Source organism: Aquarana catesbeiana, linkage group LG03 (assembly GCF_042186555.1).
Source record: "Aquarana catesbeiana isolate 2022-GZ linkage group LG03, ASM4218655v1, whole genome shotgun sequence".
In the NCBI taxonomy this organism is placed as follows: domain Eukaryota; kingdom Metazoa; phylum Chordata; class Amphibia; order Anura; family Ranidae; genus Aquarana; species Aquarana catesbeiana.
The window spans coordinates 101,836,700-101,908,788 of record NC_133326.1 but is presented as its reverse complement, the minus strand read 5'-3'; the positions used below and the strand labels follow the sequence as shown (position 1 = coordinate 101,908,788).

At 44.6% G+C, this 72,089-nt stretch overlaps 1 long non-coding RNA gene across 1 annotated transcript; it reads right to left on the bottom strand.

The window, feature by feature from the left end:
• Nucleotides 1-44,776: 44,776 nt before the first annotated feature.
• Nucleotides 44,777-66,835, bottom strand: LOC141134455 (uncharacterized). The gene is made up of 4 exons (XR_012243156.1): nt 66,711-66,835; nt 53,784-53,846; nt 51,790-51,860; nt 44,777-50,449 (listed from the first exon to the last, which is right to left on the bottom strand). It is a non-coding gene; the product is annotated as an uncharacterized lncRNA (long non-coding RNA).
• Between the last annotated feature and the right edge of the window lie 5,254 nt (nt 66,836-72,089).

Sequence of the window (72,089 nt, the reverse complement as noted above, 5' to 3'; positions counted from 1 at the left end):
ACATGGTTGGTTCAACATATCATAAATTTAAAATAATACAGCGCTGTCTGAAAAAATATATTTCCAGGCAAGACAAGGTTATAATCACCCGTCTGTTCCAGGAGATATAAATACTGGGATCTTGCTGCAGTTTAAAAATGTGAGATACCCACAATTACCAAAATGTTACACGAAGAAACTGCGCTATATGAGATAAAAAAAAAGATGTAATTTCATAATTGGTGCTTCATAACCTGAATAAAAGATTGCAATTAAATAAATAAATCACTATACTTCACAGTGTTCTCTCACAATAGTGTTGCAAATGATCGCATCATAAAAGAGATCACAACTTGAAGTAATACAAAGTCCATGTGGGAGTTGTTAGTTATAAAGAGAAGTAAGCTGGTGATACTGTTGATTGATTAATGGTCACAATATAAAAAAGTCTCTCCTTCATATATAGTGACATCAAACTGGAAAACACCCAGGATGACATCAGTTTTGACGAAAAGACGTAGGGAGAGCAGCATGCTGACGCCACCAAACACAGCGTGTAGTCCCGGAAGCAATGGGCGTTAGTTCAAGTGAGCCGGCCGGCTCGAATGTTTGTCAGATGCTATCCTTTTCCATATTATATGTAAGTGCAATACTTTTTTACCAAAAAGTGGTTTACAGTTTTACACTATAGGGAGGTTTTTATCCTTTCTCATTTGGTAGATGGCTGTCTGTGAGATACTTGGGAAAGACAGGAGAAAAGGAGAAGTGGCATCTAATTGGTTTATTAAGAGACTGTGGCTGGGTCATAAGCCAAAAAGCGGAATTGATCTCCTGAAAAGAGATCTGGGCAGCTGGTAAGAGGCTGAGATTTCCCAGGTGGAAGGACTTTCCTATCTTACATCACTATTTTCTTCATTGTTTTCCAGTTTGATGTCACTATTTTATATGAAGGAGAGACTTTTTTATATTGTGACCATTAATCGAGAACACTGTGAAGTTTAGTGATTTATTTATTTAATTGCAATCTTTTATTCAGGTTATGCAGCACCAATTATGAAATTACATGGTTGGTTCCCCCACAGCATTCAGTGGATACGGAGCCCAGCATTCAGTGAAGTGGATACAGAGCCCATTGAGTCCCACCTGCTTAAGCCCTGTCTACCGATTCCTGCTCATTAAGCCCCACCCACCAAGTCCCGCCCACTGAGAGCCTCCCCTCCAGCCCTTGGTAAGGTCAGATTAAAGGAATCCAAGGTGGGTGGCACTGTGTCTGTTCCCAGGTGTCAGTGTTGAGGGACAATGATGGAGGTACCTCTAATGAGGGGGTCACTGATGGGGGAGCTACAGTGAGGGGGACACTAATGGGGAGCAGGAGCTACAGTGAGGGGAACACTTATGGGGGAGCTACAGTGAGGGGGACACTGATGGGGCGCTACAGTGAGGGGTTGCTGATGGGTGAGCAGGAGATACAGTGAGGGGGACACTTATGGGGGAGCTACATTGAGGGGGACACTGATGAGGGAACTACAGTGAGGGGGACACTGACGGGTAGACATGTGCACACTGAAATATTTTGTTTCGGAATTTCGTTTTCGTCCGAAAAATACTTTTATTTAGTTACTCCTGAAATTCATTTTTCTTTATTTCGTTTTTCGTTAAAAACTTGCATTCGTCCGAAAATCCAAATTAATTAAGGTCGAATCTGTCATTGAAGGCTTATGGTGTCTGTCGAATGTTCAAAGAAGATTCGACAGAGCAGCTTAACTGTACAACGCCGTATAGTTTAGCTGCTCTGTCGAATCTTCTTAGAACTTTCAACAGACACCATAATCGTAAATGAAAGTAAGTTGGCTGTACGTGTGTTAGTTCTAGCTATTTTACTGCCCCTCCTCTTTGGTTACAATCAGCCAATAACATTCATTATCATCATTATTTTTATTTTACTTTCCCCACCCAATTTCAGCAGCAATATTTTCTCCCCTATGTCAAATCTTTTCTCTCTATGTCGAATCTTTTCTCTCTACGTCAAATCTTTTCTCTCTACGTCAAATCTTTTCTCTCTATGTAGAATAATCTTGGACTAATAGAGTTAAGGTTAGGCACATTCGACCACAGGTTTGATGGACACAGATTGTTATTGTCAGCATCGTGTCGAATCTCCTATCTATATCGAACTGTTGTAGCAACGAAAACGAAAATAAAGCATTTGTTTATGTCGGATCTTTCGTTTTTTGGATTCTGCACTTTCGTTATCGTTTGTTAAAACGATAACGAAAATACCTGAAATTCGGACAGAAACGAATGCACATGTCTACTGATGGGGAGCAGGAGCTACAGTGAGGGTGACAATTATGGGGGAGCTACAGTGAGGGGGACGCTGATGGGGGAGCTACAGTGAGGGGGACACTGATGGGGGAGCTACAGTGAGAGGGATACTGATGGGGGAGCTACAGTGAGAGGGATACTGATGGGGGAGCTACAGTGAGGGGGACATTGATGGGAGAGTTACAGTGAGAGAGACACTGATGGGGGAGCTACAGTGAGGGGGGCACTGATGGGGGAGCTACAGTGCGGGTGGCACTAATGGGGGAGCTACAGTGTGGGGCACACTGATGGGGGGGTAACAGTGAGGGAGACACTGATTGGAGAGCAGGAGCTACAGTGAGGGAGACACTGATGGGGGAGCTACAGTGAGGGGGACACTAATGGGGGAGCTACAGTGAGGGGGACACTGTTGCCAGGAAACTCTGATGAGGGGACACTGATGGTGGGGAAAGTAGGAGAATACAGAGGATGGAGTGAAGATGAAGGTAGAATACAAAGGATGGAGATGATGGTAGAATACAGCAGATGCAGATGATGGTAGAATACAGTGGATGGAGATGAATACAGAGGATGGAGATGACGGTAGAACACAGAGGATGGAGATGACGGTAGAACACAGAGGATGGAGATGACGGTAGAACACAGAGGATGCAGATGATGGTAGAATACAGAGGATGGAGATGACGGCAAAATACAGCAGCCCCTATGTCCATTTAGATCACATAGGCTGAATCCAACATTTCAAGTCATTTCGGGTTGGACCATCTTTCCTTCCCTGATTTAATCCTTTTTACCATTTGGGTTTTGACCTTAACTTCAATCTGTGTTTACATACATATATATATCTTTTGCAGACATATCCAGCATCCACTCCTTATGAGTGGAACCCATCCATGAAATGCGTCAAGCTTATAGGATTCAGTTTTTGATCCCCACATAGGGGTTCAACTATCTCATGTACAACCGTTTCACTTTAACCCATGATATAGTCTGGTTTAAGATCAATCATTTCATTTTATTTATAATAATTTTTTACTATTTTGACATTTTACAGTATGTTTTTCTAGTCACCCGCATGCTATGTGTGTGTATGTTTATTCCTAGCCTACTACTATTTACAATGGTCATTGCATATATGAAATGACTGTTTTTACATGTACATATCTATGCAATGGTTTATCCTTGTTTGTGATAAATACTTTATTTATTTCAGGTACTTATATAGCGCTGTCAATTTATGCAGCGCTTTACATATACATTGTGCATTCACATCAGTCCCTACTAGGGATGAGCTTTCTGTTTGAGTCAAACATGAGTTCGACTCGAACATTGGCTGTTCGCCCGTTCATCGAAAACCGAACATTATGGGACGTTCGCGCCAAATCCGAACGGTGCGTAACGGCCCATAATGTACTGTGGGAGCGCAGTGCATTGCTGTATGATGATTGGCCAAAGCATGCCCCATGACCTGCATGCTTTGGCCAATCCCAGCGCCCTCAGCTAAGAGAGCCATAATTGGTCAAAGGCAGGGTGCCTTTAGCCAATCATGGCTCAGGGGGACTAAGTCCACGCCCCACACTAGATAAGGCTGCCTGCACATCGGCCCCGTGTAGTGTGTTGTTGGCGTGGACGAAGAGAGTGTAATTTAGATTGAGCAGGCAGGCAGGTTATTCAGTTAGCTGCAGTGTATTTAATATATATATATATATATATATATATATATATATATATATATATATATATATATATATATATACAGACAGTCTCGTATATGTGGATATAGAGATATAGAGATATAGAGATATATCCACTGTATCTAGTTTAGCTATATCTGACTGCAGGCCGTTCCTGGTGTACTCTTTTTAATATTCTTCAGGCGATGTACACAGTACTATGCACCCATAGTGCAGTTGCTACTACTTTTCTGTTGGTGTACACAGTACTCCCATAGTTGTTATCACACTTCTGTTGGTGTACACAGTACCGTGCACCCCTAGTGCAGTTGCTACTACTTTTCTGGTGGTGTACACAGTACAGTTCATCCATAGTTGTTATTACACTTCTGTTGGTGCACGGTACACAGTATTGTGCACCCCTAGTGCAGTTGCTACTACTTTTCTGGTGGTGTACACAGTACACAATACATACAGTGCACCCATAGTTTCTATTAGACTTCTGGTGGTGTACACAATACCGTTCACCCCTAGTGCAGTTGCTACTACTTTTCTGGTGGTGTACACAATACAGTACACCCATAGTTATTACACTTCTGTTAGTATACACCAGGGGTGCCCAACCGCAGGCCACATGTGGCCTGTGGCGCCCTCCGATGTGGCCTGCCACGTCTTGCTCTGAGATGGCGGTCAGCAAGCCAAGATCACGGGTTCCAGACCCGCCATCTCCGAGCATCAGCGCAAAGAATTGAGCCGCCGCTAGAAGGAGCAGAGGCGATGCTTCCTGTATAGCGCCGGCTCCTTCACAGGCGGAGTGTTACCAAATGTACTCCGCCTGTGAAGGAAGGATCGCCTCTGCTCTCTACTGCAGCCGCATGCTTCTGTCACACTAACGCCTGGGAACCCACGATCTCGGACAGCAGCCAGCAGTGCCAGAGCCAGCAGTGCCAGTATCAGCCACCAGTACCAGCCACCAGTACCCGCCAGCAGTACCAGTACCAGCCAGCAGTACCAGTACCCACCAGCAGTACCAGCCAGCAGTACCAGTACCCATCAGCAGTACCAGTACCCACCAGCAGTACCAGCCAGCAGTACCAATGCCAAGTTTGCTCCAGTGACGAGAAGGGAGGGGATAATGAGGTCACTGACTCTACTTGGGTGCCTGATAGAAGAGAAGAGGAGGAGGCACATCTCCAATGAGGCAGGATGCCCTCCAGGGGGCAGCTTAAGGGCAGACACTCTATTGCATCACACCACAGAGCTAAGCAGGTGCAAGGCGCTGCTGACTCCCCACATATTTTGAGAAGTTCTTTGGTGTAGGCCTTTTTTGACACGTGCAGTAAACCGCACCGTTGCTGTTTGAAACATATGTCTGAAGCGTATCAAGCGTGGGCAAAACAGCAGCCGCTTGGGCATCACATGCTTGACCAGACATATGACGACCTCCCATGCAGTCCATTGGCAACAGCACTTCAAAGACCCACATCAAAGAACAAGGCAGACCTCTACTTGCTCCTGATCAGCTGGGATCTCCAACCCCACTATACTTCCAGTCCTCTCAGAAACCTGAGAGGAATGAAGGTATAGAAATAGATGTCCCAAGTACTTGCGGCCAATCTGCTAGCCGTACACCAACATCGGATTTTAGCAGGCAATTTTCCCTACCCCAGTTGCTAAACCGTCAAAAGAAATTCGGTCCCAGCCATCCACATGCTCAGCGTCCGAATGCTAGCTTGGCCAAATTGCTAGCACTGCAACTGCTGCCTTTTCAGCTGCTAGACTCCTGCCCCTTTTTGTGAATTTGTAGAATGTGCGGTACCTCAGTGGCAGGTTCCCAAACATTAGTGGCTGTTGTGAATTTCATCAACTTGCTTTGTGAATTTAATTTGCTTTGGTTGAGCCCACTAGTTCCTTTTTATCCCTCTTTTTTGTCTCATTTACCAACCTCCTCTCCATCCTCCGACAGGTGCACTTGACCCATGTTCCCTGTTTGGCTTCCCTGTTTGTACTCTTGAGCAGGTACCCCGGCTTACAGGCTCTCCTGAGGCAGGCCAGGAAAGTCTGTCATTTCCGCCGGTCATATAATGCCAGTGCTCGGCTGGCTAACATTCAAAGAGAATGCAACCTGCCCAAGAATCGCCTCATTTGTGACATGCCCAGCAGGTGGAACTCAACATTGGCAATGCTGCAGCAGCTTCACATGCAGCAGAGGGCTATCAATGAGTACCTGTGTGAGCATGGCACCAGGACAGGGGAGCTTGTTTTTTTTTGCCACGCCAGTGGCTACTGATCAAGGATGCATGCACTGTCCTGTCACCATTTGATGAGGCCACGAGGATGGTGAGCAGTGACAGGGCATGCATCAGTGATACTGCCCCTCTTGTCTTCCTGTTGGAGCACACGCTTTGTGAAATAATGGACAGGGCACTTGAGGCAGAACAGCGGGAGGAAAAGGAGGACTTCCTTACCTCTCAAGGCCCTCTCAAGATCCTAGTATTCCTGCAGGCCCGCCGATCACACAGGAAGAAGAAGAGGAGGAGGAGGATTGATTGTGTCAGCATGGAGGTGGAGGATAACACTCAGCATCAGCAGCAGTCTTCAAGGGATCGTTTGCAGTCCCCAGAAACCCATGGAATTGAAGGTGGCAGGGAGGAGGTGGTTGAGGATCATGTGATCCTTAGTGACCCAGAGGACTTAGGATCGAATGCCTCTGCAAACTTAGGCTGCATGGCCTCCCTGATCCTGCAAAGCCTGTGAAAGGACCCTAGGATTTGTGGTATCAAGGGGAGGGATCATTACTGGCTGGCAACCCTTCTTGATCCACCTTACAAGGGTAATGTTGCAGACCTTATCCAGCCTTCGCAGAGGGAGCAGAGGATGAAACGTCTTCAGGAGGCCTTGAAGAAAGGTTTGTGCAATGCGTTTCCAGAACCTGGGAGGTTACAATTTCCTGGTGCTGGACAACATGTTGCTGAGGCTTCGTTCAGTCACAGAAAGAGCGGTGGAGAAGGTGGCCAGCTGACTGATGCCTTCAGACAATTCTTCAGTCCTCAGCACCCAGGTCTGATCGGTTCCAGCAACCATCACCAGCGTCTGAATTACATGGTGCAGGAATATCTGGGGGCAAGATCAGACTTGGAGACCTTTCCACCAGAACATCCACTGGGTTAATGGGTCTTGAGGATGGACCACTGGCCAGAGCTTGCTCAATATGCAATTGAGCTACTGGCCTGTCCTGCATCCAGCGTTCTATCTGAATGCACATTCAGTGCTGCTGGAGACTTTGTAACCGATCACAGAGTGCGCCTGTCCACAGACTCTGTTGATCGCCTCACATTCATAAAAATGAATCAGTCTTGGATCACCAGCTACCAAGCACCTGATGCTGATGTAACCGATTGATTTTTCTATGGATGTGGGATCCCTTGAAGACTGCATATTCTGAGTTTTTTTTTTGCCTGTTCGCATGTTCTGCCGCGAACCGAACAGGGGGGGGGTGTTCGGCTCATCCCTAGACCCTACCCTCAAGAAGCTTACAATCTAAGGTCCCTAACGCACATTCATACATACTTGGGCCAATTTAGACAGGATCCGATTAACCTACCAGCATGACTTTAGAATGTGGGAGGAAACCGGAGTACCTGGAGGAAACCCACGCAGACACAGGGAGAACATGTAAACTCCAGGCAGATGGAGTCGTGGTCAGGTTATATTTTTATACTTGGTCATTACTTGCCTCACTTAAAGTCCCAACCCTCTTTTTTGCACGGAAAAATACAGAGGATGGAGATGACGGTAGAATACAGAGGATGGAGATGATGGTAGAATACAGAGGATGGAGATGATGGTAGAATACAGAGGATGGAGATGAGGGTAGAATACAGAGGATGGAGATGAGGGTAGAATACAGAGGATGGAGATGACATAGAATACAGAGGATGGAGATGACATAAAATACAAAGGATGGAGATGACAGTAGAATACAGCGGATGCAGATGATGGTAGAATACAACAGTGTCCGAAACCATGAATCAGATCGAGACAGAAGTACAGTTAAACCACACTTGTTTAATAATAAAAGTAAATAGAACAAACATAGTCAAAACATAGCCAAAGTTCGGTAACCGGAATGGGTAGTCAGACAAGCCAGAAAGTCAGGGATGAGTATAGTGGAACAGCAAGCAGAATCTGGAGCCAGAAGGGATGTCAGCCAAGCAAGTCTTTAACAGGAACGCAGGAGATAGTCTCTGATGTGCGGCCAGCTCAGAGAAGGAAGGGCTGAGCCCAGCCCTGACAGTACCCCCTCCTCAACGACCCCTCCCCTCGGAGGACCACCAGGCTTAAGGGGAAAACGTCTATGGAAATCATGGAGGAGGACAGGGGCATGTACGTCCAAGGATGAGACCCAAGAGCGTTCCTCCGGACCGTAACCCTTCCAATGCACCAGGTACTGTATGCGCCCACGGGAGTCCACAATGAACTGTACTTTATACTCCTCATGGTTCTCAACCTGTACAGGGTGAGGATGTGGCACCGAGGTGGTAAAGCTGTTGCAGACCAAAGGTTTTAATAAGAACACATGAAAAACATTTGAGATACGCATATTAGAAGGAAAGTCTAACGCGTAAGCCACTGGGTTAATCCTGCGAAATATATGGAAAAGCCCAAAAAACCGAGGTGCGAACTTCAGAGAGGGAACACGAAGTCGGAGGTTGCAAGATGACAGCCAGACCCTGTCCCCAACCTGGTAGGAAGGCACAGGCAGGGGTCTGCGGTCAGCATGGAGTCTGTAGCTATCATTAGCATGTCGCAAAGCCTCTTGGACTTGTGCCCAAGTGGAACGAAGACCACGGAGATGCTCCCCTAACGCAGGAATACTCTGCGGAACAAATGAGTCAGGCAACATGGGAAACATGGTTGGAAACCGTAGTATGCCATAAACGGGGACAATCTGGAAGCAGAATTCAAGGCACTATTGTGAGCAAACTCTGGGAGTTGGATAACGCCACAATGAAACGGTAGAATACAGAGGATGGAGATGACATAGAATACAGAGGATGGAGATGACATAAAATACAAAGGATGGAGATGACAGTAGAATACAGCGGATGCAGATGATGGTAGAATACAACAGTGTCCGAAACCATGAATCAGATCGAGACAGAAGTACAGTTAAACCACACTTGTTTAATAATAAAAGTAAATAGAACAAACATAGTCAAAACATAGCCAAAGTTCGGTAACCGGAATGGGTAGTCAGACAAGCCAGAAAGTCAGGGATGAGTATAGTGGAACAGCAAGCAGAATAGAACAAACATAGTCAAAACATAGCCAAAGTTCAAAGCACCAGCAGGAGACGAGGATTTCCAGATGAAACCTCGAGAAAGTGCATCTGCAACATACTCCTCCATGGCCTTATCCTCCAAGGCCGACAAAGGGTAAACCCGGTCACGGGGGGGGGTTAAGGCACCAGGTTGAAGGTCAATTGCGCAATCATACAGTGAGGAAGCAAACTACCGGCTTGACCTTTGTCAAAGACGTTGCTAAAATCGCGGTACTCCTCCGGCAGGGAGGAGAGTGAAGAGGTGCACAGGACCGTGGTTACCTTCTGGAAGCATGTCTTACTGCATTGTGGCGACCAGGAGAGAACCTCAGCACGGAGCCAATCAAAAGAGGGGTTGTGCCTCTGTAACCAAGAATAACCAATAACCAGCGGAAACTTAGGTGAGGAAATAACTTGGAATTGGAATATCTCATGGTGAAAAGCCCCTACAGCCATGGACAACGGTACAGTCTCATGAGTCACATGGGCAGGCTGTAGATGTCTCCCCCGTCAAGCGCCTCAATGGCAAGTGGAGTGTCACGCAGCTGCAGTGGAATCAAGTGCTTCGATACAAAGACAGCATCTATGAACAGGCCTGCAGCCCCAGAGTCGTCTAGAGCCTGTATCTCGACGGATGACTCAGCCCAAGAAAGGGTGGGACTGCAAAGCTCGGAGACAAATGTAGAGGTGGCTTCCGCAAGCGTTCCTTAAAAGAGATTCTTCCTCTGAGTCTGGAGTCAATGAGGATGGCAAACGTGATCAACTTCTCCAGCTCAGTGGGTATATCTCGGGCTGCTATCTCATCCTTGATAGTATTGGAGAGACCATGAGAAAAAGCAGCCACGAGGGCCTCATTGTTCCAAACAACCTCTGCTGCCAGAGTACGGAATTCAATAGCGTAATCGGCAACAGTTCTCGTACTCTGTTTGATGAACATGAGGCACTTGGCAGCAGTAGCGGAGCGTGTAGGAATGTCAAATACCCCTTTAAAAGAAGCCACAAACTCAGGGTAACTCAAGACAACAGGTTTTCTCTTCTCCTATAAAGGGTTTGCCCAGGCCAAGGCTCTCTCAGAAAGCAAAGATATCACGAAACCTGCTTTGCTTCTGTCCGTGGGAAACGCCTGGGGCTGCATCTCAAAATGTATCTCAACCTGGTTGAGAAACCCTCTGCATTGGACTGGATAGCTCCAAAATTGCTGGGGAAGCGGAGCGGAACCAGACATACCTCACATTTCTCAGAGGTAATACTTGAGGCGGGTGCCTGCACAGAGACTGGAGCAGCAGCAGGGACGGCCTGCAACACAGGTTGTACCAGAGCAGCCACAGTGGGAGATTCCAGATGAGCCGTGCGACTTAGGAGTGTTTGTAACGCCATGGCAAACTGATCCATACGGTGATCCTGCTCATCCAATCTGGAAAAAATATTACCAACAAGTGGATTGACTGTATCTTCTGAATTCATGGCCTTCGCCTACTGTCAGAAACAATGAATCAGACTGAGACAGAAGTACAGTTAAACCACACTTGTTTATAATAAAAGTAAATAGAACAAACGTAGTCAAAACATAGCCAAAGTTCGGTAACCGAATGGATAGTCCGCCAAGCCAAAAAGTCAGGGATCAGTGTAGTGGAACAGCGAACAGAATCTGGAGCCTGAAGGAATGTCAGCCAAGCAAGTCTTTAACAGGAACGCAGGAGATTCTCTGTGTTTGAGTCTCTGTGATGTTGACCAAGGCGAAGGCAAAGATCCTCTTGGCTGGACGGCTTAAGTAGGCAGGACTGATGAGCAGGATATCATCAACAGGTGAGTAACTGTGGAGAGATAGGAGCTGGCAATTAGCCGACAGCTGAGTGGCCAGCTCAGAGAAGGAAGGGCTGAGCCCTGCCCTGACAAGCAGATGGAGATGATGGTAGAATTCAGCAAATGCAGATGATGGTAGAATACAGAGGATGGAGTTGATGGTATAATACAGTGAATGCAGATGATGGTAGAATACAGAGGATTGAGATGACAGTATAATGCAGAGGATGGAGATGATGGTAGAATACAGAAGATGGCTATGACGGTAGAATACACAGGATGGAGAAGATGGAATATATCTGCTGTACTGGATGAGGACAGGTTGAGTGTTGGGAGGTATTTTGGGGTATTTTAATCATTGTGTCTCCTTCTGCACTTTGTTGAGGTTAGATTGGGGGGGGCGGGTTAGTAGGTACAGAAGTGAGTGGCAGAATGGGGAGGACAGAGATAAGTGGTGAAATTGGGGGTACAGAGGTGAGTGATGGAATGGAGGGGGGAGGGTACAGAGGTGAGTGATGGAATGGGGGGTGCAGAGGTGAGTAATGGAATGGGGGGTACAGAGGTGAGTGATGGAATGGGGGTGGTGCAGAGATGAGTGATGGAATGGGGGGTACAGAGGTGAGTGATGGAATGGGGGGTACAGAGATGAGTTTTTGAATGGGGGGTACGGAGGTGAGTGATGAAATGTGGAGGTGTAGAGATGAGTGGTGGAATGGGGAGTAAAGCTCACTGCCCACCCCGGCCAGGACTGTGTCACTCACTGCAGGACTGGACACGGAGGAGAACTTGGAGAAGAGGACAGAGGTGGTGATGAGAGAAGCCACCCAGAAGACCATGCCCAACTGCCCTGCATGCAAGCCAGCAATGGAGGAGGTCAGTGACAGGCAGCTCCAGCCTCCAGTGGCCACTCAGTCTGCAGGCGGGGGGGGGGGGTCACTGATGTAAGGGGGAATAATGGGGGACACTTATATAAATGTTTCCCCTTATATTAGCAACTCTCCCTTACATTAGTGTATTTACTCTGAGGAAAGTGGTCTGTTCCCAGAATTTCCCCTTACATCAGAGTCTACAGGATTTCCATTACAGTGCATGGGGGAACTTTGCAGACCCTGATGTAAAGGAGAACTCTGTGGACTGTGATGTAAGGGAGAACTTTGTGGTCTGTGATGTAAAGGGGAGCTCTGTGGAGTCTGATGTTAAGGGGAGCTCTGTAAACTCTTATGTAACCAGAGACCCCCCCTTACATCAGAGTTTCCCTTTAAACCTCAGAGTCCTCAGAGTGCTTCTGATACCATCCACTGGATACTGACTGACACCGTCCACTGCCCTTCTGACTTACACTGTCCACTTTTAAGGTAGGCTAATGCCGCATACACACAATCGCACATTCCGACAACAAAATCCATGTTTTTTTCCGACGGATGTTGGCTCAAACTTGTCTTGCGTACACATGGTCACACAAATCTTGTCGGAAATTCCGAACGTCAAGAACACGGTGACTTACAACACGTACGATGAGCCGAGCAAAATGAAGTTCAATAGCCAGTGCGGCTCTTCTGCTTGATTCTGAGCATGCGTGGAACTTTGTGCATCGGAATTGTGTAAACACGATTGGAATTTACAACAACGGATTTTGTTGTCGGAAAATATAAGATCCAGATCTCAAATTTTGTTTGTCGGAAATTCCAACAGAAAATGTCTGATGGAGCCTACACACGGTCGGAATTTCCGACAAAAAGCTCCTATCGAACATTTCCTGTCGGAAAATCCGACCGCGTGTACGCGGCATAAGTTTATATTTTTACAGAGACATTTGTTTTATTATATTTTTCAAAGCATTATGTATATGAAGATCTGAAATAACTATTTTAGGCTCTTGGAGTATCTTGGCGCACAATGGGAGTATATTGGATATGGGTCATGAAGAACCGTGTTATTGGGGAAACTTTGACCCTGCAGATTGGGTTACCGGAAGCCTATAGTTCTTCAAGTGGTGTTATCCTCTTTGATATTTATAATTATGGTCTTCCAGTACCTTAGTAGAGACTATTTGCAACATTTATTTGTGGATCTATTTTGGGCTTTTAGCAATTTGTTATTTTCCATGTTGAGCCGGTTAGGTGGGTTCTCACATATCTGGTCCCGCATCGTTTGTATTTTATATTTCGGATGTGGCTTCAGCCAAATTTCTTTTTCTATAAATATTACAAAGTAACATCTTGAAAGAAAGTTTTTTTTTTTTGGAAGGCATATACTTTTTATACAGTTTAGAATGTGTACAGGAAATATTAAACTCTTTAGAAATAGAACAAAATAAAGCATGTAAAATGCTTTACTCAATATTCAGCAAATACTAACAGAGGGCATCTTAAGGAAAAACTGGCAAATGCTATCGGAAGATAATAATCTTGGCCCATTGCTACCACAAAATAAAATAAAAAAATCAGTTTTCATGTTCAACATGTTCTCAATATTTAACCTAAAAATTGCTAGAGTGTGGTCTGGCCATAAACAAGTTAATCCGCGCTTTTGTGCAGATTCTGCTCAGACTTTGTAATCCATAGGAATACTGCAGCAAAAAGCCTGAGAAGAATGAAGATCATGCAAGGCAGAAGGAGAACTTCACCCCAGAGGCAGTCCAAAGTCCCAAGGAGTGATAAAGAGTCAGATACCGAGGTGGGATCCAAGATGGCGACCCCAGGTGCACATGGCAGAGCCTCAGGAGACCCCAGGCTAGAGCACTCCCAGATGGGATGAGATTCGAGCTGTGACACCTTTTCCTTCATAGCACATTGAGTCATATTTCTATGTATCTCTCCAAGGATCGTCTCATATGTCAACTGCTTGCTCTTCAAAAGCTGTCTCCCAGTCCCAAGGCAACATTGATAGGGAATTACAAAATTGGACATTGGACGTTTTAATATATGATATACAGTATATTTCTGCATGTGTTGTTTATTTGTGACAAATGTTTTATGTACATATGGGAATTGTAATTTATGATTGATTTTGGTATATGATTTTTTTATTGCACATGTTGTTTAAGATATATGACTTTTTTGTTAAAATAGTTGAGCTTCCATAGATCACGCATATTGGAGGTATGCGTTGGAGTGGAAGAGGTCCCAATAGAACCATCTGTTCTTATGTTCATCAGACGTGTCCCAAAGGGCAGAACAAGTTTCTTATCTTGGCTGAGAAAACGTACAACATATTTTAATAGAAAGTCACTATACAAGGTTATGAAAGGAGAATAATACTAATATTGTTATTGCTAGTGTGTGATATTAATTTCTAAAACTTTATTATATCTAAATCCTGGTTCACACTATAACTCGCATGTGAATCGCACAGAAACCACACTGCATTCCTGCGCAATTCACATGCGATTCAGTGCGGTGCAATTTGAGGATATTCATTTTGAATGGGCTCAAATCACTCCACATCGCCCCAAAGAAGTGCAAACAACTTTTGTGGAACCGCACCTCAACCACATTGCATGGTCGTTTTGTACCATGCGATCCGGTGTGGGCAAACCTCACTGCATTTGTGATGCGTATGGGGCGTTGTTAACTTTGTATTGATACCCGCAGCGGATCGAAAGCACAGTGCGATTGTAATGGGGTGTGGGAAACATGCAGGGAGCCAGCAATACTGTTATGATCGCTAGTCAGCAGAGCCATTCAGCCAGCAACAGTGTTTAGATCCAGGAGGTTATCTATCGCGAGAAAAGCAAGGTGTTTTCAGGGGGCGGCGACGTACCCAGGCAGAAGGGCAGAGGCGGCTTTTTAACCACTTCCTGTCCTTTCGGTGGTTTTACTGGGATGATGCCTGTTGGTGCAGGCATCACCCAGTATCATTTTTTTAGGGGTAGCGATCTGCTCTCTTGTAATAGCAATCAGATCGGCTTACAAGCTGCTTGATTTCTATTACAAGCAGTGGGAAAGGATATCCTCCCTCCCACCGCCTATAGAGGCTCTCCCGTACCATCAGAATCGGCTTTGATCGGCTGTTCGTAACAGTGAACCGGAAGCGATGAAATGACATCACTTCTGGTTTGCTTGAAAACCATCGCCAGTTTTAAAAATCTAAAGAATTCAATAACACCGATCTTTGAATGCTTTTAAGTGCAGAGGAGGGATCTGGGGTCTTATAGACCCCAGATTTCTCCATAAAGCGTACCTGTCACATGCCTATTGCTGTCACAAGGATGTTTACATTCCTTGTGACAGCAATAAAAGTGATAAAAAAATTAAAGCAACAGTGTAAAAATAAAAAAACATAAAATATATTAATAATTAAAAAAGAAAGTAAAGTGCCCCTGCCCTCCCGTACTCGCGTACAAAGGCAAATGCACATGTTGGTCCCGCACGCACGCAAACAGCGATCGTCCCACACATGCAAGGTGTCACTGCGAACGTCAGATCATGGGTAGTAATTCTATATATGGCACTTGGCCGAATCATGTCTCAGGGTCTAATGAGGAACCACAATTGATCACTTTGAAGGGCTGCAGCTTCTCCATCAGACGGTATACCGCGGCTGGGGTGGGATAAATTTAGATGGGGGGGGGGGGGGGGGCGCTCGATCTTAGTGTTGCCTTGGGCAGCACAAAACCAAAATACACCACTGTTCTGATCACCGCCACACCAGTACAGTGTCACCAGAACCTGAACACCATGTTTGGAAAAAAAGGTTCACAAGTGAGAAGGAGGACTTTCAGATTCTGAGCATGACAGATGAGAGTAGCGGGGAACTCTCACTGTCAGATTCAGATTCTGAATAAACCCATGTATAGTAACAGTAACCGCCTCTGATTCAGAGGAAGGAAGGATGCCTATATAAAGAATCAGGCATTCTGAACAGCAGCAGGCGAGCACCAGCAATGCAGTATATCCTGGTGAAGTGTTAAGCACAAGTGCACCAGGAGGAAAGGCCAAGTACGAGTAGTGGGGTGTCACAACAGCCACAAAGTATTGGGGCCCATACTAGTGTCCCAGAGAAACTTTAAAAACCTTTATGGCTGCCTTCTAATTCAGCAGCACCTATTATCCCCCCATTTAACGCGCAATCAGGCATTCAGGCAGAAACCAAAACTATTAAACCACTTCAGTTTTTTTATTGTTTTTTCACAGAAGATTTGTTCAATTTACTTGTGGACCAATGTAATCAGTATGCCCTGGAGTACATCACCAATAATCCCAGTTCCCGGGACATGCATATCCATTTGAGTGGAAGCTCATCACAGTTGAAGAATTTAAAATCTTTCTTGGCTTTACCCTAAATATGGGACTCTGGCCTGGTAATTGACCACATTTCTGCCTGCATACCAACCACATCTCTGACATATGCCTGAACTGACCCAGCCTGTTTATCTACCTTGTTTCTGCCTGCTGCCTGGACAAATTATTTGTTTGCTGACCACATCTCTGCCTGCCACCAGTATTGACCAATCTGCACATCCAACATAATGGGCACAATGACCTAGAATTTAGTACATGACCATAGAATTTGACATTTCATAGAATTCAAGACATGAATGGGGTTGATTTACTAAAACTGGAGAATGTAAAATCTGGTGGAGCTGTGCATTATAGCCAATCAGCTTCTAACTTTAGCTTGTTTAATAAAGCTTTGACAATAAAAAAAAAAAAAACTGAAAGCTGGTTGGTTTCTATGCAGAACTGCACAAGATTTTCCACTCTCCGGTTTTAGTAAATTAACCCCAATGTGTCATATAAACGTTCATAAAGCTTATAATCTGTATACTGGAAGTAACAAACTGTATACTGTATGTAAGTAACACAAAAGAAAAAGTGCAATCCCATCACAGTGCAGGCTCAACACAATACTGACAATTTTACTGGATACTGATTAATACTGTATATTTAAACTTGAAGGAGCATAGCCAAAAATCGCCCTCAGTAAACACCTGCCAGAGTCCAACATGCTTATGAGAATATCCAAAGAAAATGTATCGATAAAATCCACCAATTTTGTATAGAAATCACACCTGGCCCAGTGACATAGCAAATATTCCAGCACTGTCTATTGACTGGAAAACAACAAATGTGGCAACACAGTCCATTGGATGTAAAAATAGCAGGCAATCATATACGTAGTGTGTATTTAGGTGTCCATATTACTTCCTGCATAATGTGCAAGGGACACTTGCTGGGTCTTCTCTCATAGGCTTCAGAAGCAGGAGAACTCAGGAGTGGTGAGAGGACCAGTGCTCAACATGATAACAAGTGGAGAAAAATGTCTGGTCACAGGGCAGTATATTAGCTTGGCTCATAGAGAAAAACTGTGACTTTGATCCATTACACTGCAGGAAGGCTTAGGTATCATGCACACAGGGAGACTGTTTAGCTTCTCTGAATGACTTTTCTCCTGGCAAGAGAAAGGCTGCTTAAAAAAACATGCCTAAAGCCATGTATTGCACATGCGTTTAGGTGCCTATAGGCATGTCAAGCATTTGAGTGGTAATGGATTCCATTGGCCAAAATAAGCATGTTTAGGAGTGTTGTGTTTTTCCTGCTATTCAGCTCCTCGCCTGAACACATTTTTGTAAATGCTCCTTTTCTATTACGCTTGTAAACGCATATGTGTACTTGGACATAAGTATAGGCCAACATAGAGGTGCTTTTACAGGCTGACAAAAAAAAAGCCTGTAAAAGCAGATTTTTTTAGGCCCAGTGTGCTTGAGGCCAGAGGAGTTTGGAATCAAGACTAGGGAGTTAAGCTAGTTGATGCACAATGCACTATTTAAATTACATTTTTCCTGGAGTTGAACTTTAACATTTGACCCTAGTTGTATTCACTCTTTATGATTTCCTTCAAAACGTGTAAATTGATTTATAGCTATAACTTTGATTTTGTTATACCAAACCCCTTACAGACTCTCCTTCAGTGCTGTGTTTTGGCCTAGGCCAACAAGGCCCAGGCCTAGGGCGGCACTTTGTGGGGGGCGGCAAAAAGCCGCCCCCCCCCCCACAAAAACGGCACCCGCTCTCCTCCCACACAGCAGGGCACATCAAGAGAGTACAGCTTGGGAATGCAGTGGCCTCGCGGCTGCAGATGGGGCCAGGAAGCAGTTAAATCAGGAGCTGTCAAGCCGCCCCTGTAAAGCTGTCATTCTCTCTCTCTGATGTGGCCAATTATGGGGAGGGAAACAGCAGTCAGGAAGCTGGGCAGCGGCATGACGAAACCAATTAGAGCCGCTCTCTCTCTCTTCTCTCTTCGGCTGACAGAAAGGGGAGGGGGGGCGAGCGGGGGAGTTCTCTGGTAAATGGAGCGGCTGTGACAGGGAGAGGAGAGATGCGGGCTGTCTGTGTATCTCTCCCGCTCGCCCCCCTTCTCTTTCTGTCAGCCGAAGAGAGAAGAGAGAGAGAGTGGCTCTAATTGGTTTCCCTGTGCCGCTGCCCAGCTTCCTGACTGCTGTTTCCCTCCCCATAATTGGCCACAGCAGAGGGCCAATCAGAAGACTCTGGGGGCATCATTGGAAGAGTAATCCCTGAAGAATGGCGGCCCCTGTGTGTCCACAGATATCATGCTACAGCCCCCAGCTGTAGAGAGTACTGTGCTGGGGGAAGCCAGATAGGGAGCCACGCTGTACCCTTACCACCAGAGCCACACTGTACCCGCACCACCAGAGCCACGCTGTACCTGCACCACCAGAAAGCCATGCTGTACCCGCACCACCAGAGCCACACTGTACCCGCACCACCAGAAAGCCACGCTGTACCCGCACCACCAGAAAGCCATGCTGTATCCGCACCACCAGAGCCACGCTGTACCCACACCACCAGAGAGCCACGCTGTACCCGCACCACCAGAACCACGCTGTACCCGCACCACCAGAAAGCCATGCTGTATCCGCACCACCAGAGCCACGCTGTACCCACACCACCAGAGAGCCACGCTGTACCCGCACCACCAGAGCCACGCTGTACCCGCACCACCAGAGCCACGCTGTACCCGCACCACCAGAGAGCCACGCTGTACCCGCACCACCAGAGAGGGAGCCACGCACCACCAGAGAGAGAGCCACGCTGTTCCCGCACCACCAGAGAGCCACGTTGTTCCCGCAACACCAGAACCACGCTGTACCCGCACCACCAGTGAGCCATGCTGTACCCGCACCACCAGAGAGCCACGCTGTACCCGCACCACCAGAGAGCCACGCTGTACCTGCACCACCAGAGAGCCACGCTGTACCCGCACCACCAGAGAGCCACGCTGTACCCGCACCACCAGAGAGCCACGCTGTACCCGCACCACCAGAGAGCCACGCTGTACCCGCACCACCAGAGGGGGAGAAAGATGAAGCCACTGCCAGGGTAGAGATGCTACACTACTGACTAGAGTTGGCCTGGGCAACCCAGAGTGAGCGAACGCCCAGCCGGAGGGATCACTGTTGCAGTTTCACCGGATCTGGTAAGAGAGCCTGTTGGCCATTATCCATTACTGTTCCCAGGAACTGAGCCATTAGGAAGTGCCTAACCTGATATCCTCTAGGCCAACCCTAGTGACGCCACTGTCCCAGAGCCCACAACAAGTTACGGCACTGAGTTTCGGTAACTGGCCAGACAGGGATGCGCCAGCGTGGGCACCCAGGACATCTGCCGCCTGGAGTCCCACAAGCAGCGATGGGCTTTCCGTAGCAGCCGACACCTCTCTCCCCACTGTCAGCCACACACACTCAGTACACAGCCAGGAGGAGGAGGAGCCACAGAGGAGGGACACGACGTCAGTGCAAGAGCCACCAAAAGCACCCAGCACATATCCCCTTACCCCACAAATGAAAAGATGCTGTATCGCTCACTGTCCTCCTCCCGCGGCGTCCCTTTGTCCTCTTCCCGTGGCATCCCTCTGTCCTCCCATGAAGATGACAGGGCGGATCTTAAAAAGGAAGGGGTGTGGCCTTGACAGGAAGGGGTGGGTCATCGTTAAATTAGGGGGTGCGCAAGCTTAGTCAGGCCTAGGGCAGCACAAAACCTAAATACACCACTGCTCTCCTTGTGTTATTCACTATACTATTGTTAGTTCTCCAATCTTTATTATTATTCCATACAGACTGACCTCCACATGGCAATCTAGGCTTCATGTGACGGGAAGTTGTTTAACCTCTCCTGAACAATTTAACTTGACAGCTAGAAACCGACATCTGAGGCAATCTGGCAGTTCCAAACAAAAATTTTCCCTTTTATTTTAGGGCTCCATGGGCAATCCCGCACAGAGAACCGGGATGAGACTGATGACTCCTCTTCTGAGGAATCAAGTGGGGAAGGACCCTCTTCAGCTTCACAGGCTGAGAAATTGCTGGTGCATTCTCTTACTGAAATAGTCCACACCACATTTAAGTTACTCATAACTGAGCCGGTTGAAAAGCCTACTTCTTCTTTGGGTTCACTGAAGCCTCCTCAAGCTGTGCATGCTTTTCCTGTTCATTCATTGCTTGAAAAGCGTATTTATTCTGAGAGGGATCACCCAGATAAACTTTTTTTCCCTCCTAAAAAGTTTTCAATACTTTTTCCTAAGGAAGAAAAATTTACAAAGATGTGGGGTATACCAGCAATTGACGCTGCTATATCCTCTGTAAATAAAAGTTTGAATTGTCCTGTTGACAACGCTCAAATGCTTAGGGATCCAACCAATAAAAAATTGGAATTCCCGTTAAAAAACATTTTTTCCTTGGCAGTTCAGTAGATCAACCTGCAGTGGTGGCAATTGGGGTATGTCAATCCTTGAGAGATCACTTGAAACAGGTGCTCAAGGTTTTCCCTGAACAGCAGGCCCAGGAGTTAGCCAAGCTGCTAGCGGCTTCGTTTTTTGCAGTTGACGCAATCAGAAATTCTATCCTTCAGTCCTCTCGCCTAATGCTTGGGTTGGTGCATATGCATAGAATCTTATGGTTGAAAAATTGGTCAGCCAAAGCGCCATGCAAAAAGCTCTTGGCTGGTTTCCCCTTCCGTGGTGTAAGACTGTTTGGGGATGATTTGGACAATTACATCCAAAAAATCTCAAGTGGGAAAAGTACCCTTTTGCCAGTTAAGAAAAGGAGTAAATGTCCCTCATTTAAATGGGCTCTTTCTCCAGTGCCAGGGGCATCAGCCTCCAAGCAGTCACGACGGCCTCCACCGTCAGGTTCAGGAGGTAAAACTCAGAATCAACCCAAAAGAAGTCCTGGGGGAGGAAATCTACAAGACAGAACACTAAAGCCTCTTTATGAAGGGGCGCCCCCGATCGTTCGAGTGGGGGGGAGACTGCTACAGTCTTGCTACAGGATTTTCAGGGCAGATAGGTGGTCTCCACAATAACTCTAAGTTACAAACTAGAGTTCCGAGAATTCCTGTCTCCTCATTTCCTCAGATCATATGTTCCCAAAGCCCCAGAGAAAAAGAAGTCTCTCTTTCAAGCATTGGAGAGACTTTTGTCGCAAAAAGTAATCATGGTGGTTCCCATGGAAGAGCAGGGGTTGGGGTTTTATTCAAACCTTTTCACGGTGCCAAAGCCAAATGGGGATGTCAGACCCATTCTAGATCTCAAAGATCTAAACCGGTTCCTAAAAATTAGATCTTTACGCATGGAATCAATCCGATCAGTAGTCTCCATCCTACAAGGAGGAGAATTTCTGGCATCAATCGACATCAAGGATGCATACCTGCATGTGCCTATTTTCCCCACTCATCAGAAACATCTGCATTTCAAAGTGGAAAAACTTAATTTTCAGTTTGTAGTTCTACCTTTCGGTCTAGCTACTGTACCTTGGGTGTTTACAAAGGTCCTGGCCCCTCCTCTGGCCAGATTAAGGACCCAGGGTATAACGATTATAGCGTACCTAGACGACTTGCTCTTAATAGACCGGTCGGTAGCCCGCTTAGACCAAAGTTTGGTCACCACAGTCAACTACCTGGAATACCTAGGTTGGGTCCTCAACCTAGAGGAGTCTTCTTTAAAACCAGTAAGAAGACTAGAGTACTTGGGTCTGGTTATAGATACAACCCAGAAGAGGGTGTTTTTACCCCAGGCAAAAATCAGTGCCATAAAGGAGCTGGTTCAGGTAGTCAGGGCGTAGAAGGGTCCTTCTATTCGCCTTTGTATGAGGTTGTTGGGAAAGATGGTGGCTTCATTCGAAGTTTCATTCGAGACTGCTGCAAAACAGTATCCTGTCTCCCTGGAACAAGAAAGTCCAGGCGTTAGATTTTCGAATGCGTTTGTCGCCAATAGTGCGTCAGAACCTCAGTTGGTGGTTGATACCCGAGAATCTGCGGAAAGGGAAATCCTTTTTACCAGTTACCTGGAAGGTGGTAACAACAGATGCCAGCCTTTCGGGTTGGGGAGCAGTTCTGCAAGAGACAACTAAGGGAAATGGTCCAAAACCGAGAGGACCTTACCCATCAACATTCTAGAGATTCGGGCAGCGTACCTAGCCCTAAAGGCATGGACATTCAAGTTGCAGGGTTGTCCTGTCAGGATCCAATCCCGCAATGCCACAGCAGTGGCTTATACCAATCACCAAGGGGGCACCATGAGTCATGCAGCCCAGGGAGAAGTAAACTAGATCCTAACCTAGACAGAAAAACATGTGCCGTGCATATCGGCAATCTTCATTCCAGGGGTAGAGAACTGGCAGGCAGACTACTTAAGTCACCAGCAGTTGTTCGCGGGGGAATGGTCTCTTCACCCCGACATCTTCTTGGCTATATGCCAAAGATTGGGGATCCTGGACGTAGATCTGTTTGTGTCCAGGTTCAACAACAAGATCGACAACTTTGTGTCAAGAACAAGGGATCCACTCGCATGCGGAACAGATGCGTTGGGGACCCCGTGGGATCAGTTCTCACTGATTTATGCATTCCCACCTATTCTGCTGCTACCACGACTTCTTTCAGAATCAAGCAGGAAAAGAAGTCAGTACTTCTGGTGGCCCCAGCGTGGCCCAGAAGATCTTGGTATACAGAAATAGTAAAGATGGCGGTAGGGCCCCCATGGACCCTACCACCATGTCCAGACCTGCTGTTACAGGGACCAGTGTTCCATCCTACCTTACAAATGCTAAATTTAATGGTTTGGCTATTGAAACCCACATTCTGAAGAATTGCAGGCTTTCAGGCTCGGTGATATCTACCTTGATTAATGCAAGGAAGCCAGCTTCCAGAGTCATTTATTATAGAGTCTGGAAGGCATATGTTTTCTGGTGTGAATCCATTGGTTGGCATCCCAGAAAGTATGTCATAGGTAGAATCCTTACTTTTCTGCAAATGGGGGTAGAGATGAAGCTGGCCTTGAGTACTATCAAGGGCCAGGTCTCGGCCTTATCAGTATTGCTTCAACGTCCCCTTGCTTCGCATTCTTTGGTCTGAAGCTTTATACAGGGGGTAACGCGGCTTAATCCACCGGTTATAGCACCCCTGAACCCTTGGGACTTGAATTTAGTTCTGTCGGCATTACAGAAACAGCCTTTTGAGCCGATACAACATATTCCCTTGGTCCTTTTGACAAGGAAGCTAATTTTTCTGGTAGCCAGTTCCTCTGCAAGAAAGATATCAGAATTGGTGGCTCTTTCTTGTAAAGAGCCATATTTAATTATTCACAAGCATAGAGTAGTATTGCATCCTCATCCTAGTCTTCTACCGAAGGTGGTTTCAGGTTTTCATCTAAACCAGAATATTGTTCTGCCTTCATTTTTTCCAGAACCCTTTTCTACATAAGAAAAGTCACTATATTCTCTGGATGTAGTGAGAGAGGTCAAAACCTATTTGGAGGCGACTGCTCAGATTCGCAAAACGGATGTTTTGTTTGTGTTACCTGAAGGTCCTAAAAAAGGACAGGCAGCGTGGAAATCTACTATTGCTAAGTGGATTCGGCAAGTAATTATTCAAGTTTATGGTTTGAAGAGGAAATTTCCACCTTTTCAAATCAAAGCGCACTCCACCAGGGCTGTTAGTGCTTCATGGGCAGTGCATCACCAGGCCTCCATGGCTCAAATCTGCAAGGCCGTAACTTGGTCTTCAGTCCATACATTCACCAGATTCTATCAGGTGGATGTGAGAAGGCATGAGGATATCACCTTTGGGCGCAGTGTGCTGCAGGCAGTATAAGGTCCTAAGGTCTGATTGCACCCTACTTTTTGTTTGTGTCTCCCTCCCCTCAGATAGCATTGCTCTGGGACATCCTATTCAGTAAATACTGTGGCTCAGGGTCCCGTGATGTACGAAAAAGAAAAAGGGATTTTTATAACAGCTTAACTGTAAAATCCTTTTCTTCGAGTACATCACGGGACACAGAGGTCCCTCCCCTCTTCTAATACATGTATATTGCTTTGCTACAAAACTGAGGTACTCCCAGTAAGGGGAGGGGTTATATAGGGAGCTAAACTTCCTGTCTAGGGATTGCCAGTGTCCATCACCTAGAGGTGCCTATATAACCCATTCAGTAAATATTGTGGCTCTGTGTCCCGTGATATACTCGAAGAAAAGGATTTTACTGGTAAACTGTTATAAAAATCCTATTTTTTTCTCAGTTTAGGCCGATATGTATTCTACATATTTTTGGTAATAAAAATCGCAATAAGCATATATTGATTGGTTTGAACAAAAGTTATAGCATCTACAAAATAGGGCATAGATTTATAGCGTTTTTATTTCTTTTTTTTTTACTAGTAATGGTGGCGATCTGCGATTTTTATGGGAACTGCGACATTATGGTGGACACATCAGACAATTTTGACACATTTTTGGGAGCATTGGTATTAATACAGCGATCAATGCTATAAAAATGCATTGATTACTGTAAAAATGTTACTGGCAGTGAAGGGGTTAACAAGGGGCTATCAAGGGGTTAATTGTGTTCCCTAGTGTGTGTTCTAACTGAAGGGGGGAGGGGACTGACTAGGGGAGATGACAGATCGCTGTTCATACTTTGTATGAACAGACGATCTGTCACTTCTCCCCTCAGAGAACCGGGATCTCTGTCTTTACACACAGAGATCCCGGCTCTCGCCATGTTACGAGTGATCACAGGAGCCCGGCAGTCATCGAGACTGCCGCCACTTGCATTGGCTCCGGGGGCGAGCTGCGGGCGCGTGCGCGCGGCTCTGGAGGTCGCCTTAAGGAGTGACGTAACATGACAGCGATTCACCTGCCAGTGCCATTTTGCTGCAGTATAACTGCGGCGGCTGGTCGGCAAGCGGTTAATAAATGATTTGGATACATCTGTCATATGTCTTTGCCACAATTATCAACTGTTGGCACTATAAAAATCCTGTAAAATAATACAATGATTATGTATGCTTTGTTCTTGTGAAATTGTTAAAGGATTAGTTAAACTTATTTTTATTGTGTGTGTTTAGTATAGGTGTTATTATTTATTTGTTCAGTTAATGACTTGATAACTTGGTGTAAATTGATAGCCCAGATTAACATTCCCATGAAGATCATCACTCCTGTTCCTGAACGAAAAAGATATATAGTATATCTTTGGCTGTTGCATCATCCTTTGGTACATCACAAAATCCACAACTGTTTACATACATTTTCTCTCCAGGAAGCAGATCCTTAATTTCCTCCACGTCTGCAATTGGAGTGATATTTGTGACCTGTTGAAAACAAAACTTTGCAGCTCTTGTTAGTTTGCGTTATAATTATACATGTTCTCATTCACATAGCATAGCCTAACCATTGCTGCTTACATTTTACTTGATTATTTTTTGAAAACTACAAAACTGATTTTTTTCCTCCGCTGTGCAATGTTATAGTAGAATTATAGGCAAAACTTTTTTTTGTTATTTTGGATAGATTAAGGGAGGGTTACAACCCCTGTCAGATTTTTTATTTTTTTGCCATTGGGAAGATTTCCCCTCTACTACTTTTCTGCAGACAATTCAAAATTTGGGATTTTTTTTACTTTTAATGATAATGATAAAATAGGGATGAGCCCGATGTTCAAGTCGAACCAAATTTAAAAAAAAATTGCGTGGGGGTCTCCCCAAATTCCATACCAGGCCCTTCAGGTCTGGTATGGATTTTGAGGGGGACCCCCACGCCATTTTTTTTTTAAATTTTGGTTCGGGGTTCCCCTTAATATTCATACCAGACCCAGGGGACTGGTAATGGACTGGCGGGATCCCATGCCGTTTTTTTCAATGACTTCTATTATCTGTATTGCCGGGACGACAATTCATTATAGCCGCGAATAGTTTTAAATTACTTTTTTTCCTTTAGAAATGTTTGTGCAGGGACTGCTCTAAACACGGGAAACATGCATCGCTTTACAGGCATACTATAGACACCCCTCAGGTACAAAATTTAAAGGAATATTTCACTTTTATTGTTTAACTTTAAGCATTATTAAAATCACTGCTGCCGAAAAAACAGCCATTTTTAAAGCTTTCTTTTGCATTGATACATGTCCCCTGGGGCAGGACCCAGGTCCCCAAACACTTTTTATGGCAATAACTTGCATTTAAGCCTTTCAAACAAGCACTTTTGATTATTCATGTTCGTGTCCCATAGACTTTAACAGTGTTCGCGTGTTCAAACAAATTTTTTGCCTGTTCGCATGTTCTGCTGCGAACCGAACCGGGGGGTTTTCAGTTCATCCCTAATGAGAAACAGGACAAATAGAGAGGAAGAGAAAAGAATCACCCAACTTTAAAATTCACTGTTGTACCCAACTTAAAACATCCAAGTGAAAGATATAACACCAACATGTCAGAAAATAATAAAAAAGAAATCAAAAATAGAATTACTGAGTTAGAAAAGGGATCACCCCCTTGTGTCAGTATTTTTTGTTGAACCACCTTTTGCTTTAAAGCGGGAGTCCGGCGACCAATCTTTTTTTTTTTTTTAGGTCATTGAGACACTTTGCTAATCCCAAAATAATACTCACAGTTTGGGTGTAATATTTCCGCCTCTGTCTGTTTTCGTACTGAAGAATAACTTAAAAAATGTGATGCTGGCTGTTTCCATCTTGCTTGTGGGCATGTGAAGCCCACAAGCATTGATTTCCGGGATGTGGTGAATGCTGTTCATTCACAGCTTGTTCACGCGCATGATCATTGTTTCCGCACTGAATCTTGGGAAGCCTGACACTAAGCTCCCAGGAGACAGTGCGGCGCCGGGGAAAGGCAATAAACACGCCTACTCCCATTGGAGGAGAGACAGGAAGTGCCACAATAAAGTACAATATAAAGGTAATTACAGCGATAAAAAAAAAATTCGTGCGGCATTTGAACATCTATGCAATTTACTGAAGGGGGTAAGATTAAGTTAAACATTTGAGTGGAACCCCGCTTTAATTACAGCCTTTAGTCTGTTAAGATTTGTCTCTACTAACTTTGCACATCTAAACAATTTTGTAAACAACCTGCGCTCATGAGAAAAAAACGGCAAATAAATTGAATGTTAAAAGTGCATAGTGCAGCTGCAACAAAAATACTTCAAATATCAATAAAGTGTATAAACCATAAATAAACTTAAATTGTGCGCTGGCATAAATGGATAAGATTAAATCTGCAACAAGAAAGGCTTCTTGGGAGAACACCAGAAGCTGTAGTATATACCTTTAGAATAAACCACAGTGTTGCAAAATAACAAAATACAAAATGTGACACATCTCCGTGAAAGAAAATATATAAAAAACAAAAAAAGTGAAAAGTTCAAAAATTGTGATTAAATTCAAAAAGATGCTTGAAAAGCGCCACATTCAGTTCTTGAAAAACGGAATTACATGGGTGAAGAAGATAAAACGTTCCTTTAGTGTATCACATCAAAGTGAGAGGGTGAGAGGCTGTTTTTTATATATTTTCTTTCACGGAGATGTGTCACATTTTGTATTTTGTTATTTTGCAGCACTGTGGTTTATTCTAAAGGTATATACTACAGCTTCTGGTGTTCTCCCAAGAAGCCTTTCTTGTTGCAGATTTAATCTTATCCATTTATGCCAGCGCACAATTTAACTTTGCACATCTAGACTTTTCAATATTTGCCCACTTTTTGCAGAACTGCTCTAGTTCAGTTAAATTTGATGGTGACCATTTGTGGACTGCAGTCTTCAAGTCATTCCATAGATTTTCATTGGAGTTTTAGTTTGGGCTCTGACTAGGCCATGCAAGGGCATTTACCTTTTTCACCTTCAACCACTGTGTGGTCATTTTTGCTGTATTCTTTGCGTCATTGTCATGTTGGAAGGTAAACCTTCTTCCCATTGACAACTTTCTGGCAGAGGGCAACAGATTTTCCTCAATAATTTGACGGTATTTTGCACCATCCATTTTTCCTTCTATCCTGACAAGTGCTCCAGTCCCTCCTGCAGAGAAACACCCCCATAACAGGATATTACCACCTCCCTGCTTTACTGTGGGAATGGTGTTATTTGGATGGTGAGCTGTATTGGGTTTCTGCCATAAATATCATTAGGCGTTGAGGTGAAATAATTAAAGAATCTTTAAGGTGTATTTTGGCAAAGCTCAGTCATGACTGCATGGCCTTTCTTGAGGAGTGGCTTTTTCTTAAACCCCCCCCTACAAGCCACATTTGTAGACGTTTTGTGATATTGTTGTCACATGTACCACTCATAATTTCCTGCAACTGCTTCAAAGTTGCTGTAGGACTCTTGGTAGCTTCTCTGACCAGTTTCCTCCTGGCTCTTTCATCCAGTTTGGAGCAACGTCCTGATCCAGGGAGGATCTGTGTTGTACCAAACACCTTCCACTTCTTAATAATAGACTTCACTGTGCTTTGAATCTTTTTGTATTTATCCCCTGACTTTTGCCTGTCCAGAATTTTATCGTGGAGATGTTTTGACAGTGCCTTGCCACCCATAGTTGATTGTTTGCTTCAATTGCACTACCGGGACTGAAATGCTCCAGGAAAGCTCTTTTCATGCTGAGCTAATCAAAATTACCACAGCTGATCACAGTTGAAAGTCAAATGACTTTGTGTGCCATTGAGAAGGTGATTCTCAATGACACACAAGTTACTGTACACCTGATTGAGTTTACAAGTCATTTTTAGGAGGGGGTGATCCTTTTTCCAACTCAGTGATTCTGTTATTTATTTATTTATTTTTTTTTCTGACATGTTGGTGTTATATCTTTCACTTGGATGTTAAAAGTTGCACTGAGTAAATACAACTGGATAAAACAAAAATGTGTCTGTCTTCATTTCAGGCTGCAAAGCAACAAAATTTGAATATTTTAAAGGGGGGATTTTTTTTCTATACCCACTGTAGGTGTTCTAATCCATCTTCACTTTTTCCAAAGCGAAAAAAAAAGTTTTGCCTTTAGAAATACTGTAACGTAAAACTAAAGGCAAAACTTTTTTTTTTCATTTTGGCTAGAGTAAGGGATGATTATATCATCTGTCAGTTTTTTTTCTATCTGTGTCCCATTGGGGAGATTTCCCTTCACTTCCTGTACCATAGCCAAAACAGAGGAAATCCCCCATGTTGGCAGGGAAATGCCTTGCTGGTGACAAACCTTTTTACACGTTATGCCCAGGTGTTCCCAACAAAAGACCAATTTGCATCCACAGTGGCCAAGATCTTGTTGGAGAAGTTCCTTGTTCACTATGGGTTGCTCCAGTGAATCCACTCTGATCATGGATGAGACTTTGAGAGCCGACTCATCAGGCAACTGCTAGATATCTTGGGCGTTCAGAAGTCTTGAACTACCCCCTATCATCTACAAGGGGATCTGCAACTTGAGAGGTTCAACCACACCCTTCTCAACATGTTTGGGACTCTTAAGCTTCCTACACACGGTACGATTGTTGGCCAGGGATTTACTGTTGACAGACTGTTGTCCAAGATTCTTACTGTTAGTACACTCCATTTGACAATTGTTGTCCAACTTTCAGCCAACAACTGTTGGATGGCAGGTTAGTAAATTTTCGGCAGACAGCGGTTTGACATCAGATTTTCGGATGGTTCGTACACAAATCCGTCACACAAAAGTCGAAAGTACAAACACACATGCTCGGAATCAATGCTCACTAAACACGAAATTAGCAGAAGGGGCCCAAAAGGTGGGGCTCAAGAGCTAAAATTCCTTGTAGTACATCACTATATTTGAGTTTGTTTCATGACAATTGTGTACCGTTAGTATGCAAGACAAGATCCTGGCACACGCCCTTTTGGCAAAAATCAGACGCTCGGTTGGCCAACAATCGTACCGTGTGTACAAGGCTTCAAGTCTCGTACACATGATGCGATTGTTGGCAGGGGATTGTCTTTTGACAGACTGTTGTCCTAAAATCTGACCGTTAGTACGCTCCTTTTACCAATTGTTGTCCAACTTTCGGCCAACAAATGTTGGATGGCAGGCTAGTAAGTTTTCGGCGGACAACGGTCAGTACACTAGTCCATCACACAAAAGTCGAAAGTACAAACACACATGTTCGGAATCAATGCTCACCAAACACCAAATTAGCAGAAGGGGCCCAAAGGGTGGCGCTCAAGAGCTGAAATTCCTTGCAGTACGTCACTACGTTCGTGTTTGTTGCACGACAATTGTGTACCGTTAGTATGCAAGATCCTGGAACACGCCCTTTTGACAAAAATTAGACGCTCGATTGGCCAACAATTGCATCGTGTGTACAAGGCACACTAGCTTAAAAAAACACTGGTGCTCTTGGTAGAAAAAAAATGCTAATTTTGAGCTTTTTTACATAGTTACATAGTTACATAGTTAGTCAGGTTGAAAAAAGACACAAGTCCATCCAGTTCAACCTTAAAAACAATAAATAAAATAAAAAATATCGTACAATCCAATATACCCAATTTTATACCCTCAGTTGATCCAGAGGAAGGCAAAAAACCCCAGCAGAGCATGCTCCAATTTGCTACAGCAGGGGAAAAAATTCCTTCCTGATCCCCCAAGAGGCAATCGGATTTTCCCTGGATCAACTTTACCTATAAATGTTAGTACCCAGTTATATTATGTACATTTAGGAAAGTATCCAGGCCTTTCTTAAAGCAATCTACTGAGCTGGCCAGAACCACCTCTGGCGGGAGTCTATTCCACATTTTCACAGCTCTTACTGTGAAGAAACCTTTGCGTATTTGGAGATGAAATCTCTTTTCTTCTAGACGTAGAGTGCCCCCGTGTCCTCTGGGTTGACCGTAAAGAGAATAACTCAACATCAAGATCACTATATGGACCCCTTATATATTTGAACATGTTGATCATATCCCCCCTTATTCTCCTCTTCTCAAGAGTGAATAAATTCAGTTCCTCTAATCGTTCCTTATAGCTGAGCTCCTCCATGCCTCTTATCAGTTTGGTTGCCCTTCTCTGCACTTTCTCCAGTTCCCCGATATCCTTTTTGAGAACTGGTGCCCAAAACTGAACTGCATATTCCAGATGAGGTCTTACTAATGATTTGTAGAGGGGCAAAATTATATCTCTCTCTCTAGAGTCCATACTTCACTTAATACAAGAAAGGACTTTGCTCGCTTTGGAAACCGCAGCTTGGCATTGCATGCTATTATTGAGCTTATGATCTACCAAAACCCCCAGATCCTTCTCCACCACGGATTCCCCCAGTTGTACTCCCCCTAGCATGTATGATGCATGCATATTCTTAGCCTCCAAGTGCATAACTTTACATTTATCAACATTAAACCTCATCTGCCACATAGTCGCCCAATTAGACAGTGCATTGAGGTCGTCTTGTAAATTGGAGACATCCTGTAAGGACGGTATTCCACTGCATAGCTTGGTGTCATCTGCAAAGACAGAAATGTTACTTTTGATCCCAGTCCCTATATCATTTATAAAGATATTAAAAAGTAAGGGTCCCAGCACTGAACCTTGGGGTACACCACTGATAACCTTAGACCATTCAGAGTAAGAATCATTAACCACTGTCTTTTAGCCAGTTTTCTATCCATTTACAAACTGATATTTCCAAGCCTGTAGACTTTACCTTACACATGAGCAGTGTGTGGGGAACTGTGTCGAACGCTTTTGCAAAATCCAAGTATACCACATCCACAGCCACCCCTCTGTCCAAGGTTTTACTTACCTCTTCATAAAAAGAAATCAGGTTTGTCTGACAACTTCTGTCTTTCATGAATCCATGCTGTCTGTTGCTTAACCACTCGCCTAACAACGATATACGTCAACAGAATGGCACGGGCAGGCAAAATCATGTACCTGGTACGTGATTGCCTTCCCGCGGGCGGGGGGTCCGATCGGACCCCCCCCCCGGTGCCATAGGCGGTTGGCTCGAGTTCGCGGGCGATGAGAGGTAAGGGGGAGGCCATCCATTGATGGCCACCCCCTCCCGATCGCTCCCAGCGAATGAAATGCTTCCTCTCCCTCTGTAATGTAAATAGAGGGAGAGGAAGTGATGTCATCCCTCCTCGAGCCGGTCTTTTCGATCCGGCGCCGAGGAGAGAAGACATCCAAGCAAGTTGCACCAACACTACACGCTCAGTAGAACACGCAGGCACACTTTTCACCCCCCTTCACCCCCCGATCACCCCCCGATCACCCCCCTGTACCCCCTGTCACACTGACACCAATAGCAGTTTTTTTTTTTTTTGCATTGGTGTCAGTTTGTGACAGTTATAAGTGTTAGGGCAGTTAGGTTAGCCCCCTTTAGGTCTGGGGTACCCCCCTTTAGGTCCAGGGTACCCCCTAACCCCCCCTAATAAAGGTTAACCCCGTGATCACCCCCCGTCACCAGTGTCGCTAAGCGATCGTTTTTCTGATCTCTGTATTAGTGACACAGGTGACGCTAGTTAGGGAGGTAAGTATATAGGTTCGCTGTCAGTGTTTTATAGCGACAGGGACCCCCATATACTACCTGCTAAAGGTTTTAACCCCCTGATTGCCCCCTAGTTAATCCTTTCACCAGCAATCATCGTATAAGTGTTACGGGTGACGCTGGTTAGTTAGTTTATTTTTTTATAGTTTATTATAGTTTATTATAGTTTTAGGGCACCCGCCGTTTATTACCTTATAAAGGTTTAACCCCCTAATTGCCCGGCGGTGATATAAGTTACGTTTTTAGGGTCAGATAAGGTCTGCGTCGCCCCAGGCAGCGTCAGGTTAGCGCCAGTACCGCTAAAACCCACGCACGCAGCATACACCTCCCTTAGTGCTGTAGTATCTGAATGGATCGATATCTGATCCGATCAGATCTATACTCCCCAGCAGTTTAGGGTGCCCAAAAACGCAGTGTTAGTGGGATCAGCCCAGATACCTGCTAGCACCTGCGTTTTGCTCCTCGGCCCAGCCCAGCCCACCCAAGTGCAGTATCGATCGATAACTGTCACTTACAAAACACTAAGCACACATAACTGCAGCGTTCGCAGAGTCAGGCCTGATCCCTGCGATCGCTAACAGTTTTTTGGTAGCGTTTTGAATCAGTCGCTAACAGTCAGGAGCTTTTTTGCCTGTGAGTCTCACTAGTGTACCCCTAAATTTAGAGCCCAAAATGGCAAATCGAAGGTACACTAGTGAAGAGGCCTACACGTTTCTGAGCATGACAGATAGTGAAGAGGAAGTCACTCATCTGTCAGATTCAGGCTCAGAATACGATCCTGTAGAGGACAGCGGCTCCATGACAGATAGCTCTGACGACGGAGTTGTGGTCCCTGCTAAGGTCAGGCGTACCAGACCCCGAACTTCTTCTGTCCTTGAAGTGCAAGAACCGCAGGGCTCTCATATGGAGCAGAGAAGTACTAGCGCCGCTATTCCTTCTGGTGAACTGGCAAGCACCAGCGGCCTAGTACACCCTGGTCGAACATCCAGCACTGCAGTAACACTTAGTGACGTGGCGAGTCCCATAAGTGCAGTTCAAGCTGGCGAGGTGGCAAGCACTAGTAGTGTCCCGCTGCCACCAAGAAGACGAACACAGGTCCGTCGTGCCCATAGTGCCCTTCCTGCTGCATTCGCCAATCTGAATTGGGTACCCACCACTTCTACAGCACCTGTATTGCCCCCATTCACTGGCCAACCCGGAATTCAGGTGGAAACAGTTGACTTTACGCCACTGGATTTTTATTCGCTGTTTTTCACCGAAGATCTCTATAGATCTATTGTGGACCAAAGCAATTTGTACGCTGGTCAACACATCGCCGCTAATCCCCAGTCCTCCCTTGCCAGAGATTGGAAACCAATTACGGTTTCCGAATTTAAGATCTTTCTGGGCCTTTCCCTCCTCATGGGCTTGAATAAAAAGAGTGAGTTGCGGTCATATTGGTCCACTGACCCAATTTACCATTCGCCCTTGTTCTCTGCTTCCATGGCCAGGGCACGATACGAGCAGATTTTGCGGTTCATGCACTTCAACGACAATGAACTCTGTTGTCCTCGTGGAGACCCTGGATACGATCGGCTCTACAAAATTCGGTCCCTCGTAAACCACTTCAACCAACGTTTTGCAGACTTGTTTACTCCCCATCAAGTTGTCTGCGTTGATGAGTCCCTGATTACATTTTCTGGCCACTTGTCATTCAAACAGTACCTTCCCAGCAAGCGTGCCAGATACGGGGTCAAGATGTATAAGCTCTGTGACAGGGCCACAGGCTATACATGTAGTTTTATGGTTTACGAGGGCAAGGATAGTCATGTAGAGCCGACAAACTGCCCTGACTACATAGGAAGCGCTGGCAAGATAGTGTGGGACTTGGTGTCACCCTTATTTGGAAAGGGGTACCACTTGTACGTGGACAATTATTACACGAGCGTGCCACTTTTTAGCCACCTTTTTGATCATCAGATTGGAGCATGTGGCACCGTGCGACCTAATCGCCGGGGCTTTCCCCAGCGGCTTGTAGATTCCCGTCTTAGGCTGGGGGAGAGAGCCTGCTTGCAGTGTAATAACGTGCTCACTATGAAGTGGAGGGACAATAAGAATGTTTTCGTTCTTACCTCCCTTCATGCAGACACGACGGTCCAAATTCCTACGGCGACTGGTGTTGTGGAGAAACCCCTCTGTGTCTACGAATATAACCAAAATATGGGAGGGGTGGACCTCAACGACCAGTTGTTGGTGCCGTACCTAATTGCCCGTAAGGCCAGACGCTGGTACAAAAAAGTGTCTGTTTATTTATTTCAATTGGCTTTGCTGAACGCTCATGTGCTATACAGAGCTTCAGGACAGACTGGATACTTCCTTAAATTCCAGGAAGAGATCGTCAAAGCCCTTCTGTATCCAGACGGTGCTCCACCTCACCATCCCCAACCAAATGCAGTAAGCCGGCTGCATGAGAGGCATTTTCTTTATGCCCTCCCGAGTACCCCTACCCAACGAGCCCCCCAAAAAAGATGTCGTGTCTGCAGCAAGCGCGGATTTAGACGTGGCACCCGGTATTATTGTCCCCTCTGTCCTGGCAATCCTGGTCTTTGCATTGGTGAATTATTTAGAACGCTACCATACACTAGTGGAGTATTAGCGTAGGGTACAGCACTGCACAGACTAGGACACACTTTCACAGGGTCTCCCAAGATGCTGTCGCATTTTGAGAGACCCAAACCTGGTACCAGTTAAAAAAGTTAAAGTTACAAAAAAAAGTGTAAAAAAAACAAAAAAAAGTAAAAAAAAAGAAAAAAACACAAAAAAATATATAACATAAAAAAAACAAAAATAGTTGTTGTTTTATTGTTCTCTCTCTATTCTCTCTATATTGTTCTGCATTCTATACTGCAATGTTTTATTGTTATGTTTTTATCATGTTTGCTTTACAGGTATGCAATTTTTTTATACTTTGTTTTTTTATTGTTAACCACTTTTTTGTTTTCAGGTATGCCATTCAGCTGCAGAGCGGATTTATTTATCTTGACAGCAACAGCGTTTGCTCCCACGATATATAAAGCCGTGACTCCAGGACTGTCGGAGGTGATTTCACCACCACAGTTACATACTTCAGCATATATGCCGAAGCGTGGGGGCAGCAGTGGGTGGAAGAGCGATTTGCTCCTTCCTTTTGCGGGAGGATGCCCCCATGCTTCGGCATATATATATTTTAGGTAGGCACAGGTTGCGTTAAATGTTTTATTTTTTACTATGTTTTTTTTTGTATTTGCTTTGCAGGTATGGTAAGTATTACTGTTATACTGTAATGTTACTTTGTTTTTTTGTTAACCATCATTTGCTTAGCAGGTACGCAATTCAGTTGCAGCGCGGATTTATTTATCTTGACAGCAACAGCGTTTGCTCCCACGATACATAAAGCCGTGACTCCAGCGCTGTCGGAGGTGATTTCACCACCACAGTTACATACTTCAGCATATATGCCGAAGCGTAGGGGCAGCAGAGGGCAGAGGAGCGATTTGCTCCTAACTTTTGCGGGAGGATGCCCCCATGCTTCGGCATATATATACAGTGCATGTATGCCCATCATTAGAAGTGGGTGGATGAAGGGAGGTATTCCAACGGTGGGCATACCCACCGATCAATATCTTTTTTTCGTTCAGCCCACAGGCTGCATGAAAAAAAAGTTTACAATATATGCCCAACAAGGACCAGCAACGTACTGGTATGTTGCTGGACTTTGAGTGGTTATACCAGAATGATGCCTGCAGGTTTAGCTATCATCTTGGTATCATTCTTTTCAGCCAGCGGTCGGCTTTCATGTAAAAGCAATCCTAGCGGCTAATTAGCCTCTAGACTGCTTTTACAAGCAGTGGGAGGGAATGCCCCCCCCACCGTCTTCCATGTTTTTCTCTGGCTCTCCTGTCCCAACAGGGAACCTGAGAATGTAGCCGGTGATTCAGCCAGCTGACCATAGAGCTGATCAGAGACCAGAATGGCTCCAAACATCTCTATGGCCTAAGAAACCGGAAGCTACAAGCATTTCATGACTTAGATTTCGCCGGATGTAAACAACGCCATTGGGAAATTGGGAAAGCATTTTATCACACCAATCTTGGTGTGGTCAGATGCTTTGAGGGCAGAGGAGAGATCTAGGGTCTAATAGACCCCAATTTTTTCAAAAAAGAGTACCTGTAACTACCTATTGCTATCATAGGGGATATTTACATTCCCTGAGATAACAATAAAAATGATTAAAACAAAATAAAAATGAAAGGAACAGTTTAAAAATAAGATAAAAAAAAAAATAATAAAGAAAAAAAAAAAAAAAAAAAAAAAGCACCCCTGTCCCCCCCTGCTCTCGCACAAAGGCGAACGCAAGTGTCGGTCTGGCGTCAAATGTAAACAGCAATTGCACCATGCATGTGAGGTGTCACCGCGAAGGTCAAATCGAGGGCAGTAATTTTAGCAGTAGACCTCCTCTGTAAATCTAAAGTGGTAACCTGTAAAGGCTTTTAAAAATGTATTTAGTTTGTCGCCACTGCACGTTTGTGCGCAATTTTAAATCATGTCATGTTTGGTATCCATGTACTCGGCCTAAGATCATCTTTTTTATCTCATCAAACATTTGGGCAATATAGTGTGTTTTAGTGCATTTAAATTAAAAAAAAAATGCGTTTGAAAAATCGCTGCCCAAATACTGTGTGAAAAAAATGAAACACCCACCATTTTAATCTGTAGGGCATTTGCTTTAAAAAAATATATAATGTTTGGGGGTTCAAAGTAATTTTCTTGCAAAAAAAAATAATTTTTTCATGTAAACAAAAAGTGTCAGAAAGGGCTTTGTCTTCAAGTGGTTCGATGAGTTGGTGATGTGTGACATAAGCTTTTAAATGTTGTGCATAAAATGCCAGGACAGTTCAAAACCCCCCCAAATGACTCCATTTTGGGAAGTAGACACCCCAAGCTATTTGCTGAGAGGTATGTCGAGTCCATGGAATATTTTATATTGTGACACAAGTTGTGGGAAAAAGACACAATTTTTTTTTTTTTTGCACAAAGTTGTCACTAAATGATATATTGCTCAAACATGCCTTGGGAATATGTGAAATTACACCCCAAAATACATTCTGTTGCTTCTCCTGAGTACGGGGATACCACATGTGTGAGACTTTTTGGGAGCCAAGCCGCGTACGGGACCCCGAAAACCAAGCACCGCCTTCAGGCTTTCTAAGGGTGTAAATTTTTTATTTCACTCTTCACTGCCTATCACAGTTTCGGAGGCCATGGAATGCCCAGATGGCACAAACCCCCCCAAATGACCCCATTTTGGAAAATAGACACCCAAAGCTATTTGCTGAGAGGTATAGTGAGTATTTTGCAGACCTCACTTTTTGTCACAAACTTTTGAAAATTGAAAAAAGAAAAAAAAATACATTTTTCTTGTCTTTCTTCATTTTCAAAAACAAATGAGAGCTGCAAAATACTCACCATGCCTCTCAGCAAATAGCTTGGGATGTCTACTTTCCAAAATGGGGTCATTTTTGGGGGTTTTGTGCTATCTTGGCATTTTATGGCCTTCAAAACTGTGATGGGTAGTGAGGAGTGAAATAAAAAATTTACGCCCTTAGAAATCCTGAAGGCGGTGATTGGATTTTGGGGCCCTGTATAAAGCTAGGCTCCCAAAAAGTGGCACTCATGTGGTATCCCCGTACTCAGGAGAAGCAGCAGAATGTATTTTTGGGTGTAATTCCACATATGCCCATGGCATGTTTGAGCAATATATCATTTAGTGACAACTTTGTGCAAAAAAAAAAAAAAAATTGTCACTTTCCCGCAACTTGTGTCAAAATATAAAATATTCCATGGACTCAACATGCCTCTCAGCAAATAGGTTGGGGTGTCTACTTTCCAAAATGGGGTCATTTGGGGGGGTTTTGTGCCATCTGGGCATTTTATGGCCTTCAAAAATGTGATAGGTAGTGAGGAGTGAAATCACAACTTTACGCCCTTAGAAATCCTGAAGGCGGTGCTGGGTTTTCGGGGCCCCGTACGCGGCTAGGCTCCCAAAAAGTCCCACACATGTGGTATCCCCGTATTCAGTACTCAGGAGAATCAGAAGAATGTATTTTGTGGTGCAATTCCACATATGCCCATGGCCTGTGTGAGCAATATATCATTTAGTGACAACTTTGTGCAAAAAAAAAAAAATTGTCTTTTTCCGCAACTTGTGCCAAAAAATAAAATATTCCATGGACTCAACATGCCTCTCGGCAAATAGCTTGGGGTGTCTACTTTCCAAAATGGGGTCATTTGGGGGGGTTTTGTGGCATCTTGGCATTTTATGGCCTTCAAAACTGTGATAGGTAGTGAGGAGTGAAATCAAAAATTTATGCCCTTAGAAATCCTGAAGGCGGTGCTTGGTTTTTGGGGCCCCGCACGCGGCTAGGCTCCCAAAAAGTCCCACACATGTGGTATCCCCGTACTCAGGAGAAGCAGCTGAATGTATTTTGGGGTGCAATGCCACATATGCCCATGGCCTGTGTGAGCAATATATCATTTAGTGACAACTTTTTGTAAATTTTTTTTTTTTGTCATTATTCAATCAATGGGCTCAACATGCCTCTCAGCAATTTCCTTGGGGTGTCTACTTTCCAAAATGGGGTCATTTGGGGGGGGGTTTGTACTGCCCTGCCATTTTAGCACCTCAAGAAATGACATAGGCAGTCATAAACTAAAAGCTGTGTAAATATCAGAAAATGTACCCTAGTTTGTAGACGCTATAACTTTTGCGCAAACCAATAAATATACGCTTATTGACTTTTTTTTTACCAAAGACATGTGGCCGAATACATTTTGGCCTAAATGTATGACTAAAATTGAGTTTATTGGATTTTTTTTATAACAAAAAGTAGAAAATATCATTTTTTTTCAAAATTTTCTGTCTTTTTCCGTTTATAGCGCAAAAAATAAAAACGGCAGAGGTGATCAAATACCATCAAAAGAAAGCTCTATTTGTGGGAAGAAAAGGACGCAAATTTCGTTTGGGTACAGCATTGCATGACCGCGCAATTAGCAGTTAAAGCGACGCAGTGCCAAATTGTAAAAAGTGCTCTGGTCAGGAAGGGGGTAAATCCTTCCGGGGCTGAAGTGGTTAAAATGTTTTTTTCCAGCAAGAACTCGTCTATGTGGTCTTTTATTAAACGTTCCAGTATCCTCCCGACTACAGGTCTATAGTTACTTAGTAACGACTTTGATCCCTTTTTAAATATAGGCACCACGTTCGCCCTGCGCCAATCCAGTGGCACTGTTCCCGTCATTAATGAGTCCCTAAAAATTAGATACAATGGCTTTGAAACTACAGAGCTCAATTCTTTTAGGATCCGTGGGTGGATGCCATCAGGTCCAGGTGCTTTATCCACATTTATTCTGTCTAAATAATTCTGGACCACATCACTTTTGAGCCATTGTGGATCATTCGGTGATGTGTCAATACCACCTCCATTATGGACATGAGCTCCCCCATGCTATTTTGTATACACAGAGCTGAAGAAAGTATTTAATACATTTGCCTTCTCTTTGTCCCCAGCCACCCACTCTAGATTATTTTGTAAAGGGCCTACATGCTCAGACCTGGCCTTTTTACTATTAATATATTTGAAGAATTTTTTGGGGTTTGTCCTACTATCTTTTGCAATCTGTCGTTCGTTTTGAATTCTTGCATCCTTGATTTCCTTTTTACATGTTCTGTTAAATTTTTTGTAACATTTAAACGACACTAGTGTTCCTTCATTTTTATATTTTTTAAAAGCTCTTTTCTTATTGTTTATAGCTTCTTTAACTTTGGCCGTGAGCCACATTGGTTTTGTTTTTAGCCTTTTAAACTTATTACCCATGGGAATATACTTTGCAGTGAGGTCCCAAACAGTCTTTTTGAAGAATTTCTATTTCTGTTCTGTGTTTATCAATGCAAATATTCCCTCCCAGTCTAAATCCTGGAGAGCAGCCCTCATTCTTGGAAAATTTGCTGTCTTGAAGTTAAGTGTTTTTATCTTTCCCATATGTATTTCTTGTTTACAGCTAACATCAAATGAAATCATGTTATGATCACTGCTACCCAGGTGTTCCTTAATCTGGACATTAGTAATAAACTCTGCATGGTTTGAGATTACCAGGTCCAACAGAGCTTCATTCCTAGTTGGGGCCTCAATAAACGGGAACATAAAATTGTCCTGTAATAGGTTTATAAATTTTTGCCCTTTAACTGTCCCAGTAGTGCCATTGCTCCAGTCAATTTCTGGGTAGTTAAAATCCCCCATTATTATCACTGTCCCAGCCCTTGCAGCCCTTTCTATCTGTGCAAGGAGCTGAGTCTCCACCTCCTCATTAACATTGGGTGGTCTATAACAAACTCCAATGATTAACTTTGAACTACGCATATCTATATGCAGTTCCACCCATAATGCTTCAGACTCATCACACTCTCCTACACTTTTTTTGTGCTAGCTATTAGGAGCGTTTAGTAACGTTTAGCGAAAAAAAAAAAGAAGCAAAATAGAAGGGATTTTTCTGCTTCTAAATGCTGAACTTAGAAAATTTCTCTAGACTACCTAATGTGCATGGACACAAATGATAACATTAGTTAAGGAACAGTGATTTTTTAAGTTAGCGTGCCTTACAACAGAGAAGACACAACACTGGAGCAGACACATCTTAGTAGGTGTGCATACATATAACAGGACTGAGAATGCCAAAGGTATGCTCCATATATGCTGTCCAGGAGAGAAGCCCGACTGTCAGTGGACTTAGCTTTTGCCACTTCTCTGGATCAGACCTCTGTTACATCCCATGAAAAACTACAAAGGTCCTGCGCTTATGGTCTTACTGTGATGTTCCTATTCCTTGGAGACTGCTAGCACTGTGAACCATATACCTCCATATCTAAGTTGATAACAGTTATTTTGTGATAAATACAATAGAGTGCTGCGCTCCCTTATATGCATACATATTGTGCTCTTGTAATCAAAGTAAAACATATGTGATAAATAGTCAAGTTATTTAACGTGGTAAATATACAGTGAAAAACCATAAAGTTAATTCAAAGTCCATCCAGTGTGTCCTTTATACATAAATAATTTTTATAACCACAAATAAATGTCTCTAAACCAGTGTTTCTCAAACTTTTTTGTCTTGCGGCGCACCAAAGAGATGTAAAAATGTTTGCGCCACACCTGAAAAGATTTGCAATGCAGCCTCACCAGTAGGGATGAGCAGAATACCCCCCCGGTTTGGTTCGCACCAGAACATGCGAATAGACAAAAAAATTTGTGCGAACATGCGAACACTGTTAAAGTCTATTGGACACAAACGTAAAAAATCAAAAGTGCTAATTTTAAAGGCTTATATGCAAGTTATTGCCATAAAACATGTATGGTAACCTGGGTACTGCCCCAGGGGACATGTATCAATGCAAAAAAAGTTTCAAAAATGGCCGTTTTTTCAGGAGCAGTGATTTTAATAATGCTTAAAGTGAAACAATAAAAAATAAAATATTCCTTTAAATATCGTTCCTGGGGGGTCCCCTTAGTCTGCCTGTAAAATAGCACATTTTCCCCATGTTCATAACAGTCCCACAGCAAAGTAACAATTCTAAAGTAAAAAATGTCATTTAAAATTGCTCGCGGCTATAATGTATTGCCGGATCCTGGCAATATACATAAAAAAACTATTGAAAAAAAGGCGTGGGTTCGCCGCCCTCAGTCCATTACCAGGCCCTTCGGGTCTGGTATGGATATTAAGGGGAACCCCGCTCCAACATTTAAAAAAAATGGCGTGGGGGTCCCCCTCAAAATCCATACCAGTCCATTATCCGAGCACGCAACCTGGCAGGCTGCAGGAAAAGGGGGGACGAGAGAGCGGCCTCCCCCCTCCTGAACCCCGTACCAGGCCACATGCCCTCAACATGGGGTGGGCAATTTGGGGTCCCCCAAAAGCACCTTGTCCCCATGTTGATGAGGACAAGGGCTTCATACCCACAACCCTTGCCCAGTGGTTGTGGGGGTCTGTGGGTGGGGGGCTTATCGGGATCTGGAAGCCCCCTTTAACAAGGGGGCCCCCCAGATACCGGCCCCCTTTATGTGAATGAGTATAGGGTACATTGCACTCCTACCCATTCACCAAAAAAAGTGTCAAAAAAGTAAAAATGACAGACAGTTTTGGACAATTCCTTTATGTGATGTCAGAGGGGGGTGGGGTCACCTGTCTTCATCACGGGTTGGCCTCGCCCTTGACTATATAAGAGCTGTCACAGCAAAAAGATGACAGTCGGTGGGACACCTCCCATGGAGGCGGAGTTTTTCAATTTTTTCTTCCCGAGACCGTCGGCGCCTTGATTGAAGATGGATGGACATCGCGGGACACTTCCTTTATTAAAAATTGTCCAAAACTGCCATGCGAGGCATCCCACTGACTGTCATTTTTACTTTTTTGCCACTTTTTTTGGTGAATGGGTAGGAGTACAATATACCCCATACCCATTCACATAGGCGGGGGCCAGGATCTGTGGGCCCCCTTGTTAAAGGGGCTTCCAGATTCCAATAAGCCCCCTGCCCGCAGAACCCCACAACCACCAGGCAAGGGTTGTGGGGATGAGGCCCTTGTCCCCATCAACATGGGACCCCAAAGCACCCTCCCCATGTTGAGGGCATGTGGCCTGTTACGGTTCAGGAGGGGGGCTTGCGTGCTCGGATAAGGGTCTGGTATGGATTTTTTAATTTTGGCAAGGGGTTCCCCTTTAAAATCCATACCATACCTGAAGAGCCGACAGGTATGGATTTTGGAGGGGACCCCCACACCATTTTTTTTTTACATTTTGGTACAGGGTTCCCCTTAACCACTTAATACACTATATTATATATACTACACTTCCTGATGATAGATTCTACACTGAATATCTAATCTACACTAAATGCAGAGTTTATTCTAGGCTGTATATACAGTATCTCACAAAAGTAAGTTCACCCCTCACATTTTTGTAAATATTTTATTATATCTTTTCATGTGACAACACTGAAGAAAATACACTTTGATACAATGTAAAGTAGTGACTGTACAGCTTGTATAACAGCGTACATTTTCTGTCCCCTAAAAATAATTCAACACATAGCCATTACTGTCTAAACCAGTGTTTCTCAACTCCAGTCCTCAAGGCACACCAACAGGTCATGTTTTCGGGATTTCCACTATTTTGCACAGGTGATTTGATCAGTTTTCACTGCCTTAGTAATTACCACAGCCGTTTCATCTGAGGGAAATCCTGAAAACATGACCTGTTGGTGCGCCTTGAGGACTGGAGTTGAGAAACACTGGTCTAAACCACTGGCAACACAAGTAAGTACACCACTTAGTGAAAATGTCCAAATTGGGCCCAATTAGCCATTTTGCCTCCCCGCTCTCATGGGACTCGTTAGTGTTACAAGGTCTCAGTTGTAAATGGGGAGAAGGTGTGTTAAATTTGGTGTTATCGCTCTCACGCTCTCGAATTTCCGAACAAAGCAATTACGAATAAAACCGACTCCGAACTTAATTACATCATAAATAGCGAATGCATTCGGCATAATTTGTTAATGTGTTAACGCGGCCTAATGCAACAGCAAGTCGACTTGTGATCGTAATCGCATAACGAATAATTTAATTTTATAGTAATCGATTCGTTTTATTCCCTAGTGAGCTACTAAACAATTGGAAAGAAATTGATTCATCTGAATGTCTGCTAAATTTAACGAATAGTGAAATTAAATCATTCGTTATGCAAAACCACGAGTCGACTCACTGTTGCATTAGGGCGCGTTAAAGAATCAATGAATTACTCCAAAGACATTCGCTATTTGTGATATAATTTATTTCGGATTTGGTTTTATTCGTAATCGCTTTGAACGGAAATTCGAATGCATTCGAATGTCCGAAAGTTGCAAAATTCAGACGAATTCAAATGCATCCGAATGCACCAGAATGTCCGAAAGTTGCAAAATTCAGACAAATTTCAATACGAATTCCTTCGTTTTTCTGGATATTAGAGAATTACAGTTTTTTAAGCCAATCAGTTGATTCCTTGGGGGCTGGATTACTGGCATGGAGTACCGTATTTATCGGCGTATAACACGCACTTTTTTCCCCTTAAAATCAGGGGAAAATCGCGGGTGCATGTTATACGCCGATCCCCTGCGATCCCCCGCTGACTGAGCGGAGCGATTGCCAGCCGCCGATTTGAAAATGGCGCCGCCGGCGCCGCCGGCGCCGAAATACACAGAGCTGGTCCTCGGCTCTTCTCGGCCACTTTCGGCTCCACTCGAGCGCCGCCCATATACAGATAGCCGAGTGTACTCGGCTAGGTTCGGCTAGCTCCGTTCACAGTCACGTCCATCCCGGGCGGGACTACGAGTGGAGCCGAAAGTGGCCGAAAGTGACCGAGAGCAGCTGAGAAGAGCCGAGGACCGGCTCTGTGTATTTCGGCACCGGCGGCGCCATTTTCAAACTGCAGTGACACTGTTTAACAGTTTAACTGCAGCCTTGGCAAGGCTGCAAATGGACACAGAAAAGCTGCAGATCGGCACTGACAAAGCTGCAAGGCTGCAAATGGACACTGATAAGGCTGCAAATGACACCAAGGCTGCTGACTGCAAGGCTGCAAATGACACCAAGGCTGCAAATGACACTGGACAAGCATGCAGATGGACGCTGTGCATGGCTGCATTGATGGGCATTTAAATGTAAGTTTTTTTTCCTTAAAACATTTTTTTCCTTATAATTCCCTCCTAAACTTGGGGTGCGTGTTATACGCCGATAAATACGGTAATTTACAGTCCAATCAGCTGCTTTATTTTGTGCTGGAGGTTGGATTAAGGGCAAAAGTTCACTGCATTCCTGGTAACTGAGTGAGAAAGGGAGTTTGAGCAGAGGAGGGGAGACAATATTTGAGAAGCAGCAGAAGAGAGTCCAGTCTAGTAAAGTTTTTTGTCAAGATGGATTCAAGCTCTCAACATGAGGTTCCTCCTCCTGGTACCAGCAGCAGCAGTGACACAGCAACAACAACCACTACCAGCACCTGTGAGTTTGTACCACCATTGTCTGTGTCATGTATGTCAGCATCTGTATTGCCAGGCCCAGACAGTCGTACTTCCACCACCAGTACTACACAACGTTTCAGTAGTCATGTTGTTAGGTCTCACAGGAGTGGCTTTTCAAAGGGGAGGCAAATGAAGCAGCCTGTCCTGTTTCAGTGCCTCAGCCAAAGTGTTCAGGCAGATCTAGCAGCTGCAAAAGGCCAAGCTCTGATCCTAGCAGTAGCAGTAGCAGTAGTGCTATGCTAAGGCCACCCTCCAAACAGAAAAGGTCAGAGAGGGAAAATGTTGGTTCAAAATCCCCTACTAGCAGGGCTGAGATGTCCTGCTCTGAGACCAGGAAGCAGTCGGCATCTATTGCATGTCGTCGCCTTTTTCAGGATCTTCCCCCAAGAACAACCTGCACAATTACTACTAGTGCCAGTTGTGTCACCACCACCTCTGCTATGGGCACTTTAAGAAATGTGGTGACACCAAGTCTTTTTTTACAGGAAAGGCTTGACAGAACCACCAACACAGGCTTTTGATTCTGAACATCCATTTAAACAGCCTAAAAGTGAAATATTAGAATATGAGCAAGACATTTTGCGCGCTCATAGTTCCACCACCACCACTCCCATTGGCACCACCATCACCACTGAAAAAATTACATCTGCAGGTCATAGAAGTAATGAGGGAGATTTTTTAGTCACATTTCCCATTAGCTATCCGAGAGAAAAGGGAATTCAACAGGACCCCCCCAACATCTGATGGTGATAAATCCTCCTTCGCAAACATGGAAGATTCAGATTATACATTACCTTTTAATCTTGATCAGGAACCAAATATTTATGAGATAGAATATTCTCCTTCCCATATTAAATTTGATTCCCCACTGTTGTATTCCCCTGAAAGAATAGCACCGGTGGCACCTGCCTCTCCTGTTCCGGTTGAGTCTCCCATAAACATTAGAGCCGCCAGCACAACTGTTAATCAAGTAACCTCCTTTACTATACCTGACATGAGGCCACCTCCCGTTTTATCAGAAAAACACAGCAGCATAGCAGAGTGCACAGGCCAGGCTACAACCAAAATTAAGCAACTTGCTCTTGCATCTGCGGCTGAAGAGGAAACTCTTTCTAAAAAATCTTCACCACACAGTGGCAGTACCCATCTTTCTAAAATTTGGCAACATTTTGTGACAGTTGGTGATGGCTGCACAGCTGCATGTAAACTATGCAGCAGAGAAGTCAGCCGTGGGAGACTGTTGGGTCATCTCACGAACGCTGGGATGAAGCAACACATGCTTAGCCAACATAGGCCAGTGGTGCTGAGGGAAGAAATGGGTGTGGCTCCCCCATCTACTACCACTATTACCAGCAGCAGTGTCAAAGTCACAGCCGCTTCTGGAGCTGCAGTTCATACTAAAATGCTAAATAAATCCATACAGCCCACTATTGAACATTTTGGTGGGGTACACTACCGGGGTATGTCAAAACAGCAGTCCCGTAAACTTACACGCCTCATTGGACAACTTATAGCTGTTGGGGGGGCTTCTTTCAGTTTTGTGGAAGGGGAGCCCTTCAAGCAGCTGATGCAGGCTGTGGCACCACAATACCAGGTCCCTTCACACACCACATTCTGTAACTGAACTGTAGTGCCCTCGCTGTACCTGTCATGTGTTGGGGTTTTGAAGGATTTGCTGGGGAAGGCTGTTGGCCAATCAGTTCAATTTACAACTGATTTATGGAGTGCTCCAAGTGGTCAGCATGCCTTCCTGTCCTTGACAGCCGATTGTGGCAGCCCAATGAGTCGCAAGATATACAACTACCACCACAAACAACATGTCAAGAAAAACCTCAAGTGCTGTGGCTGGTGCCACAGTGCACAAGACAGAATTGCACTCCTTCCTCCTCCATGCTGAGGTGATGGATCAGCAGCACACATCACAGAATATTCTAAATGCACTTCAGAAAATGATAGGGAAGTGACTAGGGGAACAAGCAGGCACTAATGTCAAAATGGGATGTGTTGTCAGTGATGGTGGAGCTAACATGACAAAGGCTACCGGTGATGGAAGATTTGTTGGTGTGCGCTGCTGTGCACACACCCTGCATCTAGTCGTTAGGTCTGCTCTCTATGATAACACTAACAGTGGAAGGTTAGCAGCACTTTTAGATTAGTGCCGCAAAATTGCTGGTCACTTCCACCATAGTGTGAAGGATAGTCACCTTCTCAGGTAGGAACAGAGAGAGGCAGGCCTCGTGAAGCACTGCCTCAAACAGGATGTTGGAATGAGGTGGAACTCCACCTTACGTATGCTAGAGTGTATACTTGAGCAACAGAGGACAATTCACGCAATGGCATGATAACATTTTATTGGTATTCCCAGACCACTAGGCAGGGAGGACTGGGTCATGATTGACCAAGTTGTCACAGTGCTCAGGCCTTTTGAGGATGTCACTGACAATTTAAGCCAAGAGAGTGCTAGCCTGGCACAAGTGGTTCCCCTCTTTGCACACCTTTCAAATAAAATTGATTCCTTCCTTTCCAATAGGGAACAATTGCCTGGTGGCAATATACTTTCTGAAGTTGATGCCCTTCTGAGGAGGCTGAAGGAGCAACTCAGTTGGCGCATAAAAGAGCTCATCGACTCTCGCCCGAGTTCATGTTAGCCACAATTTGTGACACCAGAATGAAAGATAAAAAATAAAAGATAGCATTCGGCAAAAATACTCTCACCACCTGGAGGGATAGATTGATATAGCGGGTACGTGAGAGGGAAAGGAAAATGGGAATACAGTTAGAAGAGGGAGTAGAAGAGGAGCTGGAGATGTCTGATGATACTCTGTTAGCTGATACTAGCAGCACTGCTGCCAGTGCTCACTCCACCAAAGCATCAGCTTTTTGGGCTGAGGCACTTGACAGTTTGGTGGGACCCACTAAACAGCCCCCTAGAAAAGAAAAAACTACTGGTGACATAGTTAGGGCTCACCTAGCGGAACCTCCTTTGCCCCCCAGTACAGATCCCTTGAGTTTCTGGGATGAGAAGAAGGGTGTGTGGCCTGCTTTGTCCTCGGTAGCCCAGGAGCTTCTTTCCTGTCCCTCAACCATGGTCCAGAGTGAGCGGGTGTTTTCTGTAACAGAAAATATATTATGCCCTCAGCGCTCACAATTGCTCCCCCAGCTCTTAGAGCAAATTACTTTTTTAAAAGTCAACCTGCCAACGCTTGGTTACCCTGCTCTTGACTTTGATGCTGCGTAAAAAAAATACTCATCCATGGTAACATAATCTCCAATTCTCCACCTGACCCAGTCCCACATCTCCCCTAAGGTCCTCATTCCATGCCAGAAATCATCACATGTCCCATCCTGACCATTTCCATGATGGCTTAAATGTCAGATATGGTAGTTACTCCATGTCTGACCCTATACCATCCTATCAAATTTAATGAACATCTGATATGGTCAGTTTGAAAACAAAGTTCCATTTGGTTTGTGATGATTTGGCATGGAATTATCCCCTACTAAGTCCCACCTCATACGTCCTTCCCTGCTATTTTCTGCCCAAGGTTTTAGCTACTGATCTGGTATTATAACTTAAATAGTTGTCCTTTTGAGACAACTGTATAATTTAGTAGCATAATACATAAATGGGACAGCTGTATCATTTGTACATTTAAATTAAAACTTTAAACCATTCAGTTTGTGAAACTTGCCTGCTGCAATAGTCCTGCTATTTCCACTCCACCTGCCTTCTTCTCAAATCTCGAATACCTAGGACACTGGAACACAAATGCATTCCCTTTAAGTTCGGTATAAGCAGCACCATGAAAGTGAAAGGCAAACCGTTTGTCAGTGCGACTGCGCACATGGTCATACAATATATCAGGTAAGCACAGACCACGCATGAGTGCAAACAGCAGCTTGGAGGGTTGCCTCCTGTCAGGGTTTCACTACCTGGACAGGTGTCAAAACTGGCTCAAGCTGCTGTATTTATGTGTCAAATGCTCCATTGCCTGGTTCTGCTGTTGGTTTACCCGGGCCAACATAATCTCAATATGGTCAGTCTGTTGCCTGGTTGCAAGTTGAATGGTCCGGGTTAACCTCCTGATGTCCCGTGACATCTTTCTATTGTCACTTGCCAGCCTTCGAAGTTCTGTGAGGACCCTCAGATGCACTGCGTCGTGGACAGTTGCTGGGCCAGGCGGTACAGCAGTAAGTGCCAGTGCCATCCGGGTAGGAGGAGGCAACAGCTGTAGAGGCACTCCAGGGGCAGCATCAAATGGTGGCAGGATGCAGGAAACATGGCCCGTGACCTCCTTCTCTGCCATGGGGAGAAGGCAGGAGTCTGGGGAATCACAGGGGTCAGCTCTGGCTCATTCTGGAGCTCAATGCCCTTGCAAATAAGGACAGGTGAGCGAGGCGGGCTGCACTGCGCTCTCCCCTCTGGCTGGTCTTGTTGATCTTGTTGATCTGAAATAGACGAGATAGCCAATGTTGATGATAGTATTCAAAGAAATGGATTTCTAGAGATTAGAACAAAAATATTTATTTTTATTTTTATTTTTTATTTTGACACTGTCCTTTAAAAAATACATACATTTTGTGTCACATTTATTCCTATTACAAGGAATGTAAACATCCCTTGTAATAGAAAAAAAGTATGACAGGACCTCTTTAATGTGAAATCTGTGGTCAAAAAGACCTCAGATCTCATATTTACACTAAAATGCAATAAAAAATTAATAAAAAAAGAAATGTCATATTCCCCCCCCCCCCAAAAAAAAGCCCCTTTAAGACTGTAGGGTGGAAGTGCCTGTCAGGGAAGAGGACCCGATCGTCTCCACCGCTACCGACGGCTCCGGTAAGCGGCAGAGGCGACCGGAGCGCGGCAGGCCTCTCCCACCTCTCCCTGCCGCAGAGACCACTTTTATCTGAAAGAGGACCGCCCGCTGAAGAAGATACCGAGGTTATGGCAGCTATCAATGGTGGTCCTCTTCAAACAGCTGACGTATAACTGCGGCGGGCCATCCTTAAGTGGTTAAGGGAACAGGTTTTGTTTTTTTAGGTTAACAAACGCTTTAAAGAAAAATTTGTTTGTTCTTCTCTTCATTATATAGCAAATATTTTCGCTACTCTTTTCTAAGTTTCACCCTAGTTACTGGTGGCCAATTGTAGTGGAGGATACTAAGATCAGATGCATTTCCAAATATTGTAGTAATAGAATAAACAATTATAGGTTACAATACAAACAGTGGGGTCTATTTACTAAAGGCAAATCCACTTTCCACTACAAGTGCACAAGTGCTGTAGATCTGATGGATCTGCAAGGAAAATTAAAAAATAGAATATTCGCTTGTACATGATTTGATGATAAAATCAGCAGAGCTTACCCTCATTTCAGATTTTCTCCTCAGAATTACAGCGACTGCACTTCTGGGGAGGACATCCCCTCCGGCTGTTTGTAATAACAGACAAGCGGCTGCTTAGCCACATCGGTTGTTATTACAAGAAAGCCGACCATCCGCTCTAAAAAACGGTACCGGGGTCTGCCACTGCAAGCAGGCCCCCTAGTACAACACCATGAAGCACTATATTGGTAAGTTTGTCAACGATAACGATTATTACAAAAAAAGTGACCACCAATAATCGGTTGACCCCTAGTTTGAGTTGTGTGTGTGTGTATGAACTTAAAAATGGATGGTTGTTAAATAGCTTTTTATGTGTTTTATAATGCCTGTTTGTAAAGTGTGGATGATGATGGTGCCTTGTGTCCTGTTTCTTTATATTGGCAGCTTGTGTACTCTACTTACGTTGAGGAGTAATGGGGCACTGCTTCCTGACAGAAGCTGACGCTGGAGGGTCCGGATATGGCTCAGGTTTTCTATTAAAATAGAATAAAAGAGTTAAGGTAACAACTTCTGGACCAAGCCTTTTTTCTGACGGTTATTGTTTACAATTTACAATCATTATTTTTTGCTAGAAAATTACTCAGAACCACAAACAATATTTCAAAAGCAATTTTTGGGGAAAAATTAACTGAATTAAAAATAAAATTTACAGTAAATTTATTTAGCCCAATTTTTTGGGATATTGTGATAGACGATGTTACTCCAAGTAGATAGATATCAAACATGTTATGGTTTAAAATTGCAAATGCTCGCGGAATGGCAAGAAACTACGGTACTTAAGAATCACTATAGACGAGCATGGAAATTTTTTTTACGATTACCAGTTTAGAGTTACAGAGGAGATCTTTTGCTATAATTATTTCTCTCGCTGTGAGGATTACAGCGATACCTCACAAGTGTGATTTGAACACCGTTTACATTTGCTGGTGCCACGTATGTGTTTTCTTTGGTCAGTGAGCATGCGGGACACTTTTAAATAATTTTTGTTCTTATTTGTTTATTTTTTCCAGTTTTACTTTTAAAAAATCCCAATCCCCAAATCCCTCCCTTGCACGTACAAGTATTCAAAAAGCAAAAATCTGCATATTTGAATACTGTGGATTTTTTCATATTGGCGCCATTGGCAGCCAAGTAAACGAGTACGTTACTACATTGGAGACTCGATTGAAGCCAATTCCGGCTTTGTTTGCGGCTCTGGCATGCCGGCGGACGTGCCGGCTGGTCGCTTCGGTCTCCTGGTGGGAGACCCGGGCGAAACGGTGAAAGGCGGCGGGCGGGGGGGGGTCGTGCCCTCTCCCACTCCTTATGATGACAGCTGAGCAGCTTCTGAGCCACATCGATTGTTATCATAACAAAGCCGACCACCAGATCTAAAAAGTGTTACCGGGGTGAAGGCTGCAGCTGCTTATCACCCCGGTACAACCACTTCCTCAAAGCGCTGTACAGATACAGTGTTTTGCGGGAAGTGATATGCTACAAGACTTATTTGAGCTTTAATTAATATTTCTTTTTTTATTTCACAGTGTGCCATTTATTGGCTGAGAACAATCAGCTAATCTCTCAGCTAGAGAATGGACGGCAGGATTGTCATCCGCCTTCGGCAGCACAGCAGGAGCCAGATGTCGTAAATCTGACTTCATAACAAAAAAGGATCCTAGCAAGTCCCAGGTAAGAGGACAAATTGTTGCTAAACGGTTTGTGCTTTGACAGTCCCCCCTCTTTTATTTCTCAATCCCATCCTTACATCAGTTTCCTCAGTCCCCCTGCATATCACAAACCCCCTTCACATCACAATTTACAGTAGTGTTCTGAACCGCCATTCACAATGGTATCTCAATCTTCTCCCCCACCTTCACAGCACCTCCCCACAGCTTTGTCCTCTGCCCTCCTTCACATCACAGCCCCCCTGCATCTCTTGGCCCCTTCACATTACATAGCCTCCTGCATCTCTGGGCCACTTCACATCACACAGCACCCCGCATCTTTGCCAGTTTCCCATCTTAACCTCCCAGCTCTGCCCCCGTCAGATTACAGCCTCCACAGCTCTGCCCCTTGCTAGCAACCAATCACCTGCTGGTTAACTTGGAAAGTTATCTTCAGAAGCTCTGTTCTTGCCCAATATTCAGAGCTGCTGTGTCTCCCGCTGTGTCTCTGGCTCTGTGTGCAGAACGGCTCTGCCTCCTGCTCTCTGCTCCAATGTGATAGTGACAGCAGCAGAGGCAGGGAGACAAAACCAGCACCTAAATGGCTGGACTGTGGTGGTCCGGATGGCACAGTGTCTCGGTCTGCATTTAGCCCACAGTCCGCCATTTAGTGATGTCTGCTTTAAATGTTAAATAGATGTTTGTTATTATGTTTATTATTATGTTTGCTTTGTGTTTATGTTAGATACTCACCAGTGCCAGAATATTGAGGGCAGGAACTTGGAGCTGATCTCTCCACAGATGACGTTGCTCGATCTGGAAAACATGAATGTAAGGCAAAACGTAAGTCTCACATGTGTAGTCATAAAAAAAAAAAAAAGTGAGCTGGAAACAACCATATAACTGCAATATATAATGATATATTTTATTTTACTCACCAACTCTCTGATGCTCGGCTGGACCCTTTCTGCTGACTCCAGGGACATCCTGATCTGCAAGCAGGCCATCTCTCAGCTCTGCCCCCCCCTCCATGCCTCTCCTCGGCTACTTTCCTCCTCTCCCCTGAGACCCCTCCTACACTCCTTCACTCCTCCGCTCCCCTCCACTCCTCCGCTCCCCTCCACTTCTCCACCCCCTCCACTCTCACTCACACCAACAACTCTCATACCAACACCAACATTCTCACTCACAAGACACACACCTCCATTCTCACTCCCAGACATTCTAATTTCACCAAAAGCACCAAACCACACAAAAAAAAAACACAAATCCAACAATACCACTCTCTGCTCTGCTCTCTGCTCCTCCCTCACCACACCACTATACCCCCTCTCAAAATGGCATACAGGGGCGGAGGCTATAGCCACATGTCAAAAACGAAAGTAAAAAATCTAGATTTCGAATCGTTACGAATAACCGAGATGTATTAGAAAAATACAAATCCATTCGAAGCACGTTAAGCAGCGCCGCAGCGCCATTGTCAGACATGTAAATTTACAAATCAACGAACAAAAAAAGTTACGAATGTACGAATCCATTCAAAGCACGTTAGACAGCGCCATTGTGAGAGAGACACGTAAAATTACATATCAACAAACAAAAAAAAAGTAACGAATGTATGAATCCATTCGAAGCACGGTAGGCAGCACCATTATAAGAGAGACACGGAAAATTACGAATCAGCAAACAAAAAAAAAGTTACGAAAGTAGGAGTTATGTCCAGAATCAACAAAAAACAATGTACTCTACTGAAAGTATGAATTACAAATCAACTAAAAATAAGGCTTTCAGAAATACGACTCCGATTCAACAAAAAATGTCGCTTGCGAAAATACGAATTAGTCCGAGCACGAAAATCCCGTTTTACGAAATTACGAATGATTACGAATCAACAACACAGAAAAGAAACAAAACTAAACTAAACAAATTTTTTAGTTGTGCACAAGTCTAGGGGTCAGCCTTTCAGTGCTCAGACCATATGCCGCACAATTGCATCAAATTGGTCTGCATGGCTGTCCTCCCAGAAGGAAGCCTCTTCCAAAAATGATGCACAAGAAAGCCCGCAAACAATTTACTAAAGACAAGCAGTTTAAGGACATGGATTACTGGAACCATGTCCTGTGGTCTGATGAGACCGAGATAAACTTATTTGGTTCAAATGGTGACAAGCGTGTGTGGCAGCAACCAGATAAGGAGTACAAAGACAAGTGTGTCTTGCCTACAGTCAAGCATGGTGGTGGGAGTGTCATGGTCTGGGGCTGCGTGAGTGCTGCCGGCACTGGGGAGCTACAGTTTATTTAGGGAACCATGAATGCCAACATGTACTGTGACAGACTGCAGCAGAGCTTGATCCCCTCCCTTCAGAGACTGGGCCGCAGGGCAGTATTCCAATATGATAACAACCCCAAACACACCTCCAAGACAACCACTCCCTTGCTAAAAAAGCTGAGGGTAAAGGTTATGGACTGGCCAAGCATGTCTGCAGACCTAAACCCTATTGAGCATCTGTGGGGCATCAACAAACGGAAGGTGGAGGAGCGCAATTTCTCTAACATCCACCAGCTCCGTGATCTCGTCATGGAGGAGTGGAAGAGGACTCCAGTGGCAACCTGTGAAGCTCTGGTGAACTCCATGCTCAAGAGGGTTAAGGCAGTGCTAGAAAATACTGGTGGCCACACAAAATATTAACATATTGGGCCCAACTTGGACATTTTCCCTTAGGGGTGTACTCACTTTTGTTGCTAGCGGTTTAGATATTAATGACTGTGTGTTGAGTTATTTTGTGGGGACAGCAAATTTACACTGTTATACAAGCTGTACACTCACTACTTTACATTGTAGCAAAGTGTTAGGTGTCCCTACTCACCAGTGCCCATCACTGCAATCTCATCAGTGTCCATAAATGCAGCCTCCTCAGTGCCCATCAATGCCAGGGGGGGGTGGGGGGGGGGGGTGGGAGTGTGTATCCCAGTCCACAACACTGACAGCTGAGGAGCAGCTGTAGGAATCTGGCTGTCAGCTTGCAATTTCTCTTGCTGTGCCTCCTAGGAATGAAAAAAGAATGCTGGGAGGAACTGGGGCTGCTGGGAAATGTAGTTTTCACACCTCCACACTGTGACACAGTCCTCTGGAAAGGAATAGCAGGAGAACAGAAAACGTAATTTTGAGTGCCAAAAATGAGGGGGCAGAGTAAGAAGTGAAGAGCGAAGAGAACTGAGAGCCCAGGTGAGAAAAAAGTTACACACAGAGAAGCAGAGGTTGCAGACAAGAGTGTGCTGCAAACGCAATTTAAAAAAAAAAAATACACTAATGAATTAAAAAAAAAACTAAGCAGTAAAGTTAGCCCATTTTTTTTCATCCAAAAGTTTTGATTACCTGTTTTTGTGTATTTATTATTTAAAATATAGTTTTTTTTTTTTTGTTATCTAAATTATACATACAAGTGAACTGATTGGAGGTTTGTTTTGTTTAATAAATGTAAGAAATTTTCTGTATCACTTATTACTTAGGGCCCTTTCACACTGGGGCGGTTTGCAGGCGCTATTGCACTAATAATAGCGCCTGCAAACCGACCCGAAAGTGCCACTGCTTTGTCTCCCCGAGGGCTTTCACACTGGAGCGGTGCGCTAGCAGGACGGGAAAAAAAGTCCTGCTAGCAGCATCTTCGGAGTGGTGAAGGAGCAGAGTATATACCGCTCCTTCACCGCTCCTGCCCATTGAAATCAAGGGGAGACGCTTTGCGGTGGTTTTTAACCCTTTCTTGGCTGCTAGCGGGGGTACAATAGCGGCGCTTTACTGCAGACGCCACCCCGCCCCAGTGTAAAAGGGCCCTTAAGGTTGCTTGCACACTGGAGCAGGCATGCGTTGATGGTAAAACGCTGCTAGTTTTAGTGACACTTTATCGTCATTTTAGCGGCGCTATTCGGCTGCTAGCAGGGCGCTTAGAACCCAGCTAGCGGCCGAGGAAGGGGTTAAATGCGCCCCTGAAGCGTCGCTGCCGAAACGCTTTGCAGGCGCTTCGACAGCGGTGCGCATTCATTTCAATGGGCAGGAGTGGTGGAGCAGCAGTATACACCACTCCAAAGATGCCGCCTGCAGGACTTTTTTTAACATCCTGCCAGCGCATTGCCTCAGTGTGAAAGCCCGAGTGACTGCAGGGGAGCCGTTTTGCAGGCACTTTACAGGTGCTATTTTTAGCCCAAAAGCACCTGAAAAACGCCCCAGTGTGAAAGGGGTCTAACTGTTAGCTTTTATGAGATAAAGGGAAAAAAAAAAAAAAAAAAAGAAAAAAAAAAATCGGCCAAATATATCGGCCCAAAATAATCGGCATCATATATCGGCCACCTCGATTTCTAAATATCGGCATCAGCCAGAGAAAAACCCATATCAGTCAACCTCTATTCATAAATATGATCCAGATTTAAAAGTGCTCAGCTTATTCAGCTGAAATTAAATCCAGCACCCAGTGCACTCTCCTTTATACAGCCTGGATTCACCAGAACAGGCGGATCTACAGTTGTGCTCATAAGTTTACATACCCTGACAGAATTTATGATTTCTTGGCCATTTTTCATATATGAATATATATGTATATATAGATATATATATATATATATCTATATATCTATATATAGATATATATATATATATATCTATATATAGATATATATATAGATATATATATATATATATCTATAGCGCCCACCTACTTAGGTGTGTGCTAAAATTTTAGAGAGGTTTAGACTTAGTGTAAATTTCAGGCATTACCCTGTTTTGGTATTTGCCTGGCTGGGTTTGATTTATTGGGGAAGAATGATAGTGTGGGATGGGGAGGTGTGACCACCTGCATTCTGCTAAAGTGACACCTAGTCTGACCAGTAAGAGATGCTGGAGGACAGGTTGATGTGATACAGGATGTAGTTAGTGGTATAGGTCATCCCTAGCCTATCATTAATGTGTATGGGCAGGGGCTAACAGGCCTATATAACTGTGGGTCGCATGCTTCCTGGCATGCTTGCTTGCTGATGGGAAGAGAAGAGCAAAGGAGTGCAGAATGTAGTTGCTGATACAATTAAAGAGCTCTCCCCTTAGGGGGAGAGGCTCCTGCCTTGAAGTGAAAGGAGATGGAGGAAACAAGTGAGGGAACCTGCACATCTAATAAGGAGAGGCTGCTACCCCCAACAGAGGAAAAGAGCTGGGAGAGGACCCTCTTTTGGCAAACATGGATGGTCGCTCAAATGTACACGTGAGTGCAAACCCAGGGAAACAGTATTTTCAATGGCTGATGAGTGGCTATAAGGTCCCGAAACAGCGTAGAGCTTACGACTACCGTTATGTGTACACAATTATCAACCTGTATGTATGAACGTTCCAATTTTAATGTATTTATCTGTTTGTATTAGAAGTCCTTGATGGAATGCATTTTTTTTTACTACAGATTATCATTATAGAGCTATGTGCCAACATATGTAGAGCTATGTGCCTAAATATGTAAATATATGAATTTTTGTATCATTCTATTAATAAATTGCATTTCTTATCTAATTTAAACTTCTGCTCCCATGTGCCTTATTTAAAGTCCTGCACTTGTTCTCCCCTTGTTTGATTACTGAACCGGGATGGAGGAGGGGTTTCGAACGGCCCCACTATCCTCATGCAAAGTCCCAATACGCAATGTTCTACCCCTTTTAATTAACTAATTAGGGATGGAGGCACATGGTCGCATTACTAAGTATTTTACATTATATATATTTTTTTCAACCTATTTTCCATTTAATATCTCCATCTTTATTTGCCTATCTTATAATTCATCTATTTATAAATTACTCTGAACTTCTCATTTATGTGTATTGATTGCTCCCATTAAGTAACATTTACTGGGTTATCACCCCATTTGTCTTATCTTTTGACCAATTTGGTTTTTCCAATGTGTGTGTATATTGATGGTTTTGGCTGCCGCTTGCTTTTGCCGGCCCTTCCTGCCTTGTCCCGAAGCTGCGATGCGCACTGTGATTTCCCCCCCGCTCCCTTCCTATGATGTGGGGTGGGCGGGGACTTCTGGGTGACTAGCTGGCTGGGTCAGGGCGCTCCCCCACTCCCTCTTGGCTGCTGGTGCTTGACGTTGGGGACCATTATTTGGCGGCGCTCCCCGCAGTGTCATCTCCCAGTGCGGGGTCTTGCACTCTGGTTTCCCTGCCAATTACAATTAATTTGCAATCACATGGCTGTCGGCACCATTGCCCTTATTCACACCTACACAGGTATGCTCTCTCCTGCTTTCCATCATTTACCCTTCTTCTTTTTGGGTCATTCCTTTGACCGCTCTGGTCTTTCCTTTTCCCTCAGTTTCCACCCTTATGCTTCCCCCTTTTTGCTTTCCTTTTTTCTCCCCTTTTTTCTTTTTTCTCTTTTTCTCTTCTCCTCATTCCCCCTTTCTCCTTCAATTCCCCTTTATGTACATCCTCTTTCCTTCTGCTCTCTCCATCATTTCCCCATTCCACTTTTTCTACACTAATTGTTAACACTTTCACATTACAAACTCTCTTACTCTGTACTAGGGATGAGCTTCGAGTTCGAGTCGAACTCATGTTCGACTCGAACATTGGCTGTTCGCAAGTTCGCCGAACAGCGAACAATTTGGGGTGTTCGCGGCAAATTCGAATGCCGCGGAACACCCTTTAAAAGTCTATGGGAGAAATCAAAAGTGCTAATTTTAAAGGCTAATATGCAAGTTATTGTCATAAAAAGTGTTTGGGGACCTGGGTCCTGCCCCAGGGGACATGGATCAATGCAAAAAAAAGTTTTAAAAACGGCCGTTTTTTCAGGAGCAGTGATTTTAATAATGCTTAAAGTCAATCAATAAAAGTGTAATATCCCTTTAAATTTCGTACCTGGGGGGTGTCTATAGTATGCCTGTAAAGGGGCGCATGTTTCCTGTGTTTAGAACAGTCTGACAGCAAAATGACATTTTGAAGGAAAAAACTCATTTAAAACTACCCGCGGCTATTGCATTGCCGACAATACACATAGAAGTTCATTGATAAAAACGGCATGGGAATTCCCCAAAGGGGAACCCCGAACCAAAATTTAAAAAAAAAAATGACGTGGGAGTCCCCCTAAATTCCATACCAGGCCCTTCAGGTCTGATATGGATATTAAGGGGAACCCCGACCAAAATTAAAAAAAAATGACGTGGGGTTCCCCCTAAATTCCATACCAGACCCTTCAGGTCTGGTATGGATTTTAAGGGGAACCCCGCGCCAAAGAAAAAAAAAAAAAACGGCGTGGGGTCCCCCCAAAAATCCATACCAGACCCTTATCCGAGCACGCAACCTGGCAGGCCGCAGGAAAAGAGGGGGGGACGAGAGTGCGGCCCCCCCTCCCTCCTGAACCGTACCAGGCCACATGCCCTCAACATTGGGAGGGTGCTTTGGGGTAGCCCCCCAAAACACCTTGTCCCCATGTTGATGAGGACAAGGGCCTCATCCCCACAACCCTGGCCGGTGGTTGTGGGGGTCTGCGGGCGGGGGGCTTATCGGAATCTGGAAGCCCCCTTTAACAAGGTGACCCCCAGATCCCGGCCCCCCCCCTGTGTGAAATGGTAAGGGGGTACTTATACCCCTACCATTTCACGAAAAAAGTGTCAAAAATGTTAAAAATGACAAGAGACAGTTTTTGACAATTCCTTTATTTAAATGCTTCTTCTTTCTTCTATCTTCCTTCATCTTCTGGTTCTTCTGGTTCTTCTGGCTCTTCTGGTTCTTCCTCCGGCGTTCTCGTCCAGCATCTCCTCCGCGGCTTCTTCTATCTTCTTCTCCTCGGGCCGCTCCGCACCCATGGCATGGGGGGGAGGCTCCCGCTCTTCTCTTCTTCTTTTCTTCTCTTCTTCTCTTCTTCATTTTCTTCTCCGGGCCGCTCCGCAATCCATGCTGGCATGGAGGGAGGCTCCCGCTGTGTGACGGCGCTCCTCGTCTGACAGTTCTTAAATAACGGGGGGCGGGGCCACCCGGTGACCCCGCCCCCCTCTGACGCACGGGACATGATGGGACTTCCCTGTGGCATTCCCCGTGACGTCACAGGGAAGTCCCGTCAAGTCACCGTGCGTCAGAGTGGGGCGGGGTCACCGGGTGGCCCCGCCCCCCGTTATTTAAGAACTGTCAGACGAGGAGCGCCGTCACACAGCGGGAGCCTCCCTCCATGATGGGACTTCCCTGTGGCATTCCCCGTGACGTCACAGGGAAGTCCCGTCAAGTCACCGTGCGTCAGAGTGGGGCGGGGTCACCGGGTGGCCCCGCCCCCCGTTATTTAAGAACTGTCAGACGAGGAGCGCCGTCACACAGCGGGAGCCTCCCTCCATGCCAGCATGGATTGCGGAGCGGCCCGGAGAAGAAAATGAAGAAGAGAAGAAGAGAAGAAAAGAAGAAGAGAAGAGCGGGAGCCTCCCCCCATGCCATGGGTGCGGAGCGGCCCGAGGAGAAGAAGATAGAAGAAGCCGCGGAGGAGATGCTGGACGAGAACGCCGGAGGAAGAACCAGAAGAGCCAGAAGAACCAGAAGAACCAGAAGATGAAGGAAGATAGAAGAAAGAAGAAGCATTTAAATAAAGGAATTGTCAAAAACTGTCTCTTGTCATTTTTAACATTTTTGACACTTTTTTCGTGAAATGGTAGGGGTACTTATGTACCCCCTTACCATTTCACACAGGGGGGGGGCCGGGATCTGGGGGTCACCTTGTTAAAGGGGGCTTCCAGATTCCGATAAGCCCCCCGCCCGCAGACCCCCACAACCACCGGCCAGGGTTGTGGGGATGAGGCCCTTGTCCTCATCAACATGGGGACAAGGTGTTTTGGGGGGCTACCCCAAAGCACCCTCCCAATGTTGAGGGCATGTGGCCTGGTATGGTTCAGGAGGGAGGGGGGGCCGCACTCTCGTCCCCCCCTCTTTTCCTGCGGCCTGCCAGGTTGCGTGATCGGATAAGGGTCTGGTATGGATTTTTGGGGGGACCCCACGCCGTTTTTTTTTTTTTTGGCGCTGGGTTCCCCTTAAAATCCATACCAGACCTGAAGGGTCTGGTATGGAATTTAGGGGGAACCCCACGTCATTTTTTTTTTTTAATTTTGGCCGGGGTTCCCCTTAATATCCATACCAGACCTGAAGGGCCTGGTATGGAATTTAGGAGGACTCCCACGTCATTTTTTTTTTTTTATTTTGGTTCGGGGTTCCCCTTCGGGGAATTCCCATGCTGTTTTTATCAATGAACTTCTATGTGTATTGTCGGCAATGCAATAGCCGCGGGTAGTTTTAAATGAGTTTTTTCCTTCAAAATGTCATTTTGCTGTCAGACTGTTCTAAACACAGGAAACATGCGCCCCTTTACAGGCATACTATAGACACCCCCCAGGTACGAAATTTAAAGGGATATTACACTTTTATTGTTTGACTTTAAGCATTATTAAAATCACTGCTCCTGAAAAAACGGCCGTTTTTAAAACTTTTTTTTGCATTGATCCATGTCCCCTGGGGCAGGACCCAGGTCCCCAAACACTTTTTATGACAATAACTTGCATATTAGCCTTTAAAATTAGCACTTTTGTTTATTCATGTTCGTGTCCCATAGACTTTAACGGTGTTCGTGTGTTCGAACGAACTTTTTTCCTGTTCGCATGTTCTGGTGCGAACCGAACAGGGGGGTGTTCGGCTCATCCCTACTCTGTACATTTGTTTTCTAGGTTGACACTCTGTTCACTTCCTTCCCCTCCCAAGGGGTCACCTCCTCACTCATCCACTCTGTACTCACACTTTGACCCCACCTGGGGGGCCCTCTGTGTTGGTGTCGCCGCCGGGATATGCCCCCTCAGCTTTGGGCCTTGGCATTATAGGCTGGCTTGGCATCTGGGGCCGCACCGCCTCTGCGCAGACACTATTGTAAGTCCATGGCTTAAGAGAAATTATGTGGGATTCATGTTTTACATTTACCCACCTGTTTTTTCAAACTATTCAATACTGCTATTTCCCCTATTCTTAGGTGGTCACTACGGTTATGCTCCTGATGAGTGGCTATAAGGTCCCGAAACGGCGTAGAGCTTACAACTACCGTTATGTGTACACAATTATCAACCTATATGTATGAACGTTCCAATTTTAATGTATTTATCTGTTTGTATTAGAAGTCCTTGATGGAATGCATTTTTTTGACTACAGATTATCATTATAGAGCTATGTGCCAACATATGTAGAGCTATGTGCCTAAATATGTAAATATATGAATTTTTGTATCATTCTATTAATAAATTGCATTTCTTATCTAATTTAAACTTCTGCTCCCATGTGCCTTATTTAAAGTCCCGCACTTGTTCTCCCCTTGTTTGATGACAGAGAAGCAGAGGTTGCAGACAAGAGTGTGCTGCAGACTGAGGCAAGAAACAGAAAACGATATTTGGCTGGCTGCTACTGGAGAGAAAGGTCACTGAACCCTGTCATAGGGGTCCAGACTGCCTGTGTGACCTGAACTGCTGCAGGGAGACCAGCTTTCCAACCTATTTACTGTTATGTTACAACAGGACCCATAGAGGAGAAACATTAAGTCCTGATACCTTTGTTGCCCCATCCAGCTTTGTGCTGCCTGGTGTGAGGACTGAGGAGCTGCCATTGCTGTCCAGGAGTGCTGGTCACCAGGACCTGTGTGTAGAAGAATGTAGGTTGCACTAGGAGGGACACTGCTGAGCCGGTGCCCTCTCTACCAGTTAAGGGGATTGAACACGGACTCCCCCTCACTACCAGAGGAGCTCTCACCTTAACCAGGTACCACACCTAACGACTAGTTGCTTGTGTCTTGAACTAGTGCTTGGTTACCTATAGCAGCTACACTTCTTCTTTGCCAAGTACACCTTCTACAGCAGCTTCATACTCCACATGTGCCTTACAGACCCTGGTTCTTTTGATACACCAGAACCTATAAGCACACCTTTGAATAACTTCAGACCAGGCTCAAAACAGTTGATGTAACTTTACCTAACTACTTCCCAACCAGCCGCCTCAGTTGTACTGCGGCAGGTTGGCTCTTCTGCGCCACTGTACGTCGGGCGCGTACACGGCGATCTGTGGACGCACGTGCGTAATTAGGAACAGCGTTCTCTTTCTACTCCCTGTCAGTCCACTGCCCCCACAGTTAGAAAGCATCTCCCTAGGGAACATTTAACCCTGAAAAAATGATAATAAATATGCCAAAAATGTATCCCCTATTTTGTAGATGCAATAACTTTTGCGCAAACCAATCAATATACGCTAATTGGAATTTATTTTACCAAAAATATGTAGAAGAATACATATTGGCCTAAACTGAGGAAGAAATTATTTTTTTTACATTTTTTTGGATATTTATTATAGCAAAAAGTAAATTTTTTCAAAATCGTCGTTTTTTTTTTTTGTTTATAGCACAAAAAATAAAAACCGCAGAGGTGATTAAATACCACCAAAAAAAAGGCTTGATTTGTGGGAAAAAAAGGACTCAATTTAGTTTGTGTACGATGTCGCACGACCGCAGCAAATTGTATGTTAAAGCGACGCAGTGCCATATCGCAAAAAAATTGCCTGGCGATGAAGAGGGTAGATCCTTCCGTCAATATCCTAACCCTAACTACAACAGAATGGCTGCAAAGGCATACCTCGACAAGGTAGTAGCCCATCTTGGCATTTTCTATTTTTGGATGTTTTCCGGGAAGGGTTATACCTCAGATGGACTTCAAGGCGCACCAGCCGATTCACGGCATGTATGGCTAAGAGCGAGTCCAAATCCAGCTCCCTGGACCTCAGCCTCCCCCTTTTTATAGCACAGGTGGGCAGGCTGGATACAAAAAGCCCAGGAATTGAAGCACTTACATTAACCTTTTCCCCCCCTCAACCTGGGCCAGCCACTAACTAACTAATGCAGCCTGCCAACAAGTGCTCCATAGATAATGTTTCAAAAATCCCAACTACACACTAAATGGAAAAGAAAAGGCAAAGAGCATGTGCAGAAATCCGAAAATAACATTTGCCAGGCACTCTAACCCCAAATGTGAGGAGGACGCTGTGGAACTATGAAGATTAACAATTATTCAGAATAATTAACCACTTCCGGACCAGCCGCTGCAGTTTTACTGCGGCAGGTTGGCTCGGCTGTGCAAATCGTTGTTACCTTATGCTGCTTTAACTTTTGGCCACTAGGGGTGCGCGCGCTGCCGGAGGCACGCATGTGCCCACAGCGTGTGCCTGGAGCCGATGCAAGTGTCCGGCCGGTGTGATGACCGCCAGGCACCCGCTACCGCTCATGACAGAGCGAGAACCGGGATCTGCGTCACAAATCCTGGTTCTTTCAGGGGAGTAGAGACAGAGCGTGTGTTCATACTAAGTATGAACAACGATCTCTCTCTCCTCCTAGACAATCCCATCCCCCGTACAGTTAGAACACAGTGAGGGAACACAGTTAACCCCTTGATCACCCCCTAGTGTTAACCCCTTCCCTGCCAGTGAAATTTATACAGTAATCAGTGCATTTTTATAGCACTGATCGCTGCCATTACTATACTATAATTGTCAATGGTCCCAAAAATATGTCAAAAGTATCCAATTTGTCTGCCGAAATATCGCAGTCCCAATAAAAATCGCAGATCGCTGCCATTACTATTAAAAAAATAATAATAATAATAAAAATTACATAAATCTATCCCGTTTTGTAGACGCTATAACTTTTGCACAAACCAATCAAAATACGCTTATTGCAATTTTTTTACCAAAAATATGTAGAAGAATACATATCTGACTAAACTGAGGAAAAAAATTGTTTTTTGGAAAAAAATGTGGTATATTTATTATAGCAAAAAGTAAAAGATATTGGGGGTTATTTACGAAAGGCAAATCCACTTTGCACTACAAGTGCACTGCAAGTGCACGTGAAAGTGCACTTAAAGTGCACTTGGAAGTGCAGTCGCTCTAAATCTAAGGGGTAGATCTGAAATAAGGGGAAGCTCTGCTGATTTTATCATCCAATCATGTGCAAGCTAAAATGCTGTTTTTTATTTTCCTTGCATGTCCCCCTCAGATCTACAGCGACTTTACTTCCAAGTGCACTTTCAGTGCAAAGTGGATTTGCCTTTAGTAAATAACCCCCGCTGTGTTTTTTTCAAAATTGTCACTCTTCTTTTGTTTATAGCACAAAAAATAAAAACTGCAGAGGTGATCAAATACCACCACAAGAAAGCTCTATTTGTGAGCAAAAAAGGACATCAATTTTGCTTGAGTACAGCATTGCACGACCGCGCAATTGTCATAATAAGTTGTATAATATTACAGAACATCATACATTTTAAACAGTTTACACCCTTTCTGTTATTATCCTTTATACACGTCAATGATTCTATGCCTGTGGCATTGAAACTAAGAACAAACACTTAGCATGATTCATTACGAAATTATTATTAATGTCAAATACATCTGTCATATATCTATAAAACATACTATTAAATGTTGACACTAGATAAATCCTGTATAAAAATAACATTTTATGTATGCTTGGTTCTTGTGAGATGATTAATGGATTAGCTAATCCTGTATTTGATGTGTGTGGTTAGTATAGGTGTTCTTATTTATTTGTTTAGTTAGAAGAGAAGTATGGGTTTGGGCTTTTATGCAGAATCATACTTACCTAGGTGGATGCAGCATCGGTCCAATGCTGCATTTGTCCCCCGGCGCCTTTGCACTGACAACCGAGCGATCAAATGCCACCAATCGTTCGGTTCTGACAGCTCCCTGAGAAGAGAGCTGCTTACTGTCAGTCATAGCTCTCTGCTCTGCCCCACCCTTGCTGAGAGCCTGAGCCAGGTTTCGGTCCAGAACATTCAATTTATTTTTAGGCACGCATTAGAATTCCGTTGTGCCTCTGCCCTACAATTACAGGCGCTTGTGGCAGATTTCTCAATTTGTTGAAGGAGGCACTATATGAGATAGAACAAAAGTCCACTTCACCAAAAGTCAATGATGTGAAAATTGTGAGAAAACAAAATAATAGTTCATAAATAGAGGTCGACCGATATATCGGCCGGCCGATATATATCGGCCGATATTTGGCATTTTTTACTTAATCGGCATCTGCCGATTGTGCTGATAAAAAAGGCCGATTATAACTTCAGCGTGTCTTGCAAATGACTTCTGTAATAGAAGTCAATGCAAGTTGCCTGAAGTTTTCTTCTCTCCTCCTCTGGGCAGCCTGCCAAATCTGATAAGAAGAAACATTGTATCTCTTCAGGTTCTTTTATCAATGAGCTGAACTCCATGTGGAGGAGTTCTCAGTTTAACCATGTAAAGACTAAATCTTTTCTGACACTTGTTGCTTACAGGTAAAAATCCTGTATTTTCTGCTAGAAAATCACTTAGAACCCCCAAACATTATATATATATATATATATATATATATATATATATATATATTTTTTAGCAGAGACCCTAGGGAATAAAATAGCGGTTGTTGCAATATTTTATGTCACACGGTATTTGCGCAGCGGTCTTTCAAACGCAATTTTTTTAAAAAAAAATACACTAATGAATTAAGAAAAAACTAAGCAGTAAAGTTAGTCCATTTTTTTTCATCCAAAAGTTTTGATTACCTGTTTTTGTGTATTTAATATTTAAAATATAGTTTTTTTTTGTTATCTAAATTATACATACAAGTGAACTGATTGGAGGTTTGTTTTGTTTAATAAATGTAAGAAATTTTCTGTATCACTTATTACTTAGGGCCCTTTCACACTGGGGCGGTTTGCAGGCGCTATTGCGCTAATAATAGCGCCTGCAAACCGACCCGAAAGTGTCACTGCTTTGTCTCCAGTGTGAAAGCCCCGAGGGCTTTCACACTGGAGCGGTGCGCTAGCAGGACGGGAAAAAAAGTCCTGCTAGCTGCATCTTCGGAGTGGTGAAGGAGCAGAGTATATACCGCTCCTTCACTGCTCCTGCCCATTGAAATCAAGGGGAGGCGCTTTGCGGTGGTTTTTAACCCTTTCTCGGCTGCTAGCGGGGGTAAAACCGCCCTGCTAGCGGGCGAATACCGACGGGAAAGCGCCGCTTACAATAGCCGCGCTTTTCCCGAAGACGCCGCCCCACCCCAGTGTAAAAGGGCCCTTAAGGTTGCTTGCACACTGGAGCGGGCATGCGTTGATGGTAAAATGCTGCTAGTTTTAGTGGCGCTTTACCGTCATTTTAGCGGCGCTATTCGGCTGCCAGCGAGGCACTTATAACCCAGCTAGCGGCCGAGGAAGGGGTTAAATGCGCCCCTGAAGTGTCGCTGCCGAAACGCTTTGCAGGCGCTTCGACAGCGGTGCGCATTCATTTCAATGGGCAGGAGTGGTGGAGCAGCGGTATACACCGCTCCACAGATGCCGCTTGCAGGACTTTTTTTTAACATCCTGCCAGCGCATCGCCTCAGTGTGGAAGCCCGAGTGACTGCAGGGGAGCGGTTTTGCAGGCACTTTACAGGTGCTATTTTTAGCCCAAAAGCGCCTGAAAAATGCCCCAGTGTGAAAGGGGTCTAACTGTTAGCTTTTATGAGATAAAGGGAAAAAAAAAAAAAGAAAAAAAAAATCGGCCAAATATATCGGCCCAAAAAAATCGGCCACCTCGATTTCTAAATATCGGCATCAGCCAGAGAACAACCCATATCGGTCGACCTCTATTCATAAATATGATCCAGATTTAAAAGTGCTCAGCTTATTCAGCTGAAATTAAATCCAGCACCCAGTGCACTCTCCTTTATACAGCCTGGATTCACCAGAACAGGCGGACCTACAGTTGTGCTCATAAGTTTACATACCCTGACAGAATTTATGATTTCTTGGCCATTTTTCATATATGAATATATATATATAGCACCCACCTACTTAGGTGTGTGCTAAAATTTTAGAGAGGTTATGCCCCGTACACACGGTCGGATTTTCCGATGGAAAATGTCCGATCAGAGCGTGTTGTCGGAAATTCCGACCGTGTGTGGGCTCCATCGGACATTTTCCATCGGATTTTCCGACGCACAAAGTTGGAGAGCAGGAGATAAAATTTTCCGACAACAAAATCCGATCGCGTCAATTCCGACCGTGTGTGGCCTGTTCCGATGCACAAAGTGCCACGCATGCTCAGAAGAAATTCCAAGACGGAACAGCTCGTTCTGGTAAACTTAGCGTTTGCAATGGATACAGCACTTTCGTCACGCTGCAATGTTAAAAATGGTTTAATACAGCGCATTCTCTTCTTCTTTATAATGTGACAAGAATTAAGTAGTTTTGCTGCTCATATTCACACACACTTCTCACAAACTTATTTCGTTACTATTGATCGTGATTCCCTCAATATATTTTGATTTCTCACATCTGACAACATATTTTTGTATATTTTTTATATGTTTTTTGGCTTTAATGTAGATTCTTTTTTTGTGTTTGTATTTTTTTTTTTTGGGCGATTTTGATTTGTACTCCCGAAAATGTTTGTGTGTGTTTTTTGTGTCAAGTTCCCACAACACCATTGATATGTTGTTCTATTTAATCTGTAGGAGATTGTTTGGTGTTGTTGTCCCTTGTTAATTTCACATTGTACTTTAGAAATGTACCTGAATCGTCACCAACAAACTGTCATTTTTGGCTGAAAACACACACAGGAGAGTAGAATTTACCCAAAAAATTTTATTAAGGGCTCACAACTAAACAAAGAGGGAGGCAACGCTGGAGAAACTGCAGAAGTGGGCGAAGCCTTGGACCCCCAGGGCACACATCAATAATTTGAAAGCCAAATTGGTGGCCTGAGGAGTCCTTATCTAAGGGAGGGCAGTCTGGTCCTGAAGTCCCAGAGATCCGGAAAGCAGCAGATGACATCTGTGTCCCCAGGCTGTGGTCATACGAGAGACTGCATCTTCTGTCAGACCAGACTGAACCCAGGGTCATCACTCTCAGGTCTTCCTTCCACGCTTCCTTACACGCGGTGGCTGTGGTGGTGGAGTTGTGGCAGCAGGAGGAGGAGGAGGATGGTCCAACTCAATGACATCCATCTTGGGTGTTAGTTCCCCACTCACCCCCTTACGTAGGACTTTGTACAGTAGGTCCTCACAGAGCTTGCGTTGACCCTCCTGCATGCCCTGCAATTTGGTGGCAGCCATGCAGGCAAAGGCCTCTTCAAGAGTTGGTAAGGCTCTGAGGGATGCAGAAGCCTCCTGGATCCGCCTGAACGCTGAATCCTGCACGGGACTCGGAGTGGCCTTCCTGGCTCGTTTATGTGGCAGGCGAAGGGGAGGGACCTGAGACTCAGTCAGGCTGCGACTGGTCCCAGGCTTCTCCTGGCTGACACTTAGCCCCACCTCCTCCTGGCTGCCACTAATCCCCGCCTCCTCCTGGCTGCCACTAATCCCCGCCTCCTCCTGACTGCCACATTCCACAACCTCCTCCTGGCTGAGGTCTTCCTGTGTATGAAAAAGGGACATAGTTTTAGTTTTTTCTTCATCAATCACACACAATTTTCACCTCCTGACTGCTGCAAATTGAATGTTAACAAATATAACAGACTATCCTTCTGAGCCCAGCATTTTTCATTTGTGTCCCAATTTTGGGTGCCCACTACTGTCTATTGATATGTAAAACACTTTTTTCAATCAGCAATTAGTGATTAATAATAACATCTATAGTAAACATCATTTCTTTATTGCCCAGAAATCTGTAGAAGAATGCTATACCTGGCTCCAGCTGGGCTCCTCCACTTCTTCCTGGCTGGAAGGCCCAGGTTGGACATCGGAAGCCTCAGCTGGGGTGGAAGGAAGCGTGGAAGGAAGAGTGGAGAGGGATTCCCTGACTTCAGTGTGGTCTGACAGAAATCGCAGTCTCTCATAGTACCACAGCCTGGGGACATAAACGTCATCTGCTGCAGCTCCGGATCTCTGGGAATCTGTGACATTCTTGCGCTCCCTAAGATAAGTACTCCTCAGGCCACCAATTTTAGCTTTTAAATAAGGGATGGTTGCTGTGGGGACCACCGGCTTCACCAACTCCAGCAGTTTCTCCAGCGCCGCCTGCCTCTTCTGTTTGTGATTATAGTGGGGGTGTCTGACCTGCCACAGACAGGGCAGCTCCCTGTATTTGTCAATGAACAGGGGCAGGAAATTGTAGTCGTTGAACCCATCCATTTTCTCTGCAAGACACAACACAAGACAAACCCTAATGTCAGGCCAAACTCCCCTAATCTTGTTACAATATAGGCTTCCATTTCGAAGCAGTATAGGCGCAAGTTTAGATCTTACCTTCGTTATCACGATCGGCGTCTCCGATGCTCCTTCCTCCGCTCACAGATCGTACGTAATACGCACGTGTGTTACGCTTTATACACACTGCGCATGCGTATAACTCCGCCAGCCCCTGACGTTCTTTCTAGTCTATTCCCTGTCCCTTTTCGTTCGGCGCAGTGGGGGAAGAGCACATGGCGGATAGACAGCAGGTGCGTGCTAATTGTAGCAACGAGGAGGAGGGGGAGGAAAGGCCGGAGCCTGAAACGTCCCAATCCAGAAGGAGATTTAAGGACTCAAATATGTCCTTTGGGGAGATGTTGGAAATGGTGGACATCCTGAAGAAGTCCGACTATGATGGAAAGTATGGGCCTTACCCCAACCCCAATGTCCGAAAGGCCAAGATCATGGCGAAAGTGGTCAGGAGTCTGCACCGGAATTTCGGGGTACGACGATCGAAAGATCAGCTCAGGAAGCGGTGGTCGGACCTCAAATTACGAGAACATGAGCAGTACAGAAAGATCCAGAGAGTGCTGCAAAAAAGTAAGTAGTTGTGCTGTGTTCCTATTCTTTTTGTGTTTATTACGTTCGTGCTGCTCCATGTGCTTTTAGGAACTGTTGTACAGTTTAAAATGGCAACTTTCATGTTCATGGGCACATAATTCGTTCGGAGCAAACATTTTTCGTTCAAACTATAAAATACCATTGTTTAGGCCATATGCATTTGGCCACCATTTTGACGCCCTATACTTGTCTTCAAAGAATTGGGTTGTGTAGATG